General features: G+C 41.1%; 3 protein-coding genes across 3 annotated transcripts; all 3 read right to left on the bottom strand.

Moving 5' to 3' along the window:
• Nucleotides 1-10,794: 10,794 nt before the first annotated feature.
• On the bottom strand, nucleotides 10,795-11,766 carry LOC129339268 (olfactory receptor 10A2-like). The gene has a single exon (XM_054993859.1). The coding sequence runs from the start codon at nucleotides 11,764-11,766 to the stop codon at nucleotides 10,795-10,797; it is 972 nt and encodes a 323-aa protein (XP_054849834.1).
• A 3,255-nt stretch (nucleotides 11,767-15,021) lies between these two features.
• Nucleotides 15,022-15,993, bottom strand: LOC129339267 (olfactory receptor 1020-like). Its single transcript, XM_054993858.1, has one exon. It carries the CDS (start codon nucleotides 15,991-15,993, stop codon nucleotides 15,022-15,024), a length of 972 nt encoding a protein of 323 aa, XP_054849833.1.
• Nucleotides 15,994-28,772: 12,779 nt separating this feature from the next.
• On the bottom strand, nucleotides 28,773-45,117 carry LOC129339266 (vomeronasal type-2 receptor 26-like). Its single transcript, XM_054993857.1, has 7 exons — nucleotides 45,072-45,117; nucleotides 43,311-43,383; nucleotides 42,064-42,346; nucleotides 36,072-36,911; nucleotides 35,190-35,402; nucleotides 30,865-30,991; nucleotides 28,773-29,674 (listed from the first exon to the last, which is right to left on the bottom strand). The coding sequence occupies exons 1-7, from the start codon at nucleotides 45,115-45,117 to the stop codon at nucleotides 28,773-28,775; spliced, it is 2,484 nt and encodes an 827-aa protein (XP_054849832.1).
• Between the last annotated feature and the right edge of the window lie 10,968 nt (nucleotides 45,118-56,085).

The raw sequence follows: 56,085 nt of genomic DNA, 5'->3' as shown, positions 1-56,085 counted from the left end.
AAAACCAGTTTTAAAACCAACATGCATTCAATATTGCATGACCCTCAAACTCAGCCTCTAATTCAGGACTCATGTTTGGGACTGGCTGTTTAATAGCCCACTATTTGAAGGATCCAATCTAGCATCTTTTCCTTTGGGGCTAGAAAGAAGAGAGGCCTTGTTTAACCCCCAGGAAATGAAGCTGCAGCAAGCAGAGAATTGGGTAAGATCACCTCTCCTCCTTCTTTTGCAAAAGGATAACCCAGTACAACCTAGACCATTACATTTGTACTCCATCTTTCCTGTATTGTAAGGTTGCTTACATAGTGTTCACGGAACACCTCCCATTCGGGCACTAACTAGACCTAGATGCAAGCCAGATTAGAAATAATAAATGCAGAAGAGTTTCAGATTCTAATTCTTTTGCTACTTACCAGCCACTGAATCTAGAGTTTTAAGTGTATCAGGAAGGACTCTGTGTTTGTGTGTGTGTGTGCTCGCTGCAAGCTACATAAGCAATATCAGTGTTTTGATACAATTAATCCTTGCTTCTTATTTCTTCTCTTTTGGGCCTTAGGAGACTTGCTCACTGGGGATTATCACAGCTCAGTCAAGAAGCTCGGTGATGAACTTTGCATCTTTTTATTAATAAAGAACACACAAATCAAAATTAGGTTGATTTCTAAAATGTTAGATTAAAGCAGTAGCCATACTTCTGATACTCTGCTTCTAAAGGCCAAAATATATGTTAAATAGGAGATCAGTGGTTGGAAATCCTGGAGCATAATATTTTCTTTTTAAAAGGCTGTGTGCCAGTAGGACGGGTGTTAACAACCAGACCCCTCCTCTTGCTGAAGACAGTTTATGGATAGAAAATCATGAACACCCTTCCTCAAATATCAAATATCAAATATCAAATATCACTTCAAATATCATAAGCACAAGGCACTGTCTGGCCTAAAAGGTGTGCCAACCCAGTAAGAGCCTGGAAAAATATTTTAGAAGGAGAGTCAGAGCAGCTGACTGACTAATGGCCCCTTCCATGCCCCAGAGAGGTGCATAATTTAGGACAATGAGGTCTCCTAGGAAACTCTTGACTAATCTCATCAACTCTCAGCCTCACTTCCCCTCACCCATTTACCATAATTAAGCAACACTTACCACGAATCACACAACCTAGTAACTTTTCCCATCTGGTTCACACAAGGTCATCAAGCACCATTTATACCCATGGTCCGCTCTAGGTAGAACCATCAAGCCTCTCTCAACCAATTAGCCAGCTCTGGAAAACCTATAAAGTTATTGGTTTTGAGGCAAATCCATAAGGTTGCCCCAGGGAACACTCTGCTCTGTATCAGGAGTCCCTAGTCACCACTGTGTGTGTGCGCATTCTGGGACCTGTTCATACACCCTCAAATCTGTTTGGGCCTTCTCTTCTCTCTGTGAAATGCTGGCCATTTTACTCCTGCCTCTGCAGACCTCCATCTTCAAGACTGGTAATTATAGTCTTCATCAAAATCACTTTCCCTCTTTTTCTCCATTATTTCCTTAGTTAGCCTTGTAAGAGCTCTATGTGTATTTTGTATATTTGCCCTTTTATTTTTCTTTTAATAAAAAGTTTTCTGGATGAGCATCTGGTCGGTTTATTTTGAGAGTGCTCTTAAGGGAACAATACCTGTAAACATTATTGGAGATTCTCGGTTAGCCCCTCTTGTGTTGTCTCCTTTAAGCTAATTCCCCCCATCTAATTAGGAGACTGCTTATTTGGGTAATACTGGAGTTAGGGTGCTTGGGAAAATGAAGATTTAAGCCTTTCCTTCCATACTGTTTCCATTATTGAAACTGTCTTCCAGGGCAGCTTTTACTTATAATATGGGGGAAAGACCATGCGGGCCACAGATGGATGGACAGATCATTTTATTATTATAGATTAAATGCTTGATTAATCAGGTGAAACTCATATCATTGATGCTGCCTGAGAACAAGAATTCAATATTATCCCAACCCAGACATGCAGAGAGAAAGAGAGATGATGCTCTGTATCACCCTACAAGACTGCTCTGTATCACCCTAACAAGATAACAAAAAACTGTGGAGTCAGACCAAGTATCTACCTTGTTCAGCCATCTGTTTCCACCTGATGTATGAGGCAGATTTTCCTGCCAAAATTCAAGTTTGCCTCCTTTAGTTTAGTTTAGTTTAGTTTATTCGGTGTTTAACCCACCCTCCCCACAAATGGGCACAGGATGGGGTACAACAGTCATAAAATACAATTGCATAACAAATTTTACAATAAAATTCAGCAATTAAAATCATATATATACAAAAACCTCCGATGGTTGGCTACACATTCCTGCCTCCAGCATACAAAGAGGAGACAAACAGACAGACAAGCTGTACTCGAATACTGGAGACCGGTGGGAAGCTCAATGATGGTCCTGATGCTTGCCTCAACCGTAAGCCTGGTGGAACATCTCCATCTTGCAGGCCCACCAAAATGATACAAGATCCTGGCAGGCTGAGCAGCACCAAATACTATGTCTCTATTTGTGGTTTGAAAATCTATTTGTCCAACCCTGATAAGCAGTTATAATTTTGACTTTTTAGCCCAGCACAGAAACTTGGTGGGGGAAAAGCAGGAACCCACTTCCTTCGTGTTGTTGGAAATGGCACTAGAGACTGTGGGCCAAGCTACAAGTGACGAATGACACTTGAACGGCAAGTGTATTTATCCCTGTTCACTTGCCCTCCACTCAATCCACTTGCCAGGCAAGTGTCTTTCGTCATGTGTAGCTTGGCCCTGTATAATGTTCGAAGAAATAACTTTATGGAACAGGTACGGATTGAATAAGGCAGTCAGGGAATGAAAGCGCTGAGGTAAATTTTTGTTGGTAGAACAGAATACTCTTCGAGTAACAGGCAAAATAATTTAATTGAAGCTTAGTTTCTTACATTCTTAGTTCTTAACAGTGAGAGGCGTTCTATTTAATACTTTGGTATTAACTGAAGACTGGTTCTCACTGGCCAATCAGAGAGGAGGGAGCAACCTGTCAAGCAAGTTCTCGTTCCAGGCAGTTGTGAACTCTTTTTCTTCATGCTCTCTGGTTGCTGCACTTAGTAAACCTTCTCTTAAAGGGCATTCCATCACCTGAGGCCAGTCAGATGCCACAATAAGGAGTAGATGTGATGTCAGTAGCTTTCCTCTCCCCACCCCCCAAATCTGGTATTAAACATTCAAACTTCAGTTTCCTGAATACTTCCGGGACCAACAAATAGTGATAGAAAAAAGATTTAGGAAACATTTTATAAATTAAATCAACTTGTTGTTCAAGAAGTTAATCATTTGTTTAGGAGATTGTTTCGATGTCATCAAGGGAGAGCCAGTTTGGTTTAGTAAATAAGAGCTGCAGCATGATCTACAGAACCATGTTTGATTCTCCACTCCTCCACTTGAAGCCAGCTGGGTGACCTTGGGTCAGTCACAGCCAGAGCTCTCTCAGTCCGACCCACCTCACAGGGTGATTGTTGTTGTAGGGATAATAATATACCTTGTAAACTGCTCTAAGTGGGTGTTAAGTTGTCCTGAAGGGCGGTATATAAATTGAATGTTGTTGTTGTTGTTGTTGTTAAATTCATTAGGCAAGATTCATTAGGGAATTTGTTAGCCACCTTGATGGCCGTTGTGATGGCAGAAAAGTGGGATATAAATTTTGTAAAAAATATAAATAAACCCCCAGGAGGCATAGTTGAGTCATTAAAGTGATTGTTGGTTCAAACACAGTCTCACATGCAATTGCCTCCTTTTTGCAGTAATATTCACCTTTTAAATTACTGACACACGGCACATTGCCAACTTTTTATGCCAGCACAATTGACAAAATGGCAAGACTGATAGATGACAAGACTGATCACAAGATTCAGTATCTTGGTCCATGCACTCATCACTCAGTTCAAAATTTAAAATACTTTCCTTTTTGTTGTTAATGCTGTTGCCATGTACCAGGACAGGATTATGAAGCTATCAGTGTAACTAATCCTGAGATGCATGCCTACTACTATGTCTCGCCAAACACAAGTGCATAACCTATTAGCATATGGCATTTTATGAAATCTCCCATAAAGTATTGCAGAAGGGAACACATTAAACTGAGCTAATGAATAAGCTCTATGATAATGTGGGGCCATTAAACAGGTCAGATATTTTGCCCTATACTCATGGAGTAAAAACCCCAACCCAGTGGTGAGTATCTGCCTTTTGCAAGACTCCTAAGATTCTGAATCTTGATGTCAAGGAGTCATTGTCTGATTGTGCATAAGCTGATTTTTCCGTGAGGGAAAATAAATCTTCAATATTAATCCCCATTGAGTTAATTTTTTCTTCTATGTGGTTAAGCCACATGGATGACTGAGACTCCATCAGCATGTGAAAGATGAGGCTATACTCATTATTCTTAAAATATAGATGTAACCCAAATTTGATAGTATTAATCCATGCTTTAGTCTCGAGGAGTCTTTGATTGGTTTCAAGGCAGATGGCCTTGAAAATATTGGGCTTCCCCATGTTTGTGTCTTACGCGGGTAAGACAAAAACTGGGAAGGCCAAATATTTTCCATAGGAATTTGGATTGTACTCTTTCTGCTTCCTTGTTGAAAGCCATAATCCATATGGGAACACCGTAAAACAGTCCTACACTAATCTTGTGGTTGAATACTCTAATAGCTGCGGGCACAAATTCATTACCCTTGGTGAAATAGAAGTGAGTGAGCGCAAGTACGTTGCAATTTACAGATTTTATCACTTCCTATCTATGAGGAACCCAGCTAGCACTATAATTGAAATAGTAATGAAAACTTTTGACCTGATCAATTGTATTCCATTTTAAAGGTTTCCACACTTTTGCGAAAACCATGATTTTCAATTTCTCGAAATTCAAGGTCAGTTTGTTTATTTCACAGTAATCATGAAAGTGTGATAATAGTCATTTCATACCTATTTGTGTGAGAGAAAATAAAACTGCATCATCTGCGTATAAAAGCAGTGGAACATGGATTGCCCCAAGATTGCCTTTCTCCTTGAGAATCAAGGCAGATTACACAATGTAAATCAATGCAGTCAATTAGATGAGATTCTACAGAAGGAACGAGCAGATGTTGTCCATTTTATTTTATTGTATATTTATTTTTATTTATTAGTCAGTGGTTTCAGTTTTCTGCTTAAAGTTTGCTTTATATTGTATATAGAAGTTCTACAGTTCTTTATGTGCAATTATGTGACTTATATATGCAATATATGTAAATCATATGTATAATTTAAATCTACTGCAAGTTAAAATGTGTACATGTTACAGGGAAAAATGAGTTGAGGAACTAAAAACAGTTCAATTTGTACAAAGGTAAAATAAAATTAAAATTGGTTTGGGTTTGAAACAGCAGGGATATGAAATTCAAAAGGTTGGATCCAGACATCAATTTTGCTCAATCTTGCTCAATTCTCCTCCTTAGTATAGCTCCCATCCCACATGGCTTTTGACCATGCAGGTCCCCTTATTTCTAGCATAATTCTGTGCGTGTGTGCATGTGCATGCGTGTGGTAAAACTGGTTGGATCCAGCTTCAAGCCATACTTGGTCTATAGAGAATGGGATTGGACATTATGTGGTTAGGATATTCAGCACTTGGAATGTATCTGTAACACTTGAAATATATATCTGTCATGGTATTGCCCAGCTTTCTAGATATGCTTAGACATGTAATCAATGTATTTGTTAGATACTACTGTATATGCTGATGCAAATTCTGATGCTGGATCGTAATAACAATAAACTAAACTATATCTGTCATGAGCATTATCCTCCTCTGAAATTATGCTGCTAATCACTATTCTAAACTTTGGTGTTAGCTAAACTTGTACAACGATGCCATGTGACCATTTGAGGATCAATTAATTTCTAAAAGGAGTTCACAAAACACTTGGGAAGGTCTCTGGATAACAGCACTTCATTATATTAATTGGAAAGTGTGATAATCAAAAGCATTCTTGTGAACATTTTCTAATTTTCTTTTGATTTCTCATCAAAGAGATCATTAACTGGAGTGTGAATGAACTTATCCAGAGTTTCAAAGAGTGGTAATAAATATAACTAACATTACAGAGTAAGACTTCCCAGTGAAAAAGAAGCTCAACCTAAAATTAATGCAAACCTTGTTCTAATTCTAGCTCTGAAAGTATTACTTAATAGATAAAAAAGAATCATCAATTTTTCCTTCTCATTTCCCTAGGAGATCAATTAAGACATCTTATAGAAAACAATAGTTTCTTTTTGATTCATTAGTACAATTTCTTTTCCAAAAAGGATGGTTTCTACAGCTCAGTTGCAAGAACAATGTATCCTGTCTATGTGTTTTGTTAATACAGTGATGGTGGTGGAGACTGCCCTCTAGTCATAGCTGACCTATGGCAACACCTGCTGGGGTTTTCAAGACAAGAGACTAACAGAGGTGGTTGCCATTTGACAATACATCGTGGTTGCCATTGTCTGCCTTTGCACGTCTAGTCTTCCTTGGAGGTCTCCTATCCCATTGCTAACCAAGGTCTACTCTATTTAGCTTGTGAGGTCTGGTGAGATCAGGCTTGCCTGGGATATCCAGGTCAGGGCATTAATACAGTAGGGTGTGTGTGTGTGTGTGTGTGTGTGTGATATATATAAACTTGACACCGTATGTGGGAATTTAATTTCAATGCAAGCTCTTTTTAAATTACAGTATTGTCACCCCTTCTTACTACAATTAAAAGAGAAGCAAATAGGTGACCATTTATTTGATTTTAAAGAATCTCTTCTTCACTCCATTCAATAAACAAGCTGTCATCCATCCAACCCAATGATACATCTGGAATTTTAGGTTCTATTTGCCCAAATGCCCTTTAGACATTCTGTCCATTGATTTCAATGGACTTTGAAGGGCGTAAGAATGTTCTGTCTCCTTCACATAAACGTTTGACATGTAATTTACCCACCCATAGTCTGGAACCACATGTGAGGAGACACTTCAGGGGCCAAGGAAGAATTTTGGAAGAAATTGGCTTTTGCATGGATGCCTTTTAAGAGTGTCTGGAAACTATAACTGGTTCAGAATGCTAAGGAAAGAATGTTGACTGGAGCAGGTTGTTGGGACTATATCACACCAGTCTTGTTTAATCTACACTGGCTTCCAGATTGCTTCTGGGAGCATTTTAAAGTGTGCGTTTTCACCTTAAATCCCTATGTGGCTTGGAAGCAGAGTACCTTAAAGACCACTTGTCCCCATATGAATCTACCCAACCTTTATGGTTATCTTTGGTGGCCTCGCTTTGAGTGCCTCCATCAATTGAGGCTAGACAAGTGGCAAACTGAGGGAAGTCTTCTTATGGCACCAAAAGTGTGGAATTTTTGCCTTAGGGATATTTATTTGTCCCCCTCTACTGTTATGCTCTGCCAGTAGGTGAACACCTTTTGTTTCATTTGGTGTTCCTTTATTGATCCTTTTCTCTGTGAACTATACCACAGTGCATAGTATTTATTATCTATTGGCTGCATGTATTATCCTACTCTCATTACTTTGTTTTTAAACTGATGCATCACTATTTTCTGGGAGAGATGGCAACATGGTATAGATCTGTTTTGTCAGATCTTGGAAGCTAAGCAGGGTCAATACTTGGATAGGGGACCTCCAGGGAAAACTCTGCAGAGGAAGGCAATGGAAACTACCTCTGCTTTTTACTTGCCTTGAAAGCCCCTTACTGGGGTCACTACCATACATCAGATGCAACTTGACCACACATATATATCCTTAAGTAGGGATCATGATATCTACATTGATAAAAGCTATGACTGAGAGGTGCAGCATTTGGTGAGTAAAGAGCAGCATTTGGTGAGACTGACCTTAAAGCTGGCTGGATTTGTTTCTGCTGGTGACCATAAAAAAGGCTATAGTGGGTGTCCTGGACATACATGAACAAAGCCATGTGAATCGGGGCAAGGAAGGGAATTGTGGAAGATTAAGTAAAAATGCTGGTTGGATTCAAACCATTGCAAGGAGAGCCCTTCTAGAAAACATTGGTTTAGCAATATTGCTTTTAATGTTAATTAAAATAACTGAAATCCTCTGTATAATCAACTTCATATAACAGACTAAAACAGAATGAGTTGGATCACACTAGCTTTCCAGATCATGCCCAGTCTTATCCTTCCTGCACTAGCCTATTTGATGTCTAAAAATAGTTTTCCATAAGACAAAAAAAAAAAATGGTAGAATGAGAGACTTCAGCGGTAAGGAGATCATAAAACCATCCCTCTTCTCTCTTGCATCAACAAAAAGTTGGTATGTATTTTAGAACTGTATGTTGTGAAAAAATGTTATCTTTCACTAATTTTATTTTTGCAGAATTGTCATGTTATAGTAGCCTAGAAGTGTCACTTAGCTAAGACAGAAAAGCACATACAACACACATACATGCACTATATTTCTGACTACATATGATAGTTCTTCAGAATATGTATTTGAGATACGCATTCAAAAGCCCACAACAAATGTTTTTAAAATGTTTAATCTTGGATATAAAATCTCTTTATTCACCATCATTGCACTGAAGCTTGACATTACCTTCTTTTCCCTGCAATATAGCACTTTTGTTGCAGCCCAGCACTGATGGGTGGAGGAGGGGTGAGGGCACGGTGACAGAACACACTGACACAGTTAGCTGGAGTAAAAGAGACCACAATTTTATTGAATTAAAGCTTTGTCCCATTGGTAATGCATAGGAGTCAGATCCCAAGCATTGACTGACCCGTCTGCCAGGCGATGAACCACTATGGCCCCTGAGACCGCTGCTGAGGGGGGAACTATGGAGTGGCAGCAAATTGGATGACATTTTTTTTAAAAAGCAATGACTGAAAATCCTCCTATTCTACACACTTCAAGATTTTGTCCACTACTATTAAGAGGTCAGCAAAAACATTCAAGAGTTTTTAAAGAGTTCCAGACCTGTATCAGTTTAGAACACCTTATACTGTGCTCTCTATTTGGTACATAACTCTCTCACAAGACATTTCACACTTGGGGTTTTTTTAAGGTTATTTTTGACAGATTGATGATAACCATTGTTGTGTTAATTTGGACCTCTTTGAGAAAGCTGAAACTTTGCTCAGAAATTTGGATAAGGCTTCTTTAACCTCCTTATTCCTTAGGGTATATAATGGGATTAAACACAGGAGTCAGAACAGTATACAATAAAGAAAGAACTTTGTTTAACTCCACTGACTGCGTGCAAGCAGAGACACCATATGTAATACCCAATGTTCCATAGAAAGAAGTTACAGTGATCAAATGAGAGCTACAAGTAACCTTTTGGATGGCCAGTTGAACCCCTCCTCCCTGTTTCACTAGCCGAAAAGCTGGGTTGATCCAACCACAGTTTTAAATCTATTTAATACAACTGGTCCAGCTTCTAAAATGTATGTTCCCAGTCCCATTGTCAGAGATTCCTACCAGTATAAAACAATGCAACTGCTTCTTGGAAGGAAACACTATGAGTATTGGGACATGAAGTTTCCAAGGAACCTGATATCCTTGATAAGGATGTCTGGTATACTAGGGAAACTACATTTCATAGGGGATCTAGTACCTGGGGTTCTTCCAAAGTAAAGTGCTGGAGGGAGGGAGAAGCAGCCCCCTTGCTTTTGAAGAAGCAGCCAATGAAACAGCTAATAAGATGGAAGGATGAGGTATTTCACCCCCCAAAAAACCAGCATTGCTGGCTAAACCTACTTCTATGTTGAGAAAAGGGAAATTTGACCATCATTAGTTTTCATACTACTTTTGAAGGTGGGTTCTGAAAATCCTTATGCTATCATTGTAAACAACTACTCCCAGACTTACCTGGGGGCCCAGGTTGCGAACGGGGAGACTGCATGGTGGCCATCATGTTATAGATGGGCAGGGAATGGCCAGGGGAGCATGCCCGGGTGCATCTGGTGCAGGCATCTGGTCTAGGAAGCTGGCCTCCACCCCTCAGCACTTGACCTGTGGCAGCATCCTGCCCAGCCCTCCCTTTTGTCAAAAAGTAGGCTGTGAATAGAGTGAATAGGCTATGGATTGGGCATTGGTCACCGATCCTTTTTTTGGGGGAAACAGGGCTCAGTTTCCCTATTATGGGGATCCCCGTAAGGAGTCTGAGGAGTGAGGAATGGCCAGTGCATGCCCAGTTGGGGGCTGTCAGTATGCCTCACTCCCTGGTGGCAGGGGATGATTCACACAGGAGTGTATACTCATGTGGCATTTCACAAACTGTCATCCCACAGTTCCCCCCCCCCCTCAGCAGAGGTCTGAGGGTGTGTGGGTCATTGGATTGGCAGGCAGGTCAGCCAAATAATGCTTGGATATGTGCTCTATGCATGCCTTTGCTCCCTGAGCTGTAATCTCAATACATTTGTGGCCTCTTTACCTCCAGCTCTGTGTCCGTGTGTTTTGTCGACATGCCCCCTCCCTGCTGTCCTGTCTCACTTAGCACTCGTCTGCAACTCACCCAAAACAATATCCGAGGTAAATTTAGATGTCCAATCTCAATCAAACTGAGTCAGACCATCATGAGAGAAGACTCAAAAATTCTGATAGAAAAAAAATTATTTCAGGGTTTGCATATAAGTGCAAGTAGTCCCTTATGCTGGTGCATTCCTGTGCTTCATATTTGGTCCTATGATCTCAGTATGCAATGCAAATTTTTCATAACTAATCCAAGTTTTATTGAACCCTTTTAAAATATTTGGATAGGTGACAAATATTATTGAATAGCTTTTACCCAGTTTGAGAAATTTGCAACTTTACCTAGCAATTTAGATATGACTTCCTTAACCTCCTTATTCCTTAAACTGTATACAATAGGATTAAACATAGGAGTCAGAACTGTATACAGCAAGGAAAGGATTTTGTTTAATTCCACTGACTGAGTTCCTAGAGAGATAATGTATGTAATTCCTAGAGTTCCATAGAAAATGGTTACAATGATAAGATGAGAACTACAAGTGGAAAAGGCTTTTGTCTTTCCAGAAGATGATGGGATTTTGAGAATAGTTGATATGATATGTATGTACGATGTGATGGTCAAGAGAAAAGGAAACAATGATACAGTAAAGCATGCCACCAAGATGGCCACTTCTGCTGGGTGGGTGTCAGAACAAGACAGCTTCAACAAGGGTGTCAAGTCACAAAAGAAATGATCAATCTGATTGGGGCCACAAAGGGCTAAGGATATGGATACAAGGAAGTTCAACCCAGCAGCTAATAGGAAACCCCATAACCAGGTGCCAGCAGTTAATTTAAAGCAATAGTTCCAGTTCATCAATTTGACATAGTGCAGAGGACTACAGATGGCAAGATAACGATCATAGGACATCAGTAACAGGAGAAAACATTCAACAGTTCCCAGGGCACAGAAAATGTACAATTGTATAAAACAACCTGCCAGTGAAATGGTTTTCTCCTTTCTCAGTAAATCTACCAGCATCTTGGGGGTAATGTTTGCAGTGTACCATATTTCTAAGAAAGATAAGTTGCCAAGAAAGAAATACATGGGTGTATGAAGCTTCTTACCCACTGACACAACTATTAAAATGAGAAAGTTTCCTACCAATGTTATAATATACACTGCCAAAAATAATGGAAATATTAAAAGCTGCAATTCCTGGAGGTTCCCAAAGCTGAGGAGTATTAAGAAGTTCACTGCTGTTCCATTGTGTTGCTGAGAATTGTCCATTAGGTAGACCTAATTTGGAGAGGGAAAACCATTGTTATTAAAAGAAATTAAATATTTTATTTGAAGCAAATGCATTTATTAATGTATATAAAAGTCAATTAGACATTATAAACAATTGATAATTGTAAAGGAAATGAAAGGAGAAAAAGCAGGAAAAAATTAAAAGGAATATGAAGAATATGTTACCTTTTATATCTGTCATCCAGCATCTGTAAATGTATATTCTTCTTCCAACAGGTCTTTTACTTCTTCTGCCCCTGGTGTTGTCCTATTACATGGATTCTGAACTCCCCAAGTTTCCATTGTTCCTTGCCTCTTCCAACTCAATGATACGAATTTGCCATTGTTATATTATCATAGGCATTCCCAATCCCCAAAACTTTTTCCTTATTTAATTGCATGCAATGGCTGATTTATATACATGTATTTAAATAACTGTATCCAACCAATCTATAATTTCAATATGTATATAGCAAAGGATTACCCCAGGGATTTGTTACATCGAGAAAGAGATGTTTATACAATAAAGCTCTGGAGAGCATAGTCTTTGAATGTGGTAACTAGTTTTGTTTTATTTTTTTAAAATGCTGATCATATTTGAGAACTAGTGTGTTATGACGGAAAGAAGAGTGATGAAATTAGACCACGGAACCCCACGTGTAATTTCTTCCTAGGTACGATGTGCACAGTTTGATCTTATGGCAATCACTATTTCTTACCCTTTCCTATATTACAAAGCTCAGGATAAAATGAGTAGGTGAACCCATGTATGCCAGCTTGCATTCTTCAGAAGAAAGGTAGGATCAAAAGGTCATAAATAAATTATAGCAACTTCAATGGGCAAGCAATATTTGGCAGTTTTCCAAAGTCTGAAAGTTCACAGAAATTGATGGGTTGGAAGATGGGAGACAATTGAAAGCCATATTTGAAGCCAGCTGTCTGGTGGTATGTTTCTCCTTGTATTAGGTTAGATCCACCAGCTTTTCTGCTGGTGAAAAGGGGAAGAAAGTTTTACCTTTGACTACCCCAAAGGCTGTTTTGGGGATCATGGGACTAGCATGGTTAAAGCCATGTAGGGTGGGGACTTGTAACATTCTGCCAAGTAACTATCAAAGACTTCACTACTTGAGTCCAGGAACTGCATGAGTTAAAACATTTTGATAAGCTACTAGTTCATTCACTATTACATTCTTTGCCAGGTTCTCTACAAGCACCTAATGTTTATAGGATTTTAAGGCTAGGCCCGGCCCCACCCCCCTTCAGAGAACAGCTAGCTAAGTTTGCTAGAGGAACAGCAGAACACAGCAGAGAAGATATTTCAGCTTCAAGACCATGAGGCCTTCCCAGGTGAAATAGAAACCGCAAGCTATCGCATTCCAGGCAGTGAGCAGCTTCTAACATCAGAATCACACAGAGTACACAGGGCCTTGCAGAGTATGACAGGAAACATCCTCCTGACAGGACTATGGTAAGGAAGAGAACTGGGCAATCCTGAATTAAAAAAAAGTTGGCTGGATCCAACACAGTTTTTGTCTGTATAATTTTACTTGATCAGTAGCTTTCACATGCTAAGACAGTAACTACTGATTACCAGTTTTGTGCTGTACTTGTCTTCTTCTGACAATTATTCTGTACTTGTATTTGAATATTTGTAATAAAATTAAATTATGGAAACTTTCTATGTCTGCTATGCTGATTTCAAACAAAACCCCTCCAGATTCTTCTCCTACATCTGCTCAAAATACATGGAAGATTTACTGCATAACTGAACACTCAAGCTTTCCCCTGATTTGATCTTCCTGGGTAAAATATATGTAAGTAGAGTGCTGTATATATTCTGAATATTCTGATTAAACCAACAGTACAGGAGGACACGCTCAATTGTTTCTACCATACCAGAATGACACGGACAGAGACATTTCTCATATGAGGGTATCTTCCATCAAGAAGGGTAGAGGGAAGGGTATCAACAGTGCAATCCTATGGCAAGTTCTTTCAGTCTAAGCTTATTGACTTTAATGGGTTTAGACTGGAGTAAGTCACCTTAGGATTGCACTGCAAATCAGGCAAGACTAAAAGCTTTATGATGTTTGGGAATTCTAACACAAAGATATGAAGATGGTGTCCTGCCAAGGGACAGTGGTTCTTTTAGGATTTGAAGACAATTAAAACCAATTGATGGGGAAAGCAAAAGACTTTATTACACAAAGCAAATACAGTCATTACATAAAGACACAAGACAAGGGGAATAAACATACAGCATAACATAACATAAAGTAAAGGAAAAATGCCACCTGATGTAAGCAATGCCCTTTCAGTCAGTGGGGGACCCTCTCTGATGGCGACAGGCACTCCTTCAGCCAAATCCAACTGTACAGCACGCTACTGGCTTTCGTCTGTACTGAATCCCCACTCAGAGGGTCCTTGCTCAGACTTATATACCTTAAAGCTGGCTTATGCCCACCTGCAACATCAGCCTCCCCAGAAGGGTCTTAATGAGAGGGAAGGTGACTAATCAGGGAGCTAAAGCTAAGGAATGCTGTCGGTGTCAAGCTGGCCTTGATGATCTAAGCCTAGCTGATAAGGGCTAAGTGTCTGGCACTTACCCAAGGCCTGATTGCCCGGTCCTTCCTTACTCTTCTCGAGGTCAGAGCTTACCTCAGCCAGAATTAGCACCAGCTGGCAAGAGCTTGCATCAGCAGAAAGTGAAACAGAGCAACAAGACATAATGTAGTATAAGGCACATATTCAAAGGCATAAAAGAGCCAAATATGGCTCTTTAGGCAAGATGGATGGACCTATGGCACCACTAACTCCTCAAAATACAATCCTCTTCCGCAATTTCCAATACAGATGGAACACAGATTTGGAACTTTATCTGGTGAAGAAGTTCATTCAGAACTTAATGTTCATCTGTTGAAATGGTTTACCCAGATTTTTTTAGGTTTGATAGAGCATAATTACTTTTAATTCATTATTTCTGCATCTCAGAAAGGAATGGATCCTATCACTTTGCTCAGCTAACTGTGTCATCTTTCTCCAGTGGCAGGAGTCTTTATTTGATGCAAGTGGCCCTTCTGTTGGCTGGGAAGCCTCTTGCATCTGAAAAAGGCTCCTTGCATCAGAAGGATGTTCCACAATTACCTGAGTGGAGTGGTAAGTATAACTTGTAGATAGATGCCTATTCTTATACTCTCTTTTTATACTAAAATAACAACCCTTACATAGGGTTTCGTTTTACCAACAGAATGTTCTTTATTTCTTTTGAAAGTGCAAGTATTTGCTAGTGAATTTCCTGAGGGCAATGTTCACTTCTTTATTTCTGAAACTATAAACAAGAGGGTTAACCAATGGTGTCAGAACAGTATAGAAAACAGAGAAGATTTTCTTGACATCCACAGTTGAGGGTGAGGATGGCACAATATAGACCAAAATTAGAGTACCAAAGAATGATGTCACCACAATCAAATGAGAGGAGCAAGTGGAAAATGCCTTCTGTCTGCCTGAGGTTGATGGGATCCTCAAAATAGTAGCAATGATACAAACATAGGAAGCTAGAGTTAAAAGAAAAGGAGGGAGAGCACAGATTGTAGAGAATGAGAGATCAACTACTGTAATCAGATGAGTGTCACTGCATGAAAGCTCCATCAATGGAGCAAAATCACAAAAGAAATGGTCAATTTTATTTGGCCCACAAAAAGTTAATTTGGACATGAAGGATATGATGATTGTGTTTACTGCAAAGCCACCAATCCAAGAACTGGAAGCTAAAATAAAACACATCTTGTTGTTCATGATATTTGGATAATGGAGGGGATTGCATATTGCTGAATACCGATCATAAGACATTGCTGATAAAAGAAAGCATTCAGTTCCTGCCAAACAACCAAAGAAATAAAATTGTGCTATGCAGCCACTGACAGAAACAGTTCTGTCCCCATTAAGGAAACTGACTAGCATTCTGGGTAGCAGGGTTGAGCTGTAGCAGGTCTCCAAACATGACAGGTTTCCTATGAAGAAGTACATAGGGGTGTGCAGGTGCTGATTAGCCACTACCAGCAGAACGATGAGGAGATTCCCAATAAGGGTCATGATGTAGATCAATAGAAACAACAGAAACACAAGAACCTGCAGATGGTGAAGATCTCCAAATCCCAGGAGGAGGAATTCAGTGGTAAATGTTTGATTTTCCATCTGGTGAGACACATTTTCTCTGTTACTGATCATTATGATGGAAAGGACAAGTTATTGTCCTGCTGTAAAATTAAAGGTCATATATTAAGTTGGGGAAAGCCATCAAGATTTAACCATCTCTCCCTCTCTCTCTCTCTCCCTCTCTCTCTCTCTCATAACTCTCTCATAATAGTATTAGCAGTAAGAACTACAGTGAGGTATTGGCCTATATTCTATCACTCTTCTCAGTACAATCTGACGCCTAAGTGGCCTTCTTCCAACTTGAGTAGCTCTTCTTCTTTCTGAAGGAGAAAGGTGTCTGAGGCTAGATGAAGGCTTTAGATTTTGATGAGTGGAGTGTTAGGATACAGATCACTAAGTTTAATTGCAGTAGGCATATTCTAGAAGAAGCTATTAACAATAGTGTATGTTCAAGGGAATTCCTGCACCATTTGTGGGGTGAGGGATACAGAATGCAGTTGAGCATTGGAAACTGAGCAGGTTGGAAGAAAAATATTATGACATAAACCATGGACACACATCCCTAATTCTTGAGTTCTCCATAAGACGTGTCTTACAAAAGGCTTACCTTCAAAAACAATGTAGTTTCACTATCAGTGTATTTCTTCCAAATGTTAATCAGAATTTTTAAAAATATAGTCAGAACTTTTCTCTTAAGTAATAGAAAAACCTGCTGATATCTTGGCAATTTGTAGCATGAAAATCAATGCCATTCTATTCCACCTAAAGGTAGTGGAGGTTGGATGTTTGTTATCCAATCAACTAGCATTTCTGATTTTACATGCTTTTTATACTTAACATTGACTCTCCAAGGAGTTTTTTACACAAGTGTATTGTAAATTCCACATGTGCACTATGAATCCCCAAATGCTTAAAACAATAAAACGAACACCAGGAGAAATGTTAATCTTCAGGAAGTCTTAGGTTTCTTTTTATCAGATTCCAAAATTAGTCTATTATATGAAAATAATAGGTAGCCTTATACCATCAGACTTATACCATCAGACCATCTAGCTCAGCATTGACTATGTTGGCTGGCAGTAGATCTCCAGAATCTCAGGCCCATAAGCATTCCCCACCACCACAACCATCCTTTTTAGGTTTACAGACAACATGAAAGGTATTATTCTATTGCAGGCTAATGCTTGCCTCACTGGTGTTCAGGGAAACTTTAATCTTTCAATCTCTGCTCAATTTTACTGTTCAAAACTAACTTCCCAGCTTTGTTAAGCATTTAAAAGGAGAAAGATGTGCATTTTCCCTTTCAAGTGCCAATAATAAAGATGGGAACATGGTTTCAAACAGCAAAACTTAATGGATATTGGAGGGTTAAAAATACCCTTTCCTTTTCTTGCCATTGAGGCTGCAATTTGCTTTTTATGGACCAAACAAGATTTTTGTGTCATCCGTTTGAACCCTAAGATCCTTTTTAACTGCAGATGCAAGGGATTGAGTCTAGGATCTTTTGCTTATACGTTGAACAGCAGTCCCTCTTACTCTGGCAACATCTCCCCATTTGCCTTGCATTTTTAGATAAATACAAAAAAAGGGGGGGTAGAGAGCTTAGCCACAATTCAGCCACACACTACACAACCAAAAGAAGCTCACCCCAGGCGGAAAAATGCAACTTTTAGCAATTTAAATGTGTAATACAAAAAATACAAGGAACAATAAGTAATTCCAAAGAACAGTAATTATACAATATTATTGCCAATAATAGCTGAGGCTAGTATAGTCCCCAATTGCATAGAAAGGGCAATGGCCCTAGTAGACATATATAACAGCCATAGTCCAACAAGCTGTCCCGGTCCAATACATGTCGAAACCGCTGAAGGTAAGCAAATTAAAGCAACTGAGGCAAAAAAGCAAGACGTCCCGGTCCGACGCTTGTAAGAGCCGCTGTAGAATGAGCGGGAACAGATGAATAAGGCACTAAGGCCAAACACAACAAGCCATCTCAATCCGACGCTTGTAAGAGCCGCTGCAAGATGAGCGGGAACGGAGAGCTGAGGCAACGAGCGTAAGCCGGCCAATTCATTCTCTTTTTCTCGTTTCAGACCTAATTACGTCTTTCATCAGGCCATAATATCTAAGAAGTAACATAAAGCAATAATATGCGTCGGAATTAGAGAAAACATGCTATAACGTAAAATACCCTCCCCCAAGAGGACATTAGAGTGGTACTTACAGCATAAATTACAATTGTGAACTCCCAGGAAATTATCCAACATATGCGGAGTAAAGGGGGGTGGGGTAATACAAACGCTTAAATATATATAAGGGTGGGACCTTAGTAACATACACGCGTTCATTTTAAAGACACAGTACAGCAAATTAATATTCACAAGGTAGGTAACAATTTGTATACAAGATATTATTCAGTAGCATTTATTTCGACCGCCAACCAGAGGAAGGGGGAGGGGGGAAGAGGAAAGGAGGGAGGGAGGAGAGAAGGAGAGGAGGGGGAGGGAAGGAAGGGACTAAATGGGCAGGGTACTGACAACCGGGGAAGAACAAGGATGGAAGGTCATGAAAAAAGATCATAAAAAGGAGGAAAGTTCCAATTGGTTATTAAGGCCATGCGGGATCATGGACCGAAGTCTAATGATCCACCTAGTTTCAGCCTGGAGGAGAAACCGATTACGAATTCCCGGTCTAGAAACAACTTCCAAAACAGAAAATCGGAAGGGTCTGTCAGAAACATGTCTAGTCCTAAGATGTTCATACAGTGGAAGGTCCACGCTTGGATTTTTACATCTAGAAATATGTTCTTGAACACGTAATCGCACTGGGCGGGTGGTACAGCCAACATAAAGCTGATCACAATCACAAATGAGGAGATACACTACATTATGAGTGCTGCAGGTGGAAAAGAATCTGGAATAAAGATATTTTCCTGATATTGGATTTTTGACAGTGGTTAGTTCTATACTCAACGCGCAAATATTGCAATGCCCACAGGGAAAATGTCCCTGTGGCAAACTGGATACCTCAGATTTAGGTCTAAAGTCAGAGTGGACTAAAAAATCTTTAAGATTCCTAGTACGCCGGTATCCAATCTGTGGAAAGTTGTTACACCCCGGCAAATCAGACAAAATGTGCCAATTTTTACGGATGATATTGGAAATGGCACCTGACAAATGGGAGTAGTCCAACGCCCAAGTAATCCTGTCCGAGGACATATCCCGATGGCGGTAATTCAATATATTAACTCGGGGGGTAGCATCAGCCTTCTTCCTCGCTCTATTTATAACCCATGGGGGGTAGCCGCGGGTAGCAAAAGCCGAGCTCATGCGAGCCGCCTCGATGTAATAATCCTGCCAGCACGTAGCATTCCTCTTAGCGCGCAGGAACTGCCCCACTGGAATGTTCCGTTTTAAGGTGGGCCGATGATGAGAAGTATATTGAAGGTAGGCTGATCTATCTGTGGGCTTTCGATAGGGTTTAACCCCCAGCCCCCCGGAGGGCTGTTTGTAAACAACCACATCAAGAAAGGGAATACTCTCATTACTACTCTGATGGGTAAACTTAATATTAGAATCTAACCCATTTATCCATTCCATAAACTCTTGGATTTTATTGGACGTGCGCAGCACACAAAAGATGTCGTCAATGTACCTCCGAAAACAGACAATTTCTGAGTGGAACGGGTTGGCCTCTTCATTATAAATAAATTGCTCCTCCAAATTGGCCATATACAATACTGCAATGGAGGGGGCTGCCGGGCATCCCATAGCGACCCCCCTAATCTGATAGAAAAATTGAGAGTCAAATCTAAAGTAATTTCTCTCCATAATGATATCTAACAAATCGAGGAGGAAGGAGGTAGGTGGAAACTTACAGGTGCGCCAATCCAATGCCCCCTGAACAACTGTCCTAGCATCTGAATGGGGGATGGAAGTGTATAGAGATTGGACATCCATAGTTAAAAGCACAACTCCATGTGGAACGTCCATATTCTCCACCAATTGGATAAGGTCAGTGGTGTCTTTAATAAACGATTTGACTTGTGAAACTAAAGGTTGTAAAAATTGATCGAGATAGAGGGCCAAAGGTTCAAGGAGGGAGTTACATGCCGAAATGATTGGTCTACCTGGGGGAGATATCAACGATTTATGAATTTTAGGAAGACAATAGAAAACAGGAGTTCTAGGTTCAGAAACGAGAAGGGCTCGGTGAACTGATTGATTTATAAAGTTGTTCCCTAATGCATTATCTACTATTAGTTTAATCACACGGCCGATCTCTTGTGTAGGATCATATTCTATAGGGCGATAGAATTCACTATCAGCCAGTTGACGCAAAACTTCCTCCTGATAATCAGTTCTATTGAGTAAAACAATCCCTCCCCCTTTATCGGCAGGTTTTATAACCAAATTTGAATCTCGCTGTAGGGAACGCAAGGCTGCCATCTCTTGGTGAGTCATATTATGCCACCGCTTTGTCTCGCCAACAGATGGAGCGTTTCTGGCAGCTTGCCCCGGAGGCGGATCCTCGTCCGGCAGTGATGCCTCCAGAGCTTTGGCTGCTTGGGAGGTCGAGGCGTGCCGCGCCATCCAGCTAGCCATCGCACCCAGTACAAGGAGGGCATATTGGAGAGCGGTAGGCCAGTTAGAAGGGTTCAGACGGGAAGCTGGCATTGGGAGCGCCTGGCCCATTCCGGTAGAGCACATCCTTCAGTTCTGTGTACACCAGAAGGAGTGGGGGCTGGCAGTGAAGTCCATTAAGGGGCAACTGGCTGCCCTCTCCTTTGTTAGCAAAGCTCGGGGATTTCCTGAGGCCACTGGGGATTTCCGGGTGAGGAAAGTGCTCGAGGGTTGGTCCAGGGAATGCGCGGTTCACAGGGATCCGCGACAACCCATTTCCCCGTCCGTACTTAAGGGCCTTGGTGCGGTATGGAAAACGGTTTGTGCCGTAGGGGAGAGCACATGAGACTGGGATCTCCTCACGGAGCAACTCATGAAATATACTAAATTGAATTTACATGCGGCTTCACTTACAGAGTATAGCAAGGAGAATATCATCCCCAGGGGGCTTCGGATGCATAAGCCCCCGGGGATGTATAAGGAGGATGAAATCTTTAAGAAAAGATGGGCTTCAATTCTTAACAAGTGTTCATTTGATTTAATGTTACTATTAATTGAACGTATAGCCCAGGAAAAGGACATGGTGGGTACTGAAGTGGAGAGTCTAAAGATAAACTTACAGTCTAATTACAGTGAGGAGGAATTTAAGAACAGGTCTAGTGAGATTGATAGATTAATTAAAGATAGCGAACTGAAACTAAAGGACTTGAAGATGAAAAAACTAAATAGGGATAGACGTGACTACTCCAGTGGTAATGTTTACAACTGGAAGGAACCAACCTTTAAAAAGAGGGTCACGTGGGCGCCATCTACCTCGGGGGGTCCTGATTTCGACACTACTGACCCCTCGGATACGGAGCAGTCTGGAGATGAAGGGGGACGTACTCTTAGAAGTCGTATAATTCCTACCTCACAAGCCAGACGGCCTTTTTTGACCAAGGGACGGTTATCCCGCAGGGGGAGATACAAGACGTAGTTTTTAACTTGTCTTCTCATGTGCTCTCCCCTATTGAACGTAAGGTTTTGAATAAAGGCTTAGGTTACGTCCCGACCCCACAGTATAATACCCGTGTTGATTTGTTCAAATTGTTCAGACAATTGAAATTAAAGAAATATTTTGGCAACACTGGTCCGGCTCCTTCACATGGCCTTAAAAGCAAGTCTTTTTTCATCCCTCAGGTTTCTGATATACGACTGGATGTTTTTGAAAAATTAGTCCTTAGCGAGGTGGAGAAACTAGAAAGGAGGGAGCGCTCCCGGTGGCATAATATGACTCACCAAGAGATGGCAGCCTTGCGTTCCCTACAGCGAGATTCAAATTTGGTTATAAAACCTGCCGATAAAGGGGGAGGGATTGTTTTACTCAATAGAACTGATTATCAGGAGGAAGTTTTGCGTCAACTGGCTGATAGTGAATTCTATCGCCCTATAGAATATGATCCTACACAAGAGATCGGCCGTGTGATTAAACTAATAGTAGATAATGCATTAGGGAACAACTTTATAAATCAATCAGTTCACCGAGCCCTTCTCGTTTCTGAACCTAGAACTCCTGTTTTCTATTGTCTTCCTAAAATTCATAAATCGTTGATATCTCCCCCAGGTAGACCAATCATTTCGGCATGTAACTCCCTCCTTGAACCTTTGGCCCTCTATCTCGATCAATTTTTACAACCTTTAGTTTCACAAGTCAAATCGTTTATTAAAGACACCACTGACCTTATCCAATTGGTGGAGAATATGGACGTTCCACATGGAGTTGTGCTTTTAACTATGGACGTCCAATCTCTATACACTTCCATCCCCCATTCAGATGCTAGGACAGTTGTTCAGGAGGCATTGGATCGGCGCACCTGTAAGTTTCCACCTACCTCCTTCCTCCTCGATTTGTTAGATATCATTATGGAGAGAAATTACTTTAGATTTGACTCTCAATTTTTCTATCAGATTAGGGGGGTCGCTATGGGATGCCCGGCAGCCCCCTCCATTGCAGTATTGTATATGGCCAATTTGGAGGAGCAATTTATTTATAATGAAGAGGCCAACCCGTTCCACTCAGAAATTGTCTGTTTTCGGAGGTACATTGACGACATCTTTTGTGTGCTGCGCACGTCCAATAAAATCCAAGAGTTTATGGAATGGATAAATGGGTTAGATTCTAATATTAAGTTTACCCATCAGAGTAGTAATGAGAGTATTCCCTGTCTTGATGTGGTTGTTTACAAACAGCCCTCCGGGGGGCTGGGGGTTAAACCCTATCGAAAGCCCACAGATAGATCAGCCTACCTTCAATATACTTCTCATCATCGGCCCACCTTAAAACGGAACATTCCAGTGGGGCAGTTCCTGCGCGCTAAGAGGAATGCTACGTGCTGGCAGGATTATTACATCGAGGCGGCTCGCATGAGCTCGGCTTTTGCTACCCGCGGCTACCCCCCATGGGTTATAAATAGAGCGAGGAAGAAGGCTGATGCTACCCCCCGAGTTAATATATTGAATTACCGCCATCGGGATATGTCCTCGGACAGGATTACTTGGGCGTTGGACTACTCCCATTTGTCAGGTGCCATTTCCAATATCATCCGTAAAAATTGGCACATTTTGTCTGATTTGCCGGGGTGTAACAACTTTCCACAGATTGGATACCGGCGTACTAGGAATCTTAAAGATTTTTTAGTCCACTCTGACTTTAGACCTAAATCTGAGGTATCCAGTTTGCCACAGGGACATTTTCCCTGTGGGCATTGCAATATTTGCGCGTTGAGTATAGAACTAACCACTGTCAAAAATCCAATATCAGGAAAATATCTTTATTCCAGATTCTTTTCCACCTGCAGCACTCATAATGTAGTGTATCTCCTCATTTGCGATTGTGATCAGCTTTATGTTGGCTGTACCACCCGCCCAGTGCGATTACGTATTCAAGAACATATTTCTAGATGTAAAAATCCAAGCGTGGACCTTCCACTGTATGAACATCTTAGGACTAGACATGTTTCTGACAGACCCTTCCGATTTTCTGTTTTGGAAGTTGTTTCTAGACCGGGAATTCGTAATCGGTTTCTCCTCCAGGCTGAAACTAGGTGGATCATTAGACTTCGGTCCATGATCCCGCATGGCCTTAATAACCAATTGGAACTTTCCTCCTTTTTATGATCTTTTTTCATGACCTTCCATCCTTGTTCTTCCCCGGTTGTCAGTACCCTGCCCATTTAGTCCCTTCCTTCCCTCCCCCTCCTCTCCTTCTCTCCTCCCTCCCTCCTTTCCTCTTCCCCCCCCTCCCCCTTCCTCTGGTTGACGGTCGAAATAAATGCTACTGAATAATATCTTGTATACAAATTGTTACCTACCTTGTGAATATTAATTTGCTGTACTGTGTCTTTAAAATGAACGCGTGTATGTTACTAAGGTCCCACCCTTATATATATTTAAGCGTTTGTATTACCCCACCCCCCTTTACTCCGCATATGTTGGATAATTTCCTGGGAGTTCACAATTGTAATTTATACTGTAAGTACCACTCTAATGTCCTCTTGGGGGAGGGTATTTTATGTTATAGCATGTTTTCTCTAATTCCGACGCATATTATTGCTTTATGTTACTTCTTAGATATTATGGCCTGATGAAAGACGTAATTAGGTCTGAAACGAGAAAAAGAGAACGAATTGGCCGGCTTACGCTCGTTGCCTCAGCTCTCCGTTCCCGCTCATCTTGCAGCGGCTCTTACAAGCGTCGGATTGAGACGGCTTGTTGTGTTTGGCCTTAGTGCCTTATTCATCTGTTCCCGCTCATTCTACAGCGGCTCTTACAAGCGTCGGACCGGGACGTCTTGCTTTTTTGCCTCAGTTGCTTAAATTTGCTTACCTTCAGCGGTTTCGACATGTATTGGACCAGGACAGCTTGTTGGACTATGGCTGTTATATATGTCTACTAGGGCCATTGCCCTTTCTATGCAATTGGGGACTATACTAGCCTCAGCTATTATTGGCAATAATATTGTATAATTACTGTTCTTTGGAATTACTTATTGTTCCTTGTATTTTTTGTATTACACATTTAAATTGCTAAAAGTTGCATTTTTCCGCCTGGGGTGAGCTTCTTTTGGTTGTGTAGTGTGTGGCTGAATTGCATTTTTAGATATCAAACTATCACTACCAAACACAAGTGCATTGGGTGGAATGCTACAGCAGCATGGTCATACAATTCTCATGATTATCCAACAAAGATAGCACATCAAATGGAAAGAAGTGCTCTGTTTCATGAATAGCATTCCTCTAATGCCCACTACTATTTCAACCTTGCTTATATCTTATCTGGTTTTCTGTAGATGTGTGATCTCTTTCACATTATTTCCATTAATATATTGGTGAGATCACTAGAGTACTAAAATGCATTTATAAACACTAAACATACAGCTTTTTCTCATTCGCTCTTTCTAAAATATGTTTAAGATGGAGGGACCTCAGAGTAGCTGAATGCACAAATACTAGTATAATTATTAAAATGGGCAAAACAACCTACTGAAACTATGGAATGACATAGCCCATTTCCTGTGCCTCTGGATACTCAAATATGACCTCATACCTGCCACACTGGTAAAGGGATGTGTGTGGAAAGAGCATGTTGTGGGGAGACTGGGGGTCTATCAGAATTCAAGGTAGAGGATTCAGGCTTCTGGCAAAATATTCATGGACATGAGCAGCCAAGCACATAATTCAGAATGTCATGACCTCTTCTATCAGTCTGCTCAGCTATGTGCAGAATTTTTTTTTGCTCTAGAAGAGACTTCCACCAAAAGGAGAGATTCTTTTATCATTACTGCTACTTTTTGTTCCTGTACAATCAATGACATCTCTTTGTGGAATGATAGCAAGAACTGATCACAAGATTGGTTAGATTCATTGGCAGAACAGAATGCACACACAAACATCCAAGTAGTAAGTCTAAATTAAAAAAAAACTCAATCAGATTCCCCCCCCCTCCTTTTAATTATATGCCTTTTAACTAGACATGGGCATGGACCAAAAAACAAAATGAACCATGAGATTCGTGGTTCGTGGATTTTAATGGACCAAAAACCACAAACTGGCATGGAACAGGGCCCAGTTACAAACCAGTTCGTGATTCATGGGGTTTAAATACCCCTTTCTGGCTTCTTAGCAGTGACAGGGAAAAGGCATTTAACAGTTTAAAGGGCCCTTTCCTGCTTTGCAAGCAGAAGATCCCTTTAAACTATCAGTTGGCAATCAGTGGGGGGGGGTCCCTGCTGGTGGCAGGGCCCTTTAAACTGCCCTAACCCAGCCCCCCAGCCCCACTCCCCCACCCCCAGCTCCACCCCCTGCCCCAGCCCCACACTTACCTTCCCCTGTGGCACGGGGTCCTCCCTCTCCTCCTGTGACGGGTGGCAAGGCCATTTTTTGCCTCCTCCGCCCCTGCACAGGCCTGCAGAGAGATGAAGGAGGCTGAAAATGGCCTTGCCGCCCTTCACAGGAGGAGGGGGCAGATGCCATGGGCTGCAGGAGTCCTCAAAGTAAGTGTCGGGCTGGGGCTGTGGGGATGAGGGCATAGGGGGGTTGGGGCTGGGGTTTCCCTGGGGAAATGGTCATTTAAACTGCCTTTGTAAATACGACCCAACGAACCAGTATAAAGTTCATGGAAGTTCTGGAAAAGGAGCTTCCACGAACCCTGGTTCAGGAACCCCGAACCAGCCTGTTTCATGGGTTTTTTTGGGTCGTATTTCAGTTTGTGCCCATCTCTACTTCTAACAATTAGAAGTTACAGCACATACTTAGAATCAGGACAATAGCTGTGAGAAAACTGTCTTGTTTGGACATATCTAAACATCTCAGCAAGCACATTGATCTCTGATTGCCACCAGTGAACAGGATGTGAGCCAAACCAAAGGGTGTCTCATTAAGTAAATGAAATGTCTAATTATCCTAACATTCTAAATCCAAAGATTAGATTGTTAACCTGTCTTTTAGTGGACAGGAGTAGTGCATCAACTTGCATTTGATCATTAACCTGCATTTCATTGCAAGTATAATGCAAGGGAGAGATAAAACAAGACTTTAACAATCAGGCTTAATAATTCCCTTTCTCTATTAATTTTTTAGAATTGAAACTTGTAGTTAGGATAATAAAAGGGAAATATGCACTTTTCCCTTTATTGTTCTGCCAGGAAAAGGGACAGATACTTCCTTTTTTTTTGAGAAAAAAAAGGAAGCTAGGAATCCAACAGCTGGGGCAACAGATAATTAGAATGTTTGAGCACTGTTTTGCAACAGCAATTACATTTTTGGGCCCTCTTTTGGCACTTCATATGTTTTACATCTTGGCAATGCAATATGTAGGATGGCCAAAGACAAACTCTCTCTCTCTGTACACACACACACAAACACACATACAAGTATTCCAACTATACAAAAGCCAAGCTGTATCGGCGACATCCCTTTTTATGCCAGTGCAGGTGCACTTCAAGTCTGTAGGTGCATCTGGGCCAGGACAAAAGGTGAGTCACTGGCACGATCTGGCGAGCTGGGGGGGACACTGTGGGGCCTTCAGAGGTCCACAATAGGCCTCCAAGTTGCCTGCAATAGGCCTATTTGGCTTATATCTTAGCTCAGATATTTGGTAGAGGAGAAGCAAGAAGCCACATCTTCTTTAAATAAAATGGCTGACTCAAGTTCAAAAAGGAAACAGCAGGTTTATTAAACAGGCAGGGTTGGTATATAGGTAGTCAGGGAAAGAAAAACTGAGGTAAATTTTTATTGTAGAACAGAATACTTCACAAACATTAAGCACAATAATCTTCTTAAAGCTTAGTTTCAACAGTGAGAGGTTGATAATTTCAGTCTTAGGTTAGTTTAGTAAGATTCCTTCATAGATTTCACTTTATAGTTTATGTATTCTGGCTTCAGCACAGCACTCTTTTCTCTTTACATCAGGCTGAGGTCCTTCTCAGAGCCCCCAACCCCCCCCCCCCTTTAAGACAATGGGCAGGAATTATTCTTCTTCAAAAGACATAACCATGTTCACTTGGCTGAAGGGGAGTCTCCTTTCACTACCCACTTCCTCTGCCACCAACCATACCCTCCCAGTTCTATATTATCAGCGTAAATCAGTGCTGGCTTTCACATTTTAATTCTTTAAGTAACAGTTCTTTAACTAACATATTTAACCCTAAAGCTGTTTCAGTTAGGGCAATCTTTTTTTCTTTTTCCTCACAAAGAAAGTTGCTAGTCTGACCCTCCTGGTCAGACTCTAAGCTTCAGCTCCTTCGACAGTTCTGTCAGCACCAATTGTTACCTTCTCATTGGCTAGTCACAGAGAGCGGGGAGCAGCCTGTCAAACTATTCTCCCTTCAAGTAGGGCTTTAATCTTTTTCCTTCCACTCTCTGGGTGCTGTACTTAGTAAATATTTCATTTAAAAGCCCATTCCATCACAGAAGACTATTTCAGAATCTTAGGTCTTTGCAACCATAAGCTCCATCTTTTCAAGACATAGCAAAGTTCTTCAGACACAGCCTTCCATGCTCAGCTCCACAAAGGCATTGGACTAGTTAGATCTGACCACAATATGAAATTTATTTTCAGATCATTTATGCTTGCCAGAGACAATCTTAGCTCATAATGCAAATCATCCCTGCTTTGGGATGATTGTGAATGTGATGCCTAATATGAAGGGAATCAAAGCATTCTGCCTTACAAAATCTCTAAAAACTACCCACCCCCCTTTTGTATTGGACATAGGGATGTCAGGTCTTTCACTATGACAGGGGACCTCCAAAATCTCCTTACTGGTGGGGGAAAGAATGGGAAGCATTAATATCAAGTTAATAAACAACATCACTTCCCAAAAAACCCACCAGAAGTTATGTAACTAGCTTTTGGAAAATCTTAGACCTTCGCTACCTCTGTTATGATATCACTTCTGGGTACTGCCTGAAGTGACATCGCACACCAGCATGCTGCCAGTATGCCTGTCAACACCCCTACATCTTCCCAGGGTGCCAGGTGATGGCCTGATATCCCTAACTGGAAGTTATGGTCTTCTATGGCAGGCATAACTCATCTGAAAAGGTCTCAGCATATTGGCACCAACCATTTTATATACATGTTAGATGTTCTACTTATTAAAGTATATTTTCCAATACAAGAAACAACCAGGATGGGAGAAAATTGCACAAAAATTACACAAAAGCAGAATTTTTAGAATCAGGTTTATTAACTCTTTTTCTGTATCATCAACTTTCTGGAATTAAGATCAGTTTTTAGAACAAGAATGTAACATTTGGGAGAAAAGATGCAAGCCAACAGCCCAGTGTTGGATGCCAAGATGGCAAAAATCTCTACAGTCACAATATGCTTTCCTTTAGTGCTCAGATAAGCTGGAAGAAAGGAGATCCAGACACTGCAAAATACCAGCATGCTGAAGGTGATGAACTTCGCTTCATTGAAAGTGTCTGGCAATTTTCTGGCTTGGAAAGCCACCATGAAGCTGATGGTGGCCAGAAAGCCCATGTAGCCCAGGACACAGTAGAACATTGTGACGGAGCCTTCATCACATTCCACTATGATCTGCCCATACTGTGAATGCATGTCAACATGTGAAGCAGGAGGAGAAGTTGACACCCATGCAATACAAATGCCCACTTGAATAAGAGAACAGGAAAGAACAATGGTGTTAGCTACATCTTTCCCTAGGAATGTTCTCAACCAATTGCCTGGCTTTGTGACCATAAAAGCCAGGACCACAATAACAGTTTTTGCCAACACACAAGAAATAGACACAGAGAAAAGGATGCCAAAAGCCATTTGTCGCACAAGGCAGGTATCCTTCCCTGGTTTGCCAATAAAAAAGAGGGAAGAAAGGTAGCAAAGCAGAATGGTGACAAGAAGAATGCACGTCAGGTGCCGGTTGTTGGCTTTGACGATGGGTGTATTCCAGTTCTTTAAAAAGATTTGCATCACCAAGCATGTGATCACAGCAAAAGAAAGAGCAAGAGAAAGTAAAAGTATCCCCAAAGGCTCATGGTAGGATAGGAAGGTGATGGCCTTTGGAATACATTGATCTTGGTATCTGCTTGGATACTGATCCTCCGGGCACTTGACACAAAGAACTGCATCTGGAACAGACAAGACAAATTGCTCTTTTCATTCCTATGAATGCCCTTTGCTTTGTTAAACAAATGTATTCAGTGGTAGCTGAGCTCTGGCATTTTGTATATGTGATAACTTTGTTTGTATAAATGTCAGTATTAAATCTGAGGGATATCTGGTACTTTTGGTCCTGCCTGTCCTGCAAGGAGCTCAGGATGATATACATCGCTTTCTTGTCCTGAACAACCTTGTGAGGTACCTTAGACTGATAGAAAGTATTTTATGTAGGATCACTCATTGAGCTTTGTGGCATACTAGAGATTTGAACTAGGTCTCCAAACTCCTACAGGCAAATTTTAACTGCTACACTTCACTGGCTCAAAAACAGAGTATTCAAAAATATCCCAGAGACCACATATGAAAATATTTCCCCACTCCCCAAGTATCTGTGCACTATCCTGCCTTCCCGACCAGTGGCAATAGCCACTCAAGCAGGTGGAAGTTTTTTGCCTCCTTGGAAGGAGGCACCCTGCATATGGGGCTCAGCTCGGGTTACGGAGTTTTATAGCCGTAGCTGGCTTCTCTGTCCCCATTGCTTCAGTCATGCCTCATGCTCGGCCCACCCACCTTACCCTATTTCAGTGTGGGATTAGCCGGTCACCTTTTTGGGGCCAGGTAGGAATTTTTCTCTCCTTGTCCCTGATTGGCACTTGGGATTGGGATTACCTCGCACTGTAAGAAGAGGGAGGTAATTGGCATGGAGGGTCTGAGGCACTCTCCTGGTGGGCAGGATTTCAGTTAGGGGAAATTTGAGCAGGCCGGTGAGCACCCTTGGCACCTTCCTATTGGTGGGGAATTGGGGTCTGTCCGGAGCAGCTGGCTGCTGTATGGCCCAGTTGCAAGGACAGATGCCCTGGGTGGGGAACCCCTGGACAAGCCAGTCTCCCCCTGCTGCTGTATGGACGGGTGGGGAAGCTTTACAAGGGTGAACCACTTCACCTGGCCATTCGATGGATGGCTTGCACCCGAGGCAGTGGGTGTCTTGCCCAGACAGGTCAGGGCAGGGTCCAGGAGTGACCTCAGGGCCTGGCCTGTACTGCTGGTTAGGCCCTTGCTGTAGTTGTTGTTTGCATGTTATGATTTTAATAAAGCGGCCCATTTTAGAACCCAAATAATGTGCCTGACTTTCATTCTGACTGAGGGGGCAATCACTTACCAGTCTCATTAGAAATCATATTTTCAGGGCATGGAGCACAATCATAGCAACATACTGGTTTCCCCTCCTGAATTATCTGGCTGTGCCCAAGATGGCAGCTCTCAACACACTTGGAGCAGGGGGGCATCTATTTGGAAAAAGTTGCAACATATTATGACCAATGCTTTGTCATGGCTGCTTTCATAGCCTGCTATATGACTTTCCAAATGTAGGCTGCTTGTGAATCCTTTGGATTTACCTTATTTCAGGAGTTTGCAGGGATTCTGAACAGACACTTTATTTTTCTTTAGACTTCGTTTTTTAAAAATTTTTATTATTATAACATATGTACATAATCATACATTGAACCGTATACATCTATTTTTACCTCTTCCCTCCCCCCCCCACCCCATTATATCCTCATATCTTTAACCATGTGCACAGATTCTTCATTCGGGCTTGAATGCTTGGGTTGGCTTCCCCCCTTTCCACCCAGTGCCTATAACATGACAATTTACTTGTAATCTTTTGACGCTTATCCTCCCATGTCTCATCAGCAGTTATCTGTACAAATATATCCGACTGAACACGTTCAAAGACATAATTGTTCCATTTTTCCATTGTCCATTTATGCTTGTCCTTCCATCCCAATGCTATTACAGCCATTCCGGCTAAAATCATAATTTTATATAGATCTTGCTTATTTCCATCTACTCTTTTATTTCCCAATATTCCGGAGATAAGCAGATCCCTATTAACCTCTATATTAACTTGAAATAAACCAGACATTACCCTTATAATCTTTTGCCAATATTCCTTGACCACATAACAATCCCACCACATATGCGCATATATACCAACTTCTTGACCACAATGCCAGCATTTAGGGCTCATTCCTTTAACTATATACGATATCTGAGCTGGTGTTCTATACCATTTCCATATAAATTTCCTGGCCAATTCTTTATCTTTATCCATTTTAATTTTATTTATACATTTCATTATTTCTTGAATCATTTCCTCATGAGATAAGCCTTCTCGCTCCCATTTATTCTGTATTATCCTTATCATCCTTTCCTTATCTCTTATCATTAATTTATATAACACCCCTGCTAGCCCTTTCTCTTTTATTTGTCTTTTACTTAGTATATCATCAATTTCTGTTTTTACCCCAATTATCTCCTCTACTTTTTCAGATTTAATTAACGCATATAATCCTTGCACCTCCAACCAGTATTGTTTTCCTATTTTCTCCAACAAGTTATTTTTTGCAACTAAAGTCCCACCTTCAACAAACAAATCTTTTAATCTATTAAATGCAAATTCTTCTAATTTCTTCCACCCACCAGTGTCTCTATATTCCTTATTTATATATTTTAATGGAGTCCACTTTGAGTAAACCGGCATCCATTTCCTATACCATCTTTTCCAGATACCTAGTGCCGTTTTCCTTGGGCCAATCACCTTCTTATAAGCCATCTGAACATCCCTATTAAAGATCCCCTCTCTTCCTATTCTATTATTTATCCCATTCTCCATCCTAACCCATTTAACTCTATCATTATGCCCAATCTCTATTAAATATTTCAATTGAAACACCTCATAATACAATTCCAAATTTGGTATCCCCCATCCCATTTCCTCCTGTGATGCATAATTTACTGTATCTGGAGTTCTAGCCCTTTTGCTTCCAAAAACCCAGTTTTTGAGCACCTTATTCCAGGTTTTAAACCAATTTGTTCTTATTGAGAGTGCAATTACTTGAAATAAATATAATAATTTTGGCACCAGAAACATCTTAACTGCCCTAACCTTACCTAAGATAGACTACTTATTTTTCCAAGCTCTCATATCTTTCTTAACCTTCCTCCATACTTCTTTATAATTCACATCTGGGATCTTGGCCACATTTTTAATAATATTCACTCCCAAGTATTTAATTTTTTTTTCTCTTAGAGTCCATCCTTGTCATTTTTACTATTTCCTTCCTTTCCTCTCCGTTTACATCCCAAAATAAAATTTCAGACTTGTCCATATTGACTCCCAAACCAGACACCTCTTCAAAATCCTTCAAGATAATCAAGAGTTCTCTTACTCCCTCTAGTGGGTTTACCAAAAATAATAAAATATCATCTGCATACATACTTATTTTAATTTCCTCCTTACCCTTTTTATACCCTTGTATCCTTACTGAATTTCTTATCCTATCTGCCAGGTACTCCATACCCATCACAAATAGTAGTGGTGAGAGTGGGCAACCTTGTTTAATGCCTCTTTGTATATTAAATTGTTCAGAGACTCCATCATTCACCCTTACCACTGCCTTCCCCTCTTTGTATAATTCTTGAACTGCCCTCACAAAGTTTTCTCCTATTCCTGCCTTCATCATAATATTCCATTAAAAAGTATGCATTATAGTATCAAAGGCCTTATATACATCTAATTTCAGTAAAGCCAATTTCCCTTTTGTCCTACTTGTTAATACGTTTAACACATTTCGTATAGGGTGCCCTATATATCTTCCTCTTATGAAACCATATTGGTCTTCTTTGATTATTTTAGGCAGAACCTTTTCCGAGCGTTTTGCCAAAATCTTTTTCTTTAGACTTCAGAGACAATTTGGGGGGGGGGGTGATTATTGACTTTCTTTTACTCACTTAATCAGATCAAATCAGCTATTCTGCTGGTGAGAAAGGGAGGAGGGCTTACCTTTGACTACCAAAAAAGTTTATGTAATGCTACCATGGAACCTACAGGGCCAAAACCCATGTGGGATGAGGGTGAAGCAGAGATGGGGATTTGGTGCAATTGAATGAAAATATCTGAAGTTCACCAATTTAAGAAAATTAAAAACCATCATCGTATTCCAAAATTTTATCACAGCTGTGATAGCCACACAGAATGAGGTGTGAAACGCATCTGAAGATATTTTCACTAAACCTCCCTCATTCCAAATTCGATAATCTATTGATCCCTTTATTTTTTCATAATTAGACCAAATTATTACCTATTCCCAGATAAAAGAAAATGTTTCTATCTAAGAAGTACCTTCCAATTCTAACACTCCATGATTCATCTAGTCAGAATTAACTCGGTTCTTTTCATTGTATTTCCCCCCACACTTGTATCTCTTGTACTACACATTGCTTCATTCACAGTTTTAGAGCCACAGAATTGTGCTACAGTGGGACTCTAAAAAGAAATGCCCTGGAATCTGCATACTTAACAGACATTGAAGAATCAAACTTTAAGGGAGGGGGACCCTTCTTTATTACACCATCCACTGCTTACTGGAAATTCCATAGACTGGGTTTTGATTGAAGAGCAGTTGGGAGGAGGACAAAATTTGATCATAAAATTAACTAAAATAGGATCTTATGACCATTCCTAGGCTGTAACTGTTTTTCATCCCGTGATGAAACATTTATAAAAATTTACAAACATGGAATAATGACAAACTATCACAAAACTTCCTCATGTGCAGTCAGGGATACATGTCATGTTTCTCTAAAGATACACATTGGGCAGAATCAAGCTAGCTGTTCTGCTGATGAAAAAGAGAGATGGGAGTCTCCTTGGACCACCAAAAAGACTATGCTAGGCATCATGGGATCAGCATGAAAAAAAAGCATGTACAGCAGGAGGATGTAGGGGAACTAGGTGAGATTAAGTAAAAGAGTAAGCTATCTTTATCAACACAATATTTAATCTTCCCTTTGAACAGTGCTTCAAATATATTGTGTGCATTTTCAGGGAGAGAAAAGACCTAGAGTTTCACAAAAACATTCACAGTATATAACACAAGGGATACTAGAAATGATCCTTAAAGATAAGGATGTCTCTCTGGGGATCAAGATCATCCAAACTATGGTATTCCCCATTAATATGTATGGATGTGAAAGTTGGACAATGAAGAAAGCTGACAGGAAGAAAATTGATTCATTTGAAATGTGGTGCTCGAGGAGAGTTTTGTGGATAGCTTAGATAGCCAAAAAAACAAAGTGGGTTCTTGATCAAAGCAAGCTTAAATTCACCCTAGAAGCTAAAATGAAAAAGTGAAGTTATCACACTGCTTCAAGAGAAGACAAAACTCTCCAGGAAATTCAATAATGCTGGGAGAGATAGAAGGCAGTAGGAAAAGAGGAAGACCTAAAACAAGATGGCTTGACTCAATAAAGGAAGCCACACCCTCCAGTTTGCAAGATCTGAGCAAGTCTGTTAATGATAGGAATTTTTCAAGTCTGTCATTTGTCAGGTGGCCATAGGTCAGAGACAACTTGATGGCACATATACTCTGACAAGTGGAGTGGACAAAAGTTATTTACATACTCGTACTTTATTCCTACCTGTTGAAATCTGTTATTCCAAACAATATTATCTTCTTGGATGATGAACTCATGGCTTGGAGCAAATTTTCCAACCTGGACTTTAAGGTAGGATTGATTGGGAAAGGTGACCCAGTTGACAATATCATACCCAACAGATAATTCTCCATTCTCAAACAGGACTTCATGTTGTGCTCCATTGTTAAAGTGGATGTTTTCCAGGGAAAACTGAAGCTGCATTAGAAGAGAATACGTCTTGAATACCTAAAATACAATCCACCATCTCTACGCACCCAACATTCCATTAATTTTGTCATTAGACATGATATTCAATGGAATAGCATACAGGATATTTCCACCTAATCCAATGTGAATGAGAGCCTATCCGGTGTGAGAGCCAATGTGGTGGCATCTGAAAGGGGGAGCTTTGACTCTCAAAAGCTTATTATCTGAAAATCTTGTTGGTTTCTAAGGTGCCACTGGATTCAAATGCTAAGTTAGTCAGAGTACTAGGATCTGGGCAACTCAGGTTCAATTACCTAGTCAGTCATGGAAACTTGCTGGGTGACCCTAGGGTAGTCAAAGACTCTCAGCCCAAACTACCTCACAGGAAGGAAAAATGGAGAAGAGGAGAAGAATGTAAGCTGCTTTGGGTCTCCAGGGTATAAATGAAAACAATCTAGCTCAGCATAGTCTTCCAGTTTCTCAGCAGATCTCCAGTCTCTGCAGCATGGAAATCCCTTTCCAAACACTACCTATCTGAGATCCCTCAGCTACCTGCCACATAACATTTCTGCATCACTGTTAATTATTCAATTCAACATTCATCTCAAACAGTTTCCTAACAATCATTATAATTTTACAGTTTCTCTTGATTTAAACACATAGCCATGTTGACTTTACCTGCCATGGGTGAATGTGCAAATGCTCGAACTTGCCTCTGTTGAGCATGGTCCTTTGTCTGGAAAAGTATTCGGCATGCAAAGTATGGGCTACGGCATAGACAGCATTGTAGATCGCATAACTCTGACCAGTCATATGCATCTCAAACATAATTCTAGGTAGATTCTCCAACTTTTCATTCCCTGTACATTTTTCAAATAGTTTATCGTATTCCTCAGAAAGATGACATTTGAAGGCATATTGCCAGAACAAACAGAGGAAATGCATCAGTGATTCATCTGGTTTTAAGGTCTGAAGAAAGTTCCTGAACCCTGGCACAACATTAGTGCTGATGCTGAAGGACAAAGCACCCTGGAAAGGTTGCGCACCAATAAGTATCCCGGATGACGTGACACTGAAATACCATTGGGGTGGCATAACCCAAACTTTCCCTATGTAGATCTTGGTGACAAATTCAAAGAAAATTATGTGGGATGCTATGAAATTGATTAACCGAGATTCTCCCTTAAGAATAATCACATTGACTTTAGTTAATAAAAGTGCTGGTGTTAGCTTGAGGAAATTGTCAATAAACTTATCCCCAATATCATAGCTCTTTACTGTATCCTTATGCAGAAAAGCAACACAAATGCTATGCTGGGCAAGGATAGGTATGAAGTTCTGTAAAAAACTTTCTCCAGCATCATCATTGGAAACAATTAGGCCAATCCATGTCCATCGGAAATGCTGGAGCAGCTGAACAATGCCCATGTGATGAGTAGCTTCTCTTGGGGATATCCAGTGCAAAGAAGGAGCTCCAGTTTTTCCACTAAGCAATGTTTTATGGGTACCATAAGTGAACTAATAGGAAAACCAAATTTATTAGAATTTAAAAAATAATATTCTAATTGATGTACCTGGTAATCTTTTCCCTGCCTTTCCTTGAAAGGGCTTAAAGTTAATACATGAAGCTGTCTAATTAGTCTCGCTCTAGTCTACTGTGTCTGGTCTCAGGTGGAAATCTTGCACATCACCTACTACTTAATTCTTTTACCTGATGATGTAAGGAATGAATTTGGGGGGCTTCTGTATGCCAAGCGTATGCTCTGCTCCTTAGCCACTGGTTTTTCCCCTGAATCATTTGTATATCTTCAGTCCATCTGACTACTCTAAGATGCCCAGTACTGTAAATGTATTTCAGCCATCCCAACCAGTGTCAACAGTCACTCAGGCTGGTGGCTGCTCTTTGCCTCCTCGGAAGGAGGAAAGCAGAAGGCACACCCTGGCATCCAGGGCTTAGCATTGGGGGTGGAGTCTGTAGCCTTAGCTTGCTTCTCTGCCACTATTGCCTTCAGTTGCGCCTTCTGCTCGGCCCACCCACCTCACCCTATTGCAGTGCAGGATTAGCTGGTTGCCTTTTGGGGCCAGGTAGGAATTTTTCTCCTTGTCCCTGATTGGCACTTGGGAATGGAGTTTTTTCACCTACCTTGCACTGTGAGAAGAGGGAGGTAATTGGCATGGTGGGACTGAGGTAATTCCCTGGTGGTAGGATTTAAGCTGCCTGCTCCAAGCCTGATCCCATCTGAGAGAAGGGGGTGGGCATTGCCACATGTTCCTTTCTGGGGGAAGGAAGGAGCGAGCATTACCTCTTGCTCCTCAGCTGATCCCAACAGGTGAAGGCGGGTGGTGGGCTTTGCTACGTGCTCTACTCCTGATCCCAACTGGGTGAAGGAGAGCGGGAAATGCCATCTGCTATGCTTCTGACCCCCTTGGGTGAAGGGGGTTGGCATTGTCACTTGCTCCACTCCTAATACCAGCTGGGTTACAGTGGAGAATGGACATAGCCACCTGCTCTGCTTCTGATCCTAGCTGGGTTAAGGCGAGGTGTGTGTGTGTGCATTGCTACTTGCTCTGCTCCTAATACCAGCTGAGTTAAGGCACTGGCGGGCATTGCCACCTGATCCAAGCTGGCTTAAGGGGGATGGGCATTGCCACCTGCTCCACTCCTAATACCAGCTGGATTAAGGTGTGGGGAGTTGCATTGCTTCATGGTCTACTCCTAATGCCAGTTGTGATAAGGCAGGGGGTGGGCATTACCATGTGCTTTTCTCCTAATGCCAGTTCTTATAAGGCAGGGTGGGCATTGCCACATGCTTTGCTCCTAATGCCAGTTGTGATAAGGTGGGGTGGGCATTTCCACCTGCATTGCTCCTAATACCAGCTGCGTTAACGCAGGGGCAGGCATTGCCACCTGCTCTGCTCCTAATACCACCTGGGTTAAGGTGGAGGTGGGCATTGCCACGTCCTTGGCTCTGAATACAGCAGGGTTAAGGTGGGGGTAGGCATTGCCACCTATTATGCTCCTATTATGTGCTGTGTTAAGGTGGGGGGTGGGCATTGCTATTTGCTCCACTTCTAATATCAACTGAGTTAAGGTGGGGGGCTGGCATTGCCACCTTCCGCACTCCTGATCCCAGCTGATTGAAGGGGGCAGGTATTGCCACCTGCTCCACTCCTAGTGTAAGCTGGGTTAATTCAGGGGGCAGGCATTGCCACCTTCTCTGCTCCTAATACCAGCTGGCTGAAGGGAGGCAAGCAATCCCACCTGCTATGTTATTAATATTAGCTGGTTTAAGGTGGTGGTGGGCATTGCCAGCTGTTCCACTCCTAATATCAGCTGGGTTAAGATGGGTAGTGGGCATTGCCACCTGCTCTGCACTGAATACCAGCCAGGTTAAGGTGCAGGAGGACATTGCCTCCTGCTCCGCTCCTATTCCCTGCATGGGCTTTCCACAGCAGCATGTTTTCTGGAGCAATATGGAGAGTTTCCTGGGCTTTTCTCTGTGGCAGCGCCCTCTGGTAGTGCACCAGGGTATAAAATGGGTTGTCTGAAACACGCCTTCTCAATTATATAGTAAGAGTCCATAATGTGTAGAGTACAGTAAAAATACAATGCGATAAAATCTGTGAAATACAATGTTTCTTCTTCTCTGCTTTGACTCCATCAGAGACAAGCCTGGCAACAATCACCAGGCAATTTGATACCACCTGACTTCTGTGACTCACCCAGGCCCAGTTGCTTGTTGCTGTTCAACAACAGCCACCTCTCAATAGTAATATGTAGTGGTTAGAGTTTCAGATTAGGATCTAGCAATTGGTAAAGCTGATCCTGTTGAATGTCTGCTTTGTGTACGCGAGAGATTAGAAAACCTAGATGTAGATGGAATAACCTAGTTGTAGAAGATTTTCTGTAGCATCTAACCAGCCAATAGGAAAGAGAGACAAGCTATGTTTAGATAAATTGGCCTTACCTTCCCAAAGCTCAGTTCTTGCCTGAGGCAACAACTTTCCTACCACCTATACATAGAGCTCAAGAGTCATATACTCAACCCCTCCATAACGCAGGAAATTCACAACTATCTCCCCCCACCACCAGATTTCAGGGTTCCCTGTTTTGTGCCCAGAGGAAGACAAAAAACCCCTCTAGGATCCCTCGCCAATCTGGAAAATTACTTCTTGTCCCCAAGGTGGAGATTGGCATTACTCTGGACATGTAAGAAAGGGCTATGAGAGAGCTTAGCACTAGCTCAGGTAATGAAGAATAAAATTCCGAGCTCAATCCAATTTTTTATTTTCAGGTCTCAGTTCCAATGATGTTGGGGACAAACTTCAATTGGTGATTTTTTTGCCAGGATATTTTCTTGTGAGAATCTGTTATTTACTGAAGTTATATTCTTCATAAAAGGAAGACAACTTGCCTGCTCAGTAAACTTGTTTCTTAATCTCACTGATAATATTCCAGTTATTCATAGGAAATTGGTGATAAATTTGTTGACAGTAGCAAGAATTATTCTTGTTATTTTTATTTTTCTGGAATATCTAGGTATCTATCTAGAAATAATGGCTGTTAATGTGTCTGATACTTTGTGAATGGTAAAATTAACTGTGTTAAAACATTTTCAGGAATATAGGGCAAGGAGCAAGCAAATCTTTTAATCTTGCTCCTCCACTGTAACATTACATTTGGAGCTACTCAACTGCCAACTGTGGCAGTTGCTTTTAGGCAAAGAGGAATTTTTTGGATTGGCTGAATAATGGTTCCATTTCATCTATTTCTCATTGCCACTTTGTTGGGGCAGGGTATTCTAATTAGGCTTGGTTAAGACTAGATATGGGCACAAACAGAAAAAAAAAACCCGAACATGGTGTTCATTGTTCATTGCCATCCACGAACAACGAACAATTAACATTGACGAACATGACCTGTTCACAAACACGTTTGTTGTTCGTTGTTCGTGGGGGCCAACAGGCTCTCCTCCAGCCATTAAGATCCCTATGGCACCACTCCCAGAATCCCTACCTGAGCAGGCAGCAGGAAAGGTACCAGTAATAAATAATAGCTTGACCCAGAGCCTGGCAGCAGCCCTGGAACTTGAAGCAGTAGAACCCTATCCCACCACACACAAAGAAAATTCAAGCTCCAATGCATTCTCCCTGTCTCTCTCTCAAAATGCCTACAGCAATTGTCTCTCCCTCACTGTCTGCAAAAGCAGAGCTGGAAGCCCTCCTCCCTCTACTCTTTACTTCCTTGTAACACATTTGGAGCTCCACACTTGAAAAGAAGACCTGCCTATCAAGCTAAATTGGGCTTAGATTGGGGTTTCCAGGGCAACAGCAGGAGTTCAGGCAGAGTTAGGCAGTCCCTGCCTCCGGTTGCCATGGGAACTGATTGCAGGTGCCAGATTGTCTGGCTTGATGAACAGCAAGGAACAGTAACAAATGAGTCTTGCGACTACCACCTGTTCATTTAGAATGGGGCCTCATGAACAGCTTGTTCACAAACAGCTGATTGGGCTGTTCCTGGCTTTTTTAAGTTCGTATTGCTGTTCATGCCTAACCAGTTAAGACTGGTTAGGCCCAACTGGGATTAGCTGGAACAGAGCAAGCTTTTCTTTAAATGCTATGGTGAACATTCTGAAGTGTCTTATGCTGGTGGTAGGGCTTCTTGAGTTGGCTTCTCATGGCTTACCAGTCAGGGGGGTTTGGATAGGGGTCTGCACTTATTCTAACCCTAGTGTTTGCCAGCATGGGGAGATGATGGTGGAGTAACAGCCTCCCTTGGCATACCTGAGGAAAAGCAATTTGTGGCTCAAAACCACCTCATGCTTGGAGCCATGTTTGGATTGTCATTAATGTTGGTATGCCTCTGGCAACCCAGTAGGTCAGTGTGCACATTGAGAGAGGGGTATTAAGAAGGCTAGGATCAATTTAATAAATAAATCCCAGTTGAACCCATTTTGTGTGTGTGTGTGTGTGTGTGTGTGTGTGGCATCTTATTTGGGGGGGTGGCAAGGCAAGAATTTTTCAATCTATTACACTGAGTTACCTTTCACAAAAAAAGAGATCTTCTATACTTATTGTGTGCATACATTATAATATTTTTTATGTATAATTTCCATGGCTATGTTAGGCAGTTCAAGGTTCATGTATTTGTAAGCCTGCCTCCTTGTGATTTAACTCCATTTACTATCAATTACCTACATTCTATAATTTGTCCATCCTTCTCTCCTGCTCCAATAAATTCAGGAATTTTTAAAATGTCCTAAGTTTTAAGATACACAACAGATTTTCACCAAATCAGTGAAAGGCACACTAGAGTAACATATCTGGATTTTGTACATAATTGAAACATCTGTATGTGCAACCATGATCTTTACTGGGGAAAATGGTCAGAAATAGACAAAAAAAATGCTTACTCCTATAGCAATAATGACTTTTACATAGCTGAAATAACTAAAGTCCATCTGAATATTTTTTTACTCTGGATTCTATCACAACAGAAATTTTACAAACCAACTTTCATATAAATATCTGTTTGAGAAATGGAATGTTCAGTATTTATAATGGAAGAATATTAAACAAATGGATGCTCTAACTACATAGCTCTATAAAGAAGGGGAATTCAATCAAAAATAACCAGTGTAAGTATTCCATCCATAACACATGTACTTACCTGAGGAATCTTGTAGATGTTGAAAATTTCAATCATACTTTTATCAGTGAACTCCCCAATAATAGCTAGTATACCACCTTTCCTAGCACACCTGTAGTTGAGTGCATTCTTTTGCTGTGTGAAAAGTAGATCCAGGATGACTTCATGTGTAGTTCTTGAATTAAAAGAATTATCATAGATGTGAAATCCAAGGGTGACATTGGGCAAGAGATTGGGATTCTTATTGATCTCATGAACAGCAAAAATCAGGGAAAAGACATGCTGATATTTTTTCATTTTTATACTGCAAATGAGATGAACAAGGAGACTTAGAAATGGTTATCAGAAACAGTATCAAGCACATTAGCAGCACATGCGTAAACCTGCTGAACTCCCCTGTAAGAGTGAGAAGGGAATGTGAAGATGAGAAGAGTGACTCAGAGGAGAATATTTTGGTTGTGCCTGTTGCTGACGTGTTTTTAATGTGACTAGGACAATTGGAAAAGTAGATTTCATTTACGTATCTGAGGAGTTATCCTGAAAAGCATAAGCACCTGCATCTCATTTCCCTGCTGCAGAGATAAGTGGGACTATATAATGTCCTTGCTTTGTTTTTTTTAAAGGCCTTGTATTTTTGCAAGAGATAAGTCTGAGGACAGAATTAAAAACTAGTACTAATTTATGTGACTTGACCAATTAATTCATATACAAAATGTATACTGTAGATCCAAAGATGTAGGCAAATGCACACAAATTTTACACAAAAAGGAAAAAAAAAACCTGATTTTTATGCTAAAAACACTTGCAATGCTTTCTACTGTGTAAATTCCAAAGTGATGCTAACTGGATAGTATATGGATGTAGATTATTTTTGTTGTTATTTTATCTTTCTTAAAAAGTTTCAGTTAAGAAATTATTCTTATGATTAGCTCTGGAAATATATGTGTTCACCTCCCTCCTCCTTTATTAAACCAGGGTGATATATCATGGTCTTTAGCAATATATCAGTGACATTAACATACAGCAGTGTGTGATAGTAATAAAAAAACAAGTCCTTCATTCAACCCGTTTGGAAATTACATAGTCAAGTTTTTTTTCTGTTGTGGGTTTTCTTTAACTATTATATTTTTCGTTCTCCATCCTTAGTATAATCCTTAGATCACCAACTCATTACTTAACAGGAATCCTTAACATTACCAGTACACTGCCTAACAGAAGTTCTTTAGTTTTCCATAAATATGTGACAAGTGGAAATTTAGCTGATGCACCTCAGTCTTTTCAGGTTTATGACACAAAATGCTGTGCCAGTTGTAATCTCTTCCTTTCTGTATCTTTCGTAGGCTGAATAACAACAATAACAACAAAACAAACAAAATCCAAATGGATAAGAAGTTAAAAACATAATACTCTAGATATGACTGTGATAGAAAGTTAGAATGTCAAACTGATTGATGTGGCAATCCCAGGTGATAGTCAAACTGAGGAAAAAAGAGACTGAAAACAACAAAATATCAAGATCTAAGATTTGAAGTTCAGCATCTTTGGGAGAAACATACAACAGTTATTTGAGTAGTGATAGGAATGTTGAATATGATTCCACAAGGACAAATTAGACATCTCGGTAACATCAGCATGGGCAGGATAACAACTGCCACATGGTACATACTGAGGCAATACTTTACTGACTCATAGATACTTGGATAAATCAGAATCAGCGAAGGACCAAAAATTCCAGCCTAAACAACTAATGAACTGTGGAAAATATCATCATCATCATCATCATCACCATCATCATCATCATTTAATGTAACTCTGGGCAAACCTAACCATCATCTGCCAAACAATATTTATATAAAAGAAGAACTTACAGATCAGAATAATGGCCTTTGTCTGGAGATTCTGTAAAACTAAGCAAAAGCACAAAAGGCTCTGTAAGAGAGAGAACCCCTCCAATTACGGTTTCACCTGGTCTGTACAGATGGTCTTGGATAGTTCTGTAATGACTACATTTGCCTTTTATATCCTCTTCATGTACAAAACATGGAGAAAGCAACCATAACAACCATCCAACTGTAAACACATGTCTACCCATGCCACAACTGCACATATGCATTCTTAGAGGACTATTCAAAGTAGGTTTATTAGGAATCCTATTCAATGGGGCTTATTCTCAGAATAATGTCCTTTGGATAACACTGAAAATCACATTCCCATCTTTAGCAGTCAACATAATAAGCAAAAGCATATAACAATTTAATCCTGTCACTCTACGGATCAATAGCCCAGATTTAATAGGCACATTGGAACTTTGTCCTAGCAGTATGTTCAAGATCTAAGCAGCTGCAGTTTAATTTGTATTGTTTCTTCCTCACTCCACAAGAATTAAAATCAATAATGATTTTGATTATTATTTAGATAATAGCCATGATTTTGATAATTACAGAGTATAAAAACAACTCCCTGATCTCACCAATTTTCTGAGCAACTGGAAAAAATATTTTTTCCAAGTTACCAAAAAGTTACTGAATGTCTATCAGTGAAGTTGTTTATAAGAAGTTGGTTCTTGTTGTACTTGTACTAAATGTACTTTGATGGAATTTGGGGAATGGCTGTATACTTTTTAGGGGGTTGAATAGGCATGGGCACAGGCCAAAAAAAATTAATGAACCAGCAGTTCGTGGTTCGGTGCCAACGACGATCCCGAGTTCGCAAACCCCAATGAACATTTTCCGTTGCTGAACCTTTTCGTGGTTCGTGGTGGCTGGAATGGCCCCCTGGTACTTAAGAGACAGCCAATATTCACAGCAAGTGTGTAGCGGACTCTCCTGCAGCTGTCATCCAAGTTTGGACAACAGTGCAAAAGGGTTCTTGGAGTTATACCCTCTCCAATCCAAGGCCGCCAGGAAACTCCCACTCGATACCATTAGAGCCACTGGTTGACGTTGGCCCAGTGTACAGAAAGTGGGTTCTGAGGGCAGTTGCTGGGCTTGGTGAACACAGGGAGGCAGCGATGAGCCATACCACCATACCCGCAGTTGCAATATCTCTGACCAAAAGATAAGCACGCCCGGCCATCGGCAGCTTATTTCCCAAAGGTCATCAGTTGCCTGCAGTGACAGGGCCTTTCCCTGCACTAACCCAAGGTCATTTCCCCCAAGATGAATGACCAATATATGCGGGGGCAAATGCATCCGCCCCCCCAAACAAGAGAGGCAGTAAGCCCAGCCACCAAAGGCCATGCTGACCCAGCCACTCAACCGTGGCCACAGCACTGAGCTCCAACTGCGATCTAATCTTTTTTTTAAAAAAAAAATATATATTGGTGAGTATACTTTTCAAATTCAATACATACAATTAACCCTATCCCCCATACTTTTCCTCCCCCCTCTCTATCGACTTCCAACAGCTTTCCAACCCTTACCCCCTCTTATTACTTGGTAATTCCCTTAGTCTAAGCACATTCTTTTTTTTTTTCAGGTATTCTATCATATATATCAAATATCCTATCAATATAGCATGCTTCTATCAATTATACTATCAAATATTCTATCAGTATAATATACATCTATCAATTATACTATCAATATAGTATAAATCTTATACCCCTCAATATAGCAGACCAGTATAATATAATATAATATAATATAATATAATATAATATAATATAATATAATATAATATAATATAATATAATATAATATAATATAATATAATATAATATAATATAATATATAACAAAAGTCTTAGTTTAAACATATTCTATTTCTTTTAAACATATATTCTATCAAATATACTATTGTCATTATAATATGTATTAACACCCCTACTGTGCGCCCTGCCACCAATGTGGCACCGCACACAGCACCATACTGCACATTCATTATATAATATACAATCTGATCTACCAACATAATAGTATATATAGTATGCCCCATCAGTATATTTATTTAACTATTCCCTTATTCATATACTCTGAGAAAGGTATTACTTATCATAACCTCCCTATCTTATTCTTTAAAAAATCAGTTCTAAATTTCACCCCTCTTCTGCTATGTTATAATCCAAGCTTAGATTAAAATAGATATAAATTCTTAATGGTAAAGTCACTCCTCTCTTCTGTTTAAAATGTCTTATTTCAAAAGTTCTCAAACTGCCACAGTTCTCCTTTCACATCCCATTTTTTTTCCAAAAATTGTTTCAGTTTCGCCCAGTCCGCCAAATACTGTTCCGGATCCAGGTCTTTAAGTTTTCTTGTCATTTTATCCATCTCTGCCATGTACAGCAATTTGTAAATCCAGTCCTCTACAGTAGGTACTTCTTGCACTCTTCGGCGTTAGATACCATCTGTATATCATCTTGTATACATTTTCTTTAATATTCGTACACATTGTAATCTTAATTGTATTCTTCCACAAGTGCTCCCATGCCTCCATTGCTATTTCTTTATGAAAATTTATTGCCCACTTCACCATCTGTACTTTCACTGTTTCATCCTCAGTGTACCATTTTAGAAGTATCTTATAGATCTTTGAGATTTGTTTCTTGCCTTCTTGTAGCATTAATTCTTCCAATTCTGTATTTTCCATTCTTATTCCTCCCCTTGAACAGTCCAATTTGTAAAGATCCCTTATCTGTCTGTATTGAAACCAACTATAGCAAGGAGACAATTAGTTTGGGCAATTACTGTGGCAAATGGCCGATATAAGATCAAAATGCACCTGACTGCCACCTGCTGTATAACCTGCTGAGGGTATCCCATAGCCACTGCCATAGAGGCAGCCCCAAGATACACTGGTCAGACTCTAAGCCCCAGTCTGACCCGAGGGGGAAGGAGTAGACCAAGGCCGGGAAGCACCAAAGCCTACAGGCCAAACACGCAATACCCCTCAAGACCCACACCAGTGGGCCCAAACAGCCCCACTACTGCCCGCAATCTAGGCCCACCTCCCTGTTGCGGGGGGAGGGGAGAAAATAAGGGTGGGCTAGAGGACCCTCTGCAATTTCCACTAGGCCTGGGACCAGGTGGGGGAAGAAACAGGGGGCACCCCTGAAAGCATGCCCCTGCTGCCAAGCCCCACAGCTGAAGCCGCCGCGGTGGCGCAAAGCACAGCAAGCAAGTAACATGCAGGCAAGTCTTACTGCTCTAATGTCACCGCCTCACCACCTCGCCTAACACCCAGGCATCAACATCGAGGCCACAGCTGCAGCCACAGGTGTGGCTGCCACCACGCGAAACATGGAACAAAGGAGTCCAGCCACTGGTAAGCTGTGCTGCTGCTCCGCTCCACCACCCCTCAAGCCTCCGATGCTCTGCTCTTGCTGCCAAAGCCAGTAGGCCCACTCCCTGCATGGAGAGGTAGAAGCTCCTTCCCTCTCTGAACAAAGGAAGTGACTGCTGGCCGGGAAAGCGGAGCCACCTGCTAAGGCAATGGCTCCGCCCCTGGCCAAATCCCTGTATCCCCGGGAAGGGAGCCTGCCTCTCCCTCCATGCAAGGCTGCAATGCACGGCCCCCAGCTAATGCAGTGTTGCTGCAGCTGGTTGTGCCGAATTCTCCTCTATATAGCAGTCCCCAGATTACAAGGATTATGTGCACATGCATCTCATTATTCCTAGCTTAGCCATTTTGCATGGTTGAAAGTCGATTGCCATTAAGAGCAAGATTTGGTTCTAGTAGTACAAGAATCAATTAGATATCCATGATATGATCTTTTGAGAGTCAGAGCTTCCTTCATCTAGTACAGTGCATCTGATGAAGAAAGCTGTGTGAATCTCAAAAGTGTGTACCCTGGAAATCTACTTGGTCTTTAAGGTACTACTGGAACTAGCTCTTGTGCTTCTGCTGCGGGCCAAATACCTACCCATCTAAACCCGCCCATTAATGTTTGTTTTCTTTATTGAGGAATAATATCCAGAACTCTGAATGCATCACTTCAGATGTTTTCTTGGACATAACATGTTTAATCACATTGGACAGTTGGCTTGAAGGACAATATTTTCCAGGAACAAACAGCTTTTATGGAAGATTTACTTGAACTTCTGCTTCTTTCATTCTTTACACATACATATATTCATAGTTTCTTCCGTCTTAACCGCTTAAGTGTACCTTTCACTTCCTGGTTTCTCAGTGTATATATTAAAGGATTTAACATGGGTACTACTGCTGCATTCAGCACAAAAATAATTTTGTCATTTTCATTATCATTAGACTGAGGCATGATGTATGAGACTATACAGTTTCCATAGTATATTGCCACCACAGTCAGGTGAGACCCACAGGTAGAGAAAGCTTTCTTTCTGCCAGTGGTGGAACGGATTCTCAAAATGGCCACAAGGATATGCAGATAGGAAAAGAGAATAAAGAGGAAAGGCATAAGGATTGTGAAGCTGCTTGTAAAATACATAGTTGTCTGAATCACATCCATGCCTGAACAAAACAAATCGATGATAGCTGTGAGCTCACAGGCAAAATGATCGACCTCATTATGGCCACAAAAATGGGCTCTCTGGGCAATACAGGGAACCATTGAAAACAAAAAGGCAGCAGTCCATGATCCAACAGCAAAAAGAAAACACACTTTCCAGTTCATGACAATCATATAACGGAGTGGATTTGAGATGGCAACATATCGGTCATAAGCCATGACTGCCAGGAGGAAGCATTCGGCTGTTCCTAAATATAGGAGAGTGTAGAATTGACTGAAACACAAATTATATGGGACAACGGCTCTGTCCACCAAGCAGTTAACAATAGTATGTGGACCAGATGCTGTAGAGTAACCCATATCAATAATGGACAAATTGCAAAGGAAAAAGTACATAGGAGTGTGGAGCCGGGCATCAGTAATGACTACCAGCAGAATGAGGCAATTTCCAATCATTGCAATCAAGTATATCAATGTCATGGCACATAGTAATATCATTCTTGCTTTGGGTTTGCCAGAAAGTCCAGTGAGGATAAACTCAGTTATTTCTGTCTCATTCTCTCCAATAACCTGGATCATGATTGTTCTGAAGTGAAAAAAAAGGAAGGTAGGTGAACAGACTGTGAGACTGTACACAATCAGTTTTCTGAACTCTATTTTTAAAACTTTTACCTTAATTCAAAAGATGTCTTTGAGATCAATTTAGATGTATATACTTGCTGATAAATTGAGGCAAGTATGCACACAACTAGATATAACTTTAATGGCCCTGAGGACAATACAATTTCAGTAAGAAGTTTCCATGATATAAACTTGCTTAGAAATCTAGACTAGGAGACTAAAAGTGGGATGCACAATGAGATATTTCTTGTATAAAAGGTTAGTAGATGTGGTGTCATCTCTGAGACAGGTGATTATCATGTATTAGGGAACTAGGAAAGGAGACACACTGCCTTGGCTGAATTTACTACTTGAGTTCACAGTGCTAACATACATGGGATTTACTTGCCTGTCAGGAAATTGTCTCTTAAAGCAGCTAATATTAAACAAGAACTTTCTTCCCTCAGGCTTTCAACTGAATAATGGAAGCGGAGGGTAATGATAGAAAGACTATTTGATAACATAGCATTTATATACAATTTGCTTCAAGTTGACATTTCTTTCCTGCTGTTTTTTCTGAGTGAAAAAATATAAAACTATATCACAATGCAGTCAAAGCATTGGACTAGGAGTGAGGAGATCTTGGTTGAGTGGATGACTTAGGGCCTGTTACTCGCTCTCAGTCTAACTGACCCCACAGGTATTTTGTCAGGTTAAAATAGGTGGAGGTGTGCTCTTTGGAGCAAAAGCAGAATAAAAATAGATTGATTGGTGGATTAACAACCACCTGTAAACTCTTAAAAAATTGGTATGCATCAGTCCACTCACTTCTGAATTCTCTGAACAATCACATGTTAGACCTTGTCAAGTAGGAGAATCTTGAATATTTTATTTAATTAATTAATCATTAATATTTATACTGCTTCTTTTCAGTTAAGATGTCAAAGGAGTTCACAACAATTACAACAGTTAAAAATATTACAAAAATATAGCGTCCAAAAAGGAAGTTAAATCCTGAAATGGAAAATTATACTGTAGGAATTCAAGTTGCAGTTAGAGGATGACATTCTTAAATAATCCTCATGTTAAAAAAATATGATTTCAATGAAATGAATATGGGAAATTATGTAGTTGAATGAAAAAATACCATATTGATATCACTAGGATATCAACAATATTCTTTTTAATTCACTGTAAAAGATAAAAATATATGCAACCCAATCTCTTGCATGTTTACTTACTCCTCCTGAGTTCCACTGTATTCCACAGAGCTTACTCCCAGGGAAATGGGATTGCAGCTTTAGTTAATATGACTAGGAGAAATAAAACACAGAGTAGTTAAGAAAATTTTCTGATACCAAAACATAATGTTTATGACTAATTGCTGCTTGGTTTTGCTGGTGCTAAGAGAATGTCATGTCATCAATATATGAAGAGATGAATGTACATTTATAGATATTTTCAGAACTATTATATATTAAGGAAAATGATCAATAAGTAAAAATCATGACTTCCTTTTCTCTGAAAGGACAACTCACAAAACTTTTAACATATCAGTCGTATAATCTGAATGACTAAACTGTGTGTTCATCTGTGCTCAGATTTTGCATACAACCCTAACAGTGCAATCCTAAGAAGAGTTATTCCAGTCTAAGCCCAATGATTTCAATGAGCTTAGACTGGAGTAACTTTTCTTAGGATTGCACTGTAAGTTAACAAGAGGACAGGGGAAAATGACTACTCTTACAAAATTTTGCAGTTCTTCAGAAAACATGATACCATTGGTATGATATTATACCATTGGTCTAACAAGGTCAGTATTGTCTTGCTTTGACAAGGATGAGAGACAGAGGGAGCAGAGATGTTTCCCTATTGTCAGGGGACAATTTAAAGGTATAAAACAGTAAGTCATATATGTCACAGTATGAGGAAGAAAATGAATAAATAAACATATCACTTGCCAATTTGAAAAACGTTAGAAACCAGCAAAAACTGTTCTCCAGATTCAAGTTGCCTTCTGGATTCTTCATCATGTTGATAAAAACACTTTCAGCAAAATTGTTAGCTCATTTTAAATGAGAAAAACAAGAAACATAGGTCGTATATAAAAGTTACTACTTCGAAAGGAATCCTGTTTCAAAATCAGAAATCATCCTCTTCTTCTATAAGTGTGTTTTTATTCCTTTAAAAGTATCTAAAAATGCAATTATTACAAGTGATAACACCGGCGATCCACAAATGAAAAAAAACATTACAAATGAATAGCACACTGGGCAGATTCCCAAATGGCTCATTACTTTCTGAAGTTGCTCCATATCTAAAACTTAATACTATAGTCAATAAGAATTCTAACTGTAACTTAACAGCTAATAACCTTCTAGAATGCACCATTTTCATTACTTTTGAGTATTCCCTGAGAGAAACTCTGAAGTCCTTTGATTCAATCAAAAATGTCTCAATAACATTTTTAAGAGTGGGAGTGGGTGAGTGAATGTATAAATGGTAAGTTGAATGGAATTAAAAGTATCGCTGCTAGTCAATTAGAGATTTCAGTGCTACATTGATGCACTGAGAGCCAGTTTGGTGTAGTGGTTAAGAGCAGCAGAACTCTAATCTGGAGAACTTGAAGCCTCCACTTGAAGCCAGCTGGGTGACCTTGGGTCAGCTCTCAGAGCTCTTTTAACCCCACCCACCTCACAGCCAGCTGGTTGACCTTGGGTCAGTCACAGCTCCCTCAGAGCTCTCTGAGGGCCAAGCTACACATGACGAATGACACTTGAACGGCAAGTGGATTGAGTGGAGGGCAAGTGAACAGGGAGAAATACACTTGCCGTTCAAGTGTCATTTGTCATGTGTAGCTTGGCCCTCAGCCCCACCTATCTCACTCACCTTTCCTAGCCCCACCCACCTCACAGGATGATTCTTGTGGGAATAATCATAACATACCTGTAAACTGTTCTGAGTGGGTGTTAAATTGTCCTGAGGGGTGGTATATTAATTGAATGTTATTTATGTTATTATTACTGTCACATGTGGTGGATGTGCAAAGAAACCAAAAATATTTGGAAAAATATACATGCTGGGATTCAGATTATTTAAAAAATGGACTTTGCAATAGAGGTGGGCACGATCCCAAAAAAATTAACGATCCAGCTGATAGTGGATCGGCGCTGGGGATTATCAAGAATTAACGATCCACACCGATCATCTCCCATTCCCGATCCGTGGATCGTGGAGGCCAAAGCGGGGCACACGGCTATTCCCAGCTATGTGGGAAGGTGGGTGGTGGTGACGGCCGCCGGGCCCGGTGGGCGGGGGGGGGTCTGGCCGCTCGATGGCAGCACCCCCATGTGCCCACCCACCAGGCCAAACTGGAGTGTGCTGGTATTCCAGGCGAGAAAGGAATGTGGGTGATGACGGTGGCCGCCGGGCTCGGCAGGCACAGGAAGATGGCACAAGCCACCTCCCCTCAGGGGTGGGGATCTGGCCGCTCGCCGACGGCACCCCCCATGTGCCCTCCCACCAGGCCAAAGAGGAACACACTGGTATCCCAGGCGAGAAAGGAATGTCGGTGATGACGGCGGCCACCGGGCCTGGCAGGCACGGGGAGACGGTGACGAGCCACCTTCCCTCAGGTGGCGGGGGTCTGGCTGCTCACCAGCAGCACCCCCCATGTGCCCGCCCGCCAGGCCAAAGAACACCCCCTCCCCCCTCCCTCCCCTGGGTGTCTTCTCCCAACTTGTGACTGCTTTGCTGCTCCATGGTTGGAAGGAAGCCTTGCTGATCTAGGAAAGCTGGGCTTCCATTTGGGTTTCCAAGGCAACAGAAGGAGGGCAAACACAGCTCAGGTATTCCCCTGGCTCCATTGCCAGGGGAATCGATTGCTGGCACCTGAGTGTCTGGATCCCCGATCTGAGCCTGTACGCCCCGATCCAGCCCCCTCCCGATCGCTGGATCGTTGGCTGTGGCCGATCACGATCTGCTGGGTCACGATCGCGCAATTGCCATTATCGTGGGGTTTTTTTATTGTAATGCAGATCATGCCCATCTCTACTTCGCAATGAAACTGAAGACTGTGTTGTTAGGAATTTTCCCAGAGAATACCGAAAAAAACACTACATGTATTATTTAGATATATTTAATGGCAGCTAGAATGGTAATAGCAACTAAGAGCCAAGCTATAAGTGACTTCCTTCACGTGAAGAACACTTGATTGTTCTCGCAAGTTTACCTGGGAAGTGAAGTCTGAGTGTCCTCCCCCTCTCTGTTAGAATTGCTGGCTGAAGAGCCATGGAAAGCCTGCAGCAGTGGCAGCTTTTGCAAATCATTCCTCTAGTCACAAGCCTGCTGGACAAGAGGGCTCTCAATGATCACTTGGGGGAGGGCAGCTGCTATTTTCTTCCAGGTCATCCTGCAGGCTGCTTGCTCCCAGAGAGCTGCTCTGGAGAATGCTGCAGTGTTGGAGAAGCTCCAGCTGCAGTGACAGCAGAAGAATCTGCTGCTGCTGTAACATGCATTCATTCCAGTTTTTCTTTGGGAGCTCAGGAGCAGGGGAAGGGCATGTTAGAGCAGCAGCAGATCCTTCCACTGTCGCTGAGGCTGGACCTTCACCAATGCAACAGCTTTCTCCAGAGCAGCTCCCTGGGAGCAGGCAGCCCACAGGACACCCTGGGAAAAAGTAATAGCTGCCCTCCCCTAAACAATTGTTGGTAGCCCTCTTGTCCAGCAGGCTTGTGACTGGAGGAACAATTTGCAAAAGCTGCTGCTGCTGCTGCCGGCTTTCTCTGGCTCTTCAGCCAGCGATTCTAACAGAGAAAGGAAGGACACTCAGACTTCACTTCCCAGGTAAACTTGCGAGAACAATCAAGTGTTCTCCACGTGAAGGAAGTCACTTGTAGCTTGGCTCCAAGTCGACTGAAATTGAACCTTACCAAGATTGCAGTCCTATACCTGAACCAGGGATTGATGGATTTGGGAATTCGGCTCCTAGCCCTGAATGGGGCACTGCTGGCACTATGCCAATGGTGAGAAGCCTGGGCGTGGTCCTTGATACCTCTCTTTCAATAGTGATTGCCAGTCTGCATTTTTCTGTCTTTGTCTGATCAGGCAGTTTGTTCCCTACCTGTTGACTAGTTATCTAGCTACAGTGATCTAAGCAACAGTCATCTCCAGGCTAAATCACTATAACTACACAGGGCTGCCTTTAAACCTGATCCAGAAGTTACAGTTGGTCCAGAATGCAGCAGCACATATTCTTACCGGGACCCTGGTTAGGACACATATGCAACCTGTCCTGTGTCACCTATACTTGCTTCCAGTTGAGTTCCAGGTTAAGTTTAAGGTACTGACTGTGACATTTAAAGCTGTTAACAGACTGCTGCGAACTTACCTGCAGGACCACCTCTCACCGTATGTTCCCCAGAGGGCACTTCATTCAGCAATCAAACATCTTGTGGTGATCTCTGGCTCCAAGGATGTTTGCCTAGCCTCAACCAGGGCCAGACCTTTTTTGACCCTGGCACTGGGTTGGTGAAACTCTCCCTCTGTCAAGACCAGGGTCCTCTGGGACTTGCTAGCTCAGGGCTTTTACTGCACTGGCTTTCTAGTGAGGCTGCAAAATGGAGTTATTCCAAATCTACAGTGCTTTTGGGCAGCCTGAATCTGGGCAAAAAGGGAATTATTACCTGCCTTGGATCCTGAGATGCTCAGCAGAAAGGTGGGCATATAAATATATTAAATAAATAAACAAATAAATAAACAATATCACCCTATTCTTACCTGATTTGTTTGTTTGTGTTTGTTGTCAACAACCATTACGAACCATCAACTACAGTTACAACAATTCTAAATTCCAGTATATAAAATATGAGATATAAAATATGAGATATAAAAATGTACCTGATTTTTCTACATATGTACACTGGGTGTAGGCATTCAACCTAGCTCAAAGAATCCTGCATGTTATATAGGTCTTTAGAGGCAGATATGTCTATATCGTTTCTTTGTTCAGAATTCTTATAGAATCCTACGCTGCAAGGGGATGAGATGACATGCATATTCATGTACCTCTTACATGTTAGGTTTTTTTAAATTTTAAAATATGCCTCTACCAAATCTGTGTCTCTGAAACCGTCTACTTGTGAAGGATGCATGTATTGCATATCCAGTATGAAATGACTGTGCTACAGTAGCCCTGTTCACAAGTTACAGTGATCACATGATGAACAAACCATGTACAGAACTTGATTGAATAATTCTCTTCTTATACTCAACTCACATACAGCTAAAAATGTGACACAAACCCAACATTTATTCAGGCATTGGTTCCAGTTTTCTTCATAAAGTGAATGCTTGTTGGCTCTTTCTAACAAGATGTACACATCCTCATTGGTGTAGAAGGGGTCTGATAGGATCGGCTGGCATGTCAGATGGCTGCCAGTTGTAAGGGCAGATTACCTGGTGGGACAAGTCAGTCCTACACTCAGGCTTCATGGTTTGGGGTGGTTGGAGTTTTAAGGGGATAAGCAATTGCCTAGCCAGACAGGTTACAGCCATGCGCATGGAAGCCTCACACCCAGGGCATTGGGGCCTGTCCAGACAGGTCAAGGCGAAGGTCCAGGGATGATGCCAGGATTTGATCTGCACCACTAGTTAGGTCCTTGCCACATTAGTGTTAATGTTGTTGTCAAATAATATTAACCCATTAGTACCCAAATCTTGTGTCTGCCTATTTATTCTGACTTCCGACTGTGGGGGCAAGGACCCACACATGTTCCTCCTATGGCTGACAATTGATATTGGGAGATCATTTTTAAGTCTGGGAGAACTCCAGGCCCCAATTGGAGGTTAGCAACCCTATTTCTACTTCACCTCCTCAGGGGGACTTACATTTCTCAGAAGACTGGCATTCCTCTGTTAAAGATGTGGTGAGGAAGACAGAGCCAATGCATTTATTTGTTTGTTTGTTTGTTTGTTTACATTATTTACAGTTCACCTTTTCACTAAGACTCAAACTGATTA

The sequence above is a fragment of the Eublepharis macularius genome, chromosome 12, assembly GCF_028583425.1.
Source record: "Eublepharis macularius isolate TG4126 chromosome 12, MPM_Emac_v1.0, whole genome shotgun sequence".
Lineage (NCBI taxonomy): Eukaryota > Metazoa > Chordata > Lepidosauria > Squamata > Eublepharidae > Eublepharis > Eublepharis macularius.
This window is presented reverse-complemented; position numbering and strand designations above follow the sequence as displayed.

Coding starts and splice junctions, on each gene's coding strand:
- LOC129339268 (XM_054993859.1), bottom strand. CDS start 11,766: ATGGACAATTCTCAGCAACACAATGGAACAGCAGTGAACTTCTTAATA.
- LOC129339266 (XM_054993857.1), bottom strand. CDS start 45,117: ATGGCCGGGCGTGCTTATCTTTTGGTCAGAGATATTGCAACTGCGG. Junction 43,384..45,071: donor CAGAGATATTGCAACTGCGG/GTATGGTGGTAT, acceptor GTTGTTATTCAG/CCTACGAAAGATACAGAAAG. Junction 42,347..43,310: donor ATAAACCTGAAAAGACTGAG/GTGCATCAGCTA, acceptor TCTCATTTGCAG/TATAAAAATGAAAAAATATC.
- LOC129339267 (XM_054993858.1), bottom strand. CDS start 15,993: ATGATCAGTAACAGAGAAAATGTGTCTCACCAGATGGAAAATCAAACA.